Source organism: Onychomys torridus, chromosome 2 (assembly GCF_903995425.1).
Source record: "Onychomys torridus chromosome 2, mOncTor1.1, whole genome shotgun sequence".
NCBI classification, from domain to species: Eukaryota; Metazoa; Chordata; class Mammalia; order Rodentia; family Cricetidae; genus Onychomys; species Onychomys torridus.
Window position 1 is genome coordinate 29,795,910 of NC_050444.1, and position 72,089 is coordinate 29,867,998.

Below are 72,089 nucleotides of genomic sequence, written 5' to 3' on the forward strand. Positions count from 1 at the left end.
CAGGAGGCAGAGGCAGGTGGATCTCTGTGAGTTCGAGGCCATCCTGGTCTCCAAATCAAGTTCCAGGAAAGGCGCAAAGCTACACAAAGAAACCCTGTCTCGAAAAAAAAAAAAGAAGAAGATATGTAATTAAATTGCTATCTCTATCTATCTATCTATCTGTCTATCTATCTATCTATCTATCTATCATCTATCTATCTATCATATAGTGTATGATTTTTCCATTTTGCTTTTTTACTGAAAATAAACACAACGAACACTGGCTAATGATTTTGTTCCAAATTGAAATATATAATAAAATATGTTACTATTTAATGTGTTATCTGATTTGATTAAAAAGCATTGGCACTTAAAAAAAAAAAAAACTTGCATACTATTGTTCTTGTCTTCTATGACAGCCTGGATTCTAACACATTTACTCATCTCCAGACACATTTTTCTTTCACTTCATTAAAACCATAATCTCCCATGACAGGGCACTAGTAAACAAGTGTACCCAAACAGTTCTTCCTCACTTTAGATCCATGTACTACAGTCACGCTGAACCTCCCAAGGAAATCTTTGAAGCCTTCTGCCCAAAGCTCCACGAAATGCCCCCTTTCCTCCTGTCTTGTTACTTTTACTGTAAGGTGTTGTCTTTGTATTTACGAAGTAAGAATCGGCCAATGGTCGATTACAGCAGACACATCTAGTCCTTTGCACTTGGCATCGGCAACTCCAAATTGCTGGACCTTCTGTGCAAATGGGCTGCAGTGTCCTCCGTGGCCTCTCCTGGGCTTTCTATGGGGATTCTAGCCCTACCATAGGGTTCCAAGCCTTAGCTGCTCTCCATGACCCTTTCATGCTTTCAAAACCAGTCCCACCTGAGTGACTCTCACATTACCAACTTCAGCTGCCAGCCTGAGGTATGGCCTTGGCCACCTTGGGGAACACAGTCCACTGTGTGTAAATACTTTGGAAACACTTCCAGAAGATTTGACCTTAATGATACTGGTCTCTTCATAATCATCACTAATTTCTCAGTTCCACTAACCAGCATCTGTTATCCCAAAGGTATCACTTTATTTGATTCTGACCTCTTATAAATCCCTGGCCCCAGCTTAGCAGAACCACATAATTCAAAATAGCATTTTACCTGTCCATGGAACCACATAATTCAAAATAGCATTTTACCTCTCCATGGTGGGTACCTCCGTTCAGTTTCATTTTTCCTGTGTAGGTTATTATTATTATTATTATTATTATTATTATTATTATTATTATTATTAAGCAGATAGGATAGTAGATTTCCATGAAGCTTTCCCATGCATTCTTGCCTCTGCTAACCCTCTCATCCTCTCTAGTCTTCTACCTAGTCTACTGGCCTCTCTTGGCTCTTTACATGTTTCCTCATATCCCAACTCTTTGCTCCACTCTTGTGTCCTCTGTTTGACTATCTATCCTTCCACTTCTCTATAACGGCCATCATTTTCCATCTAGTGCCTTACAAATTTTGTTATTCTTATGAATAACATTTCATTATATACAAGCACCAAAAATTTTGTTATTTATCTTTTATCATCATTATTATAGTATTTCCTCATATGCTAATGAATGTGTCAGGTTTTTATTCTTGAAGGGATACATAGAAGAATTTTTCCATTAGTTATAAGAAAAGTCACATTTTATGATTGATAAACATTATACTGAATAGATAGTAAAAATTTATTACATCTTATAATAGAATTTTAGTTGGCTATGAAAGTCAAAGAAATTATAAAATTTACAACAAAATGAGTGGATCTAGAAATTATTGCATAGCCCAGACACAGAAAGACAACGCATTTTCACTTTTTTTTCTCTTCTCATATGTAGATCCAACCTGTGTGTTGTGTTTGTGTTCAGACGTGCTTGTGTGTGCATGGGAATAAAACTAGACAAAAAACCCAAAAGGGGAAAGTTTCTAGGATGGAGGTAATGAGGATCATGGCACACATGACACTTGAAAGTGGAAAAACTGGCAGACATTGGGAGTACGAGACACCAGGTGAGGGTGAAATAGAAAAGGATAAGAGAGATGACGACATAAGGTAGGGCAGCAGGAACATTGTGTTTGAATAATACAACAAAGCTGAATACTTTGTACACTAATTAAAATTTTTAAATTAAAAATAGTATTGTTACAGCCACTGTGTACTCTGTGCATCACTTGTGAAGACATGCAACAGATGAAGAATGTAGTTTTAATGCATAAGTTCAGGGTAGTTTTATGTCAACTTGAAACAAGCTGAAGTTATCTGAGAGGAGGAAACATCAATTGAGAAAACACTCCATAAAACTGAATTTTAGGGAAGCCTAAAGAGTATTTTATTAATTAATGATTGATGAGGTAGGAACCAAATCATTGTGGATGTTGCCAGCCTTGAGCTGGTGGTCCAGGTTTCTATAAGAAAGCAGGGATTGAGATCTGTCCCTTGTGCATAGGCAGGCTTTTGGGAGCCCGGTGCCTGTGGTGTGACACCTTGCTCAGTCTTGGTAGCAGTGGGGAGGGCTTTGCCTTAGGATCCTTAACTCTGATGTAAGATGAACTTCCTCTCATCTTTGTGATAAAAAAGGAAGTGAGACATGTTATACTTCCTTTTGTGTTCTATTTATATCTTGTTCTTCACACAGTTTTCATATTTTAGTGTATCAAAACCAGCCATTTCTTTTTCTCCACTGTTCAAAGTTATTGATATTGGTAACCTAGATTCACTCTGCTTAGACTTATAAATACGGCTTGCTCTTGCTTTGGCCATAGCCTAATGAGACATTCCATCCATTTTGAAATTTTAATACTAAGTTTCTTCCTCTGCTAAAACTCTAATTGTTTCTAATTCATATTAAAATGATTTAGAAATTCTTAATGTGGTGTGAGGAAGTGTATAGTTTTACATAGCCTACCTCGGGTATTCCTGATTCCCATGTTGCTCAATACACTAAATTGTGACATTCCTCCGTATGCCTAGTCTTTAACACTTAACCATCCTCTCTTAGCAAATTAGCCCCAGAGCACTTCACCAGTTTGTCTCCTCACTCAGTTTTGGTGCCCTTACTTGGTGGATTTTTCTCTGACTACCCAATCTAGTTCTCTATCCCATGTTTTGATTTCATGTCAGAGTGTTGAACTTTTCTTTCATAAGAATACTTATATTTCTAATAAACTATTATCATTTATTAATATTTTTATCCAACAGTAGACTCTATTGTATAAAAACTGGAAGACTTGGGATCTTATATATTTAATTTTTTTCTTCTATTGTTTAGCAATTCATTGAATATATATATATATATATATATATATATATATATATATATACATTTTTCATTTACTGAAATTATTTGTGTATTGGCTACATACAAAATAAACTTCTTATTTTACAGGAATGTAGATGTATAACATATTCATCAGATTGGATAAACTTAAGACAACACACTATATGTATACAAATAACTTTTCTCAGGAAAAAAAAAACAGTATGATTTAGAAAAGATGAAATGGAATGGTGTGTGAAATCAATCAAGGAATTAGTTTCAGGCTGAGTCTTTCATATACCTATATATCAATTATATATCATAAATATCAATTAAGTCTCATCACTAAGCCTTCCCAAGGAAGTGAATTCAGTGATCATATGTAGGTAAACATTCAAATAGGTTCCAAAGAGTCAGTTAGAACCCCTAAAGACATCATCAAAGAAGTACCATTGCACAGTACAGTCAAAATGTCAAAAGCACAAAGTAAAAAATAATATGAAAACCTACAAAAGAAAAATGCTATTTCATCTACAAATGTTGGATCATAAGAATAATATTGTATTTCCTGTCAACAAACTTTAAAGCATGAAAAATGTATCTCAAGCTCTGAAAATAATCACCAAACAAGATTGCTATATCCAGAAAAGCTATATTTAAAATTGATGGAAAAAATACAGGCATTTTATGATGTGCACAAATTAAGGCAGTCTGTGACCTGTTTTATAGAATAAGCCATGTACTAGACCACAAATTAAACATTACCAAAATATCCCAAAACAATAAAAAAAATACTTTCTTAAAGTTTACCAGAAAGAAGTGTAATAAGCTAAAAGTTTAGAAGTGGATAGCACAAGAACATGTATACTACACAAATATATAGAGAGACTTAACAGTACACTGGAATATCCAGTGAGTAATTGAAGAAACCAGATATGGAACTGAAAAACTCCTAGAAGCCAATGAATGTGATAACACCACCTTCTAGACATTTGAAGTGTAGTTAAAAAGTTTTAATAGGAACATTTATGGTTATGAATGTTTATAATAAAACACCAGAAATATCTCTAACAAATAAAGTAATGATACATTGCAAGGTTCTATAAAACAATAACACTACAACCCAAAGGAGGAAATATATAACAAAGGCAAGGACAGAAATTAATATAATGGAGACTCACAGAAAATTTATATACATTTGATCAAAAATGATTGGTTTATTGAAAACTAAATTTTTAGCCTATATAATGAAAAAGATGCAGTAAATTAGTAAATTAGATATGAGAAAAGGAAAATTTATCCATATGTCAATGATATCTACAGAATAATTAGAAAATATTTAAAAAACATATATTAAACAACACTAGATAGTCTAGAAGAAATGGGTACATTTCTAGGTAATGTGACAAAATGATGATATATGAACATCACATAACTGAATAAATAAATTGCAAAAAATTGGAATTGATGCATGATAACCAATGAGATTGGAACAGTAATAAAAATTTTTGCAGGATCGGGGAGGTAAGGACTATTCAGATACATTCTAGAAACATTAATCAATTAACAATTAATTAATATCACCACTGTAATATTCCTTAAGCTTTTCCATAATATAGGGAGGTAATGATCACTACCAGTGTGTACAAAGCTTCCATTTCTTTGATAACAAAAATGAGTAAGAACACAACAAAGAAAATTTTATAGACCAGTTTTCCTGATGACAGAGACAAACAAATTTTTAGTCAATTATGGTAAACACATCCCACTCATACAATAATAATACCACAGTCATGAGGTAACCAACCACTCTCAGACTGGATGTGAGGCCTGTTCCACAGGAGGGAATACAAATCTGGTTTGGCAAAATATAGTTTAAAAAAAAATGTCAGAGAAGGCCACAGACCAAAGAAAGGACCTCAATTCTAGGGTTTAGCTAAATTGACATGGCCCCAAATATCGGTCTAAATATATATGTTTATATCCATAGACAACAATGCTGCATTCATGCGTAATCAGAGAACCTTCCATTGTGTGTGTTTTCCCTACCAATTGTGGGCACTCTGCAGGTTCTATGCCAAATCAATCTTCCATCCTAGTCAGGCACATATACCCTGTGCTATGGCTCAGTCTGGTAAATCTGCCTGAACCTCCCCTGTCTGTATCTTCCCCAATTCCCAAGTGAACACCTACTTCTTCAAACAGAACCACTCCAACCTGTTGAGCCCCATTTTTGCCTTTTCTAAACTCTGGGTATAAATGTTGACATGTGGTATTACCAGGCCAGCCTGTAGAATATACAAACAATGACATTGTCCATGTGTCCAGGTCTCCCAATAAAAGTATAAATGGTCAAGACAGTAAGTCTTCCTTCCAAATCAAGCAGTCCTATAGAAATGTACTCCAATGAGATTTACCTGGATGAATCCCAGCATACAGCACTTAAAAGGTCACCAGACCTGGACAGTTGTGGCACATGCCTTTAATCCCAGCGCTCGGGAAGCAGAGCCAGGTGGATCTCTGTGATTTCAAGGCCAGCCTGGTCTACAGAGCAAGATCCAGGACAGGCACCAAAACTACACAGAGAAACTCTGTCTTGAAATGCCCCCCCCCAAAGTCATCAGAAACTCCATTAAAAAATTGTATGAGTTTAAAGAAGACACTTCAAAAACAGCTCAGTGAATGCAAAGAGAACGTACTCAAAATGAATAAACAAATAAGTGGATGCCCAAGAAAACCAATTATAAGTCTGAATGAAATAACGAAGTCAATACAGAATTTGTGAACCAAATTCAAGAGAGAAAGAGGGGGGAGGGAGGGAGGGAGGGAGAGAGAGAGAGAGAGAGAGAGAGAGAGAGAGAGAGAGAAATATTGAATAGAACTGAAGTTCAATGGAGGTGGAATTGAAAAACTCAATAACCCAATTAGATAACACAAAGGATTGGATCAAGTGGTAGGTGGAATATTAGGACTAAAAGATAAAGTAGATGAAGCAGAACAAACAAACATAGTATAAAAATTTTTAAGAGCACAGGAAAGTACTTACAGATTATGCTGATTTAGTAAACTAGTAGTTACAAAATATCAAAAATATTTGAGGAATAAAGAATTGGAAAGGAATATGCAGAAAATACAGGACACCATGAAAAGTCAAATTCTGTGAACTACAAGTATAGATGACAGAGGAATCCCATATTAATAGGATGGACCTTATCTTGAACACTATGCAAAATAATTTCCCCAAACTAAGTAAAGAAGTACCCATACAGACACAAAATCATAGAGAACATCAAATAGACCAGAACAACAACAACAAAGAATACCCTAAGAAATATTATAATTAAAACACTAAATTATAGAAGAATGTTGAAACCTATGAAAGAAAAAAAAAAAAACACAAGCCACATAAAGAAAAGCTATCAGAATAACAGCTGATTTCTCAATGACAATTTGAAAGACAGAATAGCCTACAGCAAATGTTCCAAGTTTGAAAATACCATGACTGCCAACCTAGAGTACTATACCCAACAAAATTATCTGCCACAGTTGAAAGAGAAAGAAAAACATATAGTGATCCAAAGACGCTGAAAGAATTTTTTTAAATTTTGTTTTATGTTTTTTTCATTCTTTTATTATTATTATTATTATTATTATTATTATTATTATTATTATATTTATGTTTTAATTTTACACATCAGCCATGGGTTCCCCTGTCCTCCCCCCTCCTGCCCCCACCCCCATATTCCTCCATCCCTTCACCTCAATTCCCATCTCCTCCAGGGCCAAGACTCCCCTGGGGATTCATTTAAACATGGTGGATTCAGTAAAGGCAGGTCCAGTCCCCTCCTTCCAGGCTGAGCAAAGTGTCCCTGTGTAAGCCCAAGGTTCCAAACAGCCACCTCATGCACTAAGGACAGATCCTGGTCCCACAGACTGGGCGTCTCCCAAGCAGTTCAAGCTATTCAATTGTCTCACTTATCCAGAGGGCCTGATCCAGCTGGGGGCTCCACAGCCTTTGGTTCATAATTCATGTGCTCCCATTCATTTGGCTATTTGTCCCTGTGCTTTCACTGGTCATTAATATCCCTTAATATCAATAGACTTAATTCACCTATAAAAAGACACAGAATAACAGAGGCCGAAAGAATTTATATCCAGCAGAAAATCATCAACAGGAAGCAATAATTTGACTTGAAGAGAAGAATCGTAGCAAAGAATTTGTAGAAAGAAAAATGAAGTTACAATTACTATATGTTATTTTTATGCTCTTTGGGGGTCAATAAAAAATGTAAAGATATGTATTACTTTACATGGATGTGCTCACTGGAAGGATCTCCATGCTTCAGTGAATGGTCCCATATCCTTGTGCATGTATGCAGCACTAACTGTACTTAGGTGATTATATGTAATTTTAAAACTACATGGAGTTGGGAGGAGAATTTGCTGAGGAAGATCCTATTGGAATTGGAGAAGGAAAAATGATGCATGATAATTGTATACATATATAGAATACTCAAAAAAATGAATAAAACATTTTTAAAGCATTGAACAGCCACATTCCACTCATCTCTATTGGAAATGCTTTTGTCTGTAAACAAATTGTAAATGTGTATGTATACTAAAGAGCTAACTTTAAACATCTTTGTGGTGTATCATTAGAAAAATTATAATTTTCTAGTCTTGAAGTAAAAATTAATACAGAGATTGAACAATTTAGTCACACAATTTTGTTTACATGAGTGTCAACTTCCTCAAGGTGAGCATGTACTCTGTAGAAAGGCCTATTACCAGAGGCCTTAAGAACATTGAGCATATTTTAGTGGAAGTTGTATTTTTAAAAATTTGTGGTAAAGAAGAACCCCTGGTTATAAACCTGTCTTCTCCATTCTTTTCCGACATGGATATGTGTCTAGGATTTAACAGCTCACTCAATGAGGACTAGAGACTAGGTCATTTGCTCAAACAGCAGCAAGCCAGGACTGGAACTCAACTCTTCTGGTTAAAGTTGAACAAATTAACAATAAATTTAAAAATGCATTTCACATTAAAGGGGGGCTAATTTATGTCTTCTCTACAATCCAGAGCACTGGAATGGACTTCAAAACAGCAAAGATTTGGGCAAACATATACAGACCTTTTTGTTCCACTATTGAAATGACCTTTCTCAATAGTTTAATATATTTTGGCTTACCATTGCAAATATACTTACCAATAGTGTACTATTCATGTAATAATTTTATTCCCCCAAAATTAAATGAACCTCATGACTTGGACCTCATAAAATTCATGTTTGTCTATTTTTCTCTCAAGAGCTGCCCCAGTGTAAGCATTGTAGATAAACCTTAACTCACTCTCCAACTTATGCACTCAGTGCAAGATGGCCATTTATATTGACAGGCTTTGGTCAAAAGAAAACACAAATTAAGTTAGAAAAATGAATATAAATTTCTTTTTTTCCCCAAGTAATAAATATGTTTGTTTTAAAAAGCTTACTTACAGTCAGTTTTGCTATATATAATTAATTGTGCTAGTAGCTTTTCTTGTTTAGTTATACAAATGTTTTGAGTAAAAACTGATATGATTAATTGTAATATTTCAAACAATGTTGTACAGATATATGGAGGTGAAATGTTTATCTTTCAATTCAATTTTCTAATAAAGCATAACATCTAAGACATTTTAAGTCTTTAGATAGGAAACTGGAAGATACCTTGCTCAGGAGACCAGCAAGCCACAAAGGAAGTCTTGATAATACTGTGACTCTGTTTACTGTTTCAAAAAAAGACAATTTTCTTTCTTTTATTTCTGAAACTTTGATATCAGAGAAAGACTGTTTCTGAATCCTAGAGTTCATCATTCGCATTCTTCTACCAAACTAATAAAAAGAAATCAGCCAAAGGAAAAAGACCCATTTAAGGGAAGCCCCTGAAAGAGTAGAGATATTTCTTTTAAATATCTTCCTGGGTATCAGGCATTGTGATGCTTAATATTGATTTTAAAATTAACAAAATCCTAAATGACCTAGGCATCAATCACCTGGGCATGTCTGTAAGGGAACTCTTAGACTGTCTTAATTGGGGTGAGGAGACCCATGCTAAATCTGGGTAACACAACTCTATGGGATGAAATCCTCTACTGAATAAAACGGAGAAAACAAACTGAACTCCTTTTTCTCCATTACCTGATTGCAGATGCCATGTGACCCCTACCTTAGGATCCTGAGGTCATGCCATTCATGGCAATGGACTGTACCCTGAAACTATTCACCAGAATAAATACCTTTTTTAAAATTAGGTTCATCATATCAGGTATATTATCAAAGCAATAAAATAAGATATACAAGTAAAAACTGCCATTCAGGACACATGGTGGGTTACAGTGAGACCTCTGGTAGGAAATATACATGAAGGTTGTGAGTTGTGGTCTGTTTATTTCTTTTCTGTTTGGTAAGCCACATGGTGGTCTTTATTGTCTTCTTGCACTTTATTAGCACAGCTTGGACAAAGGTTATTTTCGTCAGAAAAAAATTACATATAGTGAACAAATGGTTTCAAAGGAATCTGCTATGGGAGTTATTTCTTATACTATGGAAAATATGATTAGACATAACATTGGAACCATATCCTACAGTAATAGACACTCAGTTATAGTTTCACATGCTATAATCAAGTGGTAGTTTTTGCTTAGTTTCCAGTTTCTGGGTGCACTTAGTGACATAAGGTGTCATAATATTCTTTCAGTGCCTTTCCCATATGCTAGTGTCCCCTGCTATTAAAAGAAACATAGTCGGTTAAACTTAAAGTATGAAACCATAATTGTCAGTGTATTAAAGACTTATGCTTTATATCTATTTATAAGCAAAGGCAGAAACTCCCTGAGGGAATTATGGGATGAGCCAAATGTTGAAATCTGTAGTTTCTCTGTAGACCTAGAAATTCAACATGTATAAAATACAGTCTCCATATCCATTATAAAGATGAAGGATCATCAAAGCCAAAGCTATGTTAGATAAATATATTATGTATCTTTTATAAGTTTTCAATTCAAGGTTACCAAGAATTAGAAGTATTTTTAAATTGAGATGATCATGTTTCTACAATTTAATGTAAATTTTTTTCTTAATTTTTAAAGAGTTCTTGTCTTTGGTGTTTTATTTGCAAGGATATCTAAGAACCACATGTCCAGTGGCTAAGGAAGAAGTCAGAAAATGGCATTGGATATACCCAAGTAAACACACAGAGGCTTGTATTAATTAAAACTGTCCAGCCATTAGCTCAGGCTTACTGCTGACTAGTTCTTACACTTAAACTCAGCCCATTTCTGTTAAGTCTATATGTCGCCACATTTGCTATGGCTTTACCTGTGTGCCATTACATGCTGCTCCCTGGATGGTGGGTTGGCGTCCGCTGAATCAGCCTTCCTCTTCCCAGAATTCTCCTTGTCTGCTGATCCTGCCTATACTTCCTGCCTGGCTACTGGCCAATCAGCATTTTTTTTAAATCAACCAATCAGAGCAACACATATTCACAGCATACAAAATATCCCACAACAGGATTCCATTCTGCCCAATATTTCCTTTATTTCTGAAAACACTGTGATATCTCTAATTCATGATGTTTGATCTTTACACCTTTCATGTAATTGAACATACTTCTTTAAATATAAGGACTCCTGTCACCAAAAGAAATCTTACAATTAAGTCAGGATATCCCTTTATGATTCAATAAAAAACAATCAGTAATTTTGAGGTACACAAGGATAATGGAAGTAAAAGGGGTGACCTGGGGACACAGTAATTTTTATTTATCTCATCAAGAGAAGGTAGCACAAGCTGTAAGACTAATCACAGTCCAGCTACTTTCATCTGGAGGCTGTCGTTTCATCAAAGTTACACACGTATGCCAATTCCCTACCAGAGAGGGCAGACATGCCTCTGTATCCCCAATTTTTTTTTTTGTATAAAAAAAGTAAAACCTGTCCTGTTATAAATGTTTTCCTTGTTCTTAATTTATGGATGCTATTTATTTGATTTTGATTGACTATGCTACACATAATTATTTTCTACAACATGACACATTGAACTATTTTTACATCCTAAAATCACTAAATCAAGCTCACTCTGCACATTTGCTCACACATCCTTCTAATGGAAGTGCTCAATACTCACCCTCTAGAAAATGCTAAAATTAAAGTGCATCCTTAACAACCACAGCTAACATGCCTTAAAGTTGGTTTCTTCACCTGAAAATCTTTTATGCAATAACAAAAATCATTTTTAAATGACTTGAGAGAAATAGACATTTTGGTCCTTCACAATTGTGAAGCAACTGAATGGTGTATGTATGAGGTGGGAGGTGGGGTTCCAGACAAGATGCTGTGTGCAGAGAAGTATGTAATGAAATAGGAAAAATGTAGGTCATGTGATTTCTTATGCAAAACAGAGTAAAATTCATAAGAACCGCATCAGTAAACACTTTGCTTTGGAAACAATTCTTAGTTTCAAAAGAAAGAACATTTTGTTTAAGTCAATTTAATGACAGGATTTTTTAATGACAGGATTTGAGAAACTTCAGCACTGCTTTCTGTTTACACTTTTGTTTATGCTTGAACCATGAAAGCAGTATGTACATTTGTATTCAGCTAAGTTAATGGTACCTGATACTTCCTAGTCTACAACCCTTGCCCTCTGTACTATTAAGTGCATAACTGCTTGAAGCGAGATATTTCAGGTCATAAAATAAGAGTTGGCTGGATAGAACCAGCTCAACTGAAATTGATGGGTCTTGAGCTATTATATTTTAGAATATATTTAATTTAATTAATTTAATTTTAAATTGAGTTCATTTCTCAGCAAAATTCTTGAGAGCATAGTTAATTAGCTAAGGTCCAAATATTCCAGTGGATTCTAATTTGATGAGGGATTTCTTTTGGGCTCTTGATTGTAATATTTGACGTTTTCAAAATCAGACATTCAAAGTCCAAACTGAAAGCTGGTAGCCAACTGCACAAATGCATTACAGAAAGGGCATACAATAACAAGAATGAAACTATGGATTAGCATTTAAAAATACATTTATTAAGTTTAATCACAGAACTGTCACTTTACTTTTTTCAGGTGTTATTAAAAATTTCATTAAAATACAAGGCATTCATTTGAATAGAAATTTGAAAAACATGAGTAAAGAAAGTCATCCCCCATCTTCAGGACATCCCATGTGTCTGGATGATCACCTTAGAAAGGTTTCTTCAAGTTTCCCATTTAATGATTAAAAAAAGATGTATTAAATATTTTTGTTTTATTAGAAAATTAAATAAAAGTACTTGGAAGACTTAAACCCATCTTAAATGTACTTAATCTTTCCTTTAACAATGTAAATAGATTAAAAAAGAAAAACAACACTTTACACCCAAGCATGAATCTGTGGAAAGTTGTTACAATAAAAATAGAAAAGTTATCAGCACAATTAATAATATATAGTAATATTCCTAATGGACTTTTGAAAAAACAAACATACTTATCACTGGGAAGAGGAAAATATGTGTATTTTTTTCTTAAGATAATTTGTGCTTCATTTTTACCAAAGCCAGTCACTATAAGTGTTTTTTCAAGTGCTGAGTGCATTTGTTGGAAAAGAAGTTGAAATATATTTATGATGCTTACACTGGGGCAAATCTTGAGAGACAAGTTGATAAACATCAAAGTCTCAGATTACAATGCACATGGCTTATTTATGTTTTTAAAAGTAATAAATAAAAAGTACAATATTAGTAAATAATTTTGCAATGGTAAACCTCAAAATATTAAATTATTGAGAAAGGTCATTTCAACTATAGAACTCTAAGTCCCTATATGTTTACTCAAATATTTGCTGTTTTGATGGTCATTACAGAAAATGCTGTGAATTGGCACTGGAACATAAACTATCATTTTTATGGCATTTGAAATATATTTTAAGGATTATATAGTTCATGTGTCAAATCTGAGTGGGTAGAGAGGAACCCAAATTCTGGTTTGTGACTTTCTGAGCAAATGAAATTAGAAAGGAACCCCTGCTCCTCTGAGCTACAATCTGTATTGAATGAACAGTGAAATCGTAGGCAGCAGTCCTAGAGAGAAGAGGAAGGAATTTGTCACCAGCTATGCTTATTTGTGGAGCAAACACATCTATATTGTTTGTACTCTAGGTCTGAGTAGTAAAAAACCTTATGGTCAAGGTAAGCAGAAAGAGATGAAAGTTTTGGTTGAAAATGAACTGGAGGCAAAGAACAGTAGAGATAGAAACAGTAAAACAGAAGCCTGTGTCCCCTGGGCTCCATGTAGCCACTCTGCTCTGCAGGCTGGGGTGGTGTTAGCAGGAGTCAAGTCTAAGCTTCCCTGGCCATTACTGGACTGGGCTTGGAATAACAATGCTGGGGAAATGATGCAGGTTGGGCCCCAAAGCAACTTCTAACTCCACAGTGTCTTCTCTCCATGGTTATTATTGAAAGCATAATTTCCAAAAACCCAGTAATTTAATTTTCTAATGTACTTCACAGAATACATACAAAATTAGATGTGTAATTTGTAACGTGAATTTAAGTGAACAAAACAAAGCACTTGATTTTGTTTTCTTTGGGGAGCGAGCACAGAATGGTTTTTAAGCCTTGAGTTTCCTGTTTGGGGATACAATGCTGTTTCCCCTACCCACTCTGGCAAATCTATTGCTGTCATCCTTGATCAGCTCATGCTTTGCCAGGAATGTTGGGGAGAATTTATGGGTGTGGCTTTTGACATTACAAAAGACACAGTCTCACAGCAAACTCCAGGATCCTCTTTTCTTTTTAATCTACTTGAGGTTTTCTGGTCAAAATGAAGTACTGGTTGAATCCTATATCTCATATTTGGTTAATCTTATTTTTTCCTTAAAACATAGAAAAGTTGATAAATATATATTTTTTTAAAAAGCCTTATGTTTAAATATAATGGAGATTCCACTGAGGTAACAAACAGATGAGACCAAATATATAGAGCAGAAGAAAACCATAGAGAACTGAGTCTAACATTTGATATCAAAAGTTTTGAAAAAAACAAAAATTAAATCTTAGCCATGAAGAGAGAAATCATTGCATAAAAATTAACCCCAAAAAACCATAGTTAATAGACTTAAAAGTAAAGATCATTTAAAGTTTTAAATATTTTCCATAAAATTCAAAATATCAGGAAAGCTACATGTGATTCCTCTACAGATTTGGGGTATAAGGAAATAGCATAAAATTTTATAATAATTAACTCAAAACCTGAAGTGAGAAAACATTAAAACATATACTCCATCAAACTTTTTTCTAAAATAGCATAATATCCTTAAATTTTTTTTAATTTTAAAAATAACAGACCAAAATGACAAAATATAAAACCTGTGTGTCCTTTTAATGCATCCACTTGAAGATAATTCCTGTTCTACAAAGTCTTTCAGAACTCTGGGAAGGAAGCAAGAGTTCCCTCGTTCATTGCCTGAGACTAGATTTACTGCAAAGACAACTAAGGAAGTGACAAAAGCCACAGTTTTCCTCTGTGAAAACTAATGGGAAATTCTCAGCGGAAATTCAAGGAACTGAATACATAAAATGTTTTTGTTTCGGTAATTGGTGGATCTGCAATAAAGATAAACAAAATAGTTTGACATTTGACAATAATATAGTTTTCCCTAACTTGCTTTTTTTTTTTTTAATCAAGATCATTTCATATGAGATATGCCTCTATTAGAGTCTAAAACTCATTCCATTTGGCAGTTTTAGCAAACTAGGAATTGAAGTAAACCTTATCACCCTAATTACGTCACCTACAAATGTATAAATAACTTCATTTTTAATAGTGAAAGAATGAACAGGATTAAGAGCAATTCACAGAGGCCAGCTGTGATCATTGTGCTGGGCAGGCAGGAAAAGCTCAATTGTAGGTGAATTTCTAAATGGTCTTATTAAATAAAAACATGGAGCCAAATATAGGGGTGGAAGCCTTAGAGGGAAATAGGGAAAACTACCAGCTAACCTTACCTCACCAACTCTGTAGCTTCCAAAGAGTGACTTCCTTTCTACCCAGGCTTACATGCCTTGCTGTTTGGCCCTCTCATTGGCTCTCTTAGCCCAGCTACCTCACTTCCTCTTCCTACACAGCTCTGCCACTTTCTGTCTGTCTGTACAGACCTCCAGGCCTCTATGATTGGTACTGGGATTAAAGGCATGTGTCACCACACTTGATTCTGTTCCTAGTGTGGCCTTGAACACACAGAGATCCTACCTGATTAAGGGCATGTGCTACCACTGACTGACTTCTTTGTTTACTTAAATTGGCTTGCTATATTCTCTGATCTCCAGGCAAACTTTATTTTTTAAAGCACAAATGAAGTATCACCACACTCAGTCAGTAAAGTAGAAGGGCAACAGCACATGCTTTGAGAAGTTGATGATCCATCTACATGGAGAATCTCATGCACTCTACAAAAGGAAATCAGCAACAAGGCCTGGAGAGATGGCTCAACATTTAAGAGTGCCTGATGCTTTTTCAGAGTCTGGCATTTGATACACAGAACATACTTCTGGTTGCTCACACCTCCTGAAACTCCAGGTAGGAGATCTAATACCTTCTGGCTTGTAAGGATGCCAACACACCCATACTCATGTTCAAACACAGACACACACACACACACACACACACACACACACACACACACACAAACACATTAAATCTATAAAAAACATCAGCAACAAATTCTCAAAACTTCTACAAAAAGTATATGTAACAATATACAAAAACAAATTCACCTCTACATTTGATAAAAATCAGAAATTAGAATTTAGGAAAAACATTTGTAATAAATAAATATAAATGTCAATGGTAACATTGGTAAATGAAAGTAACAAAAAGGGTTTGTAGATTTAAATTGATACTTTTGATATTGATAAAGGATTTGAAAAAGGAAAAACTTAAGAAACTCAAAAGAATTTGCACAAGTTGACATGATGACAATATGAATGTCCTTATAAAATGATAATGATGCGCATATTGTGAAACTGACCTAAAACCCAATGGGTAATAGACATAAATGTAAATAGCAGACCAATACACTAATGTTCACACTCCCAATCACATACAGATGGCATTAAAAGGTCTCATACATGCACTCATACTCCTACACACCCACAATCGATTGATCTGAGAATACCATAAAAGCAACAGAATGAGAATCTTTGGCAAAACTTAATTTGGAAATAATTGATCATTGAAAAGAAACCATAGGAAAAAATTTTTTCATGACAATGGTTTTGTTGTCTTAAAGATGATGCCCAAACTGAATACATACAAGGAGAAAAGGAAGTTAATACCATGACCATCATCAAATATGTTTTTCTTCTCTTTAGGAAACATTGTTTATAGGATGAAAGACAAGATCCACATTAAGAGGTTTTTTTTGCATCATTCTTATTGCATAAAATTTATATCTACATTATATAAAGCCTTGATGGTAATAAATATGCAAACTTAATTAAGAAAGGAAAATATTTCAACAGACAGTTCACCATGGGAGAGGAACAAATAAATTGTAAGCACATGGAAAACTTTCATTATCTAGGATCATTTGAGAATTTAAAGTAAAATCATAATTTTATACTACTAAAACAAATTACCTTCATGTGGTCCCTCATACCAATTTTTGTTGAAGATGTGAAAGAAATGGAGCTCATGATGTGAATATAAGAAAACTTCACACACTTTGTGAAATTTTATCTGTTTACATGTCCCATGTAGATAGCGTCCCATCTGTAGTCATGCCAAGTATATATGCTTGGTTTACTCACTGAGGACACATGCAATTAAGGCAGAATTTCATAAAACTGGTTGAAAGAATGGCTTGGTGGTCAAGTGAGGGTCTTATGACATTCTCTACCCTCCTATGAGGGAAGAGTTAATAAAGCCCACCTGTGATGGTCTTTCCAGTGTCAGCACAGCTGGACTCATAAGGATGGTGGCAGATCAGTTAGTCTTACAACAGTGTGCATTTTTTCCTTCAATAAAAGACAAAAATGACAAGGAATTCAGTAGCCATGATGACTCAAAGTAGCTCTACTGTGTTTTTTAAAATATCACTTTTTCTCATAAGTGGCTGAATCTAGTTATCAAAGGGACACAAGGAGAGCAATCCTTTAAAAATAACCCTTGTGCTTGTGTAGAGATATGCCAAAGGATTCTAAATGACAACAATTGAGCATATTCAAGCATATTCTGCAGGTCAGATGTTTTGTCACTGTGACAAAGCCTGTGGAAACAACTTAAAAGGCTAGGTAGTGTTTACAGTGGCTTCTGTTTGTCAGAGGTGTCATGTCAACAGTATCAGGTTGCTTTACTGCTGTGGGGATGTGATGACTTGGAATGCTATGTATGTTAAACAGCATGAGGCAAACAAATGCTTTTCACCTCATGGAGTCAAGACAATTGAGACAGGACCACCTTAGATAAGATATTCTTTAAAGACATACCCACTTTAGCCAAATCCTCAACCAGGCTTCACTTCCTAATGATTTACATGTCTCAATAACACCAACAATATATGATCATATCAATGAATTATTCCATTGATACAGTCAAATCCATACTGATATAGGCACTTTAAAAAGTTCCACCAGCTGGCAAACAATGTTTAACACAGGAGCCTTTTGGAAGTTGTAGTAGTCAGGGTTCTCTAGAGGATCAGAACCAATATAACAAATCACCAAGGGGATTGATTACATTGGCTTATCCAGGATAAGCAGTGCAATATAAAAAGCAGTATATACATTACGAGGTTCATGAAAAATTAATAATATAACCAAAGGATTCAGTAATTACAGTATTAAATATACATCAACAGGAAAGCAAAGGGGGGCTTGGAAGAGATACATGCACCTATGCCCATTGCAGCACTGTTTTAAAGAACCCAGAAGGTGATTCAGACTTTGAAGAGAAGGTGGTGTGTGTACACTGTGTTAAATGAAATAATTTAGTATGGAAAGACTAATTTACTGTTTCATTTCAATAGAGAATATTAAAAAGAAATGGAAAAACAAAACACTGAAACTGAGACTAGAATGGTGGACATCACAGGAAAATTAAGAGAAATTGGTCAAAGGATAAAAAATTAAAGTCAAACAGGAAGAAAATGTTTGAGACATCTATCATGCATCGTCGTGGACATAATTAACAATCAAATACTGAATTTGATTATTTAAGAGGTTTTAAGTGTCTTAATCACAAAAAATTATGTGAGAGAATTATAGCTAATTAGCTTGATAGGGTCATTCTCCCAAATAGACATATTTTAAAACACCACTACCTCATAGATAATATATTCATTTTATTGCACATATAAAGAGACCAAATATATTATAGTATTCTTTCCATAGTCACAGAATCATCTGATAAGTTATAATTTTTGCATGTCAACTGCTAAGTGAGTAAGCAAGTCTTTAAATAAGAACCAGAATTATGCTGGGCAGTGGTGTCACACTCCTTTAATACCAGCACTTGAGAGGCAGAGTCAGGTGGATCTCTATGAGTTCAAGGTCAACATGGTCAACAAAGTGAGATCCAGGACAGACACCAAAACTACACAGAGAAATCTTGTCTCAAAAATCCCCCAAAAAATAACCAGAATTGTATGTAGATATCATAAACAGCTTTATTTCAAAACTATAACTTAGATGAAATGAAAATGTTCATATGAAAAAAAACTTTTTCAAAAATAAATATTAAATTGTTCCATATGTATTTGTAAAACATTCTGTAAAACCATCTTCCAAGGTGAATACTATTCCCAAGAATAATTTACCAGTAAATTCAATAATTTTTTTAATCTCATAATAAATCTTCTAGAAAAGATAAAAATTTGAAATTCTTGTTGAGTATTTCTTATAAACATTTCAGGATTTTAATAGCAAAGATTAGCAAGGGTAATTCAAGGAAATAACTCCTTGATTCACTGTTATGCAATGCTCACATATATATTAATAATTGAATCCAGGGAGGTATACAAAGATAGACTTAATATTGATATTATGCATATTCTAAGAGAATATTTCAAAGAAAGGCCAACTTCAAGTTTCTTCTCCAAGATTCAAAGTGAGAATATTGGGGTCACCTCCAAGAAATCATTTCCAAGGCAAGAGATTGGGAGAATAACAGGAATCACAAACTACATAACAGGAATGCTCAAACAACAAGGAAAAAAGGACAAGAAACTCAAGAAAAGGCAGGAAGTAGTTCATAGTCTTAACTCTACCTTCCCAAGAGAATAAGAATCCAATGTAACAACAGAGGGCATGACTGAATAATTCATCCATCCACAAGAGGAAAGCCATTCTGGCTGCATCAGAAACCCAGTTTTTGAAAGCTTTACATACAGCATGGAGATTTTGTCAGAATCCTCTGTCATGTCCAGCTAACTTTGGTGAAACCAGCCATTGTTTCACTCATTATTTCTCAGGGTGCCATAACAGGAGCAATAAAATGGGGAGGGGGCTATTGTTTTAGAATGGGATACTTTTAGAACCATAAGGCACAGAGCAACACCAATTCAGGACACTTAGGATTGGAAAGATTTGGTATCGGGGGAGGAGAGGTCCACAAGAACTTGGGTTGTGCAGGGTATGGAAATCAGTGATTAATGGCCCTCCTATCAATGGCAAGGAACAAATCCTGTAGATTAGGGCTGGTTTTGTTCAGAAAGCTAAGGCTAACTGTGACCTGTGGGTAACAGGTCAAAAAGCAGAATCCCAGGCTGACAGAACTTCTGTTACTATAGCTAGTTTCTCATCTGCTAATGTCTTGTTAGTTGTAGGATATTGCCCTGAGAGTGCAGTCTGAGATTTGATTGTTCAGTTTCTGAACCCTCTGTCTAGTTTATTTGATTCTTTTACTCTCCAGTGCATAGAGACTTTGACTAAGACAAATGCCATACCCATGATGCATAGACTGTGCTACCTGGGAACATAAACAAACCTAGTAAGCCCACCAGTCATTAAACTCATGAGATTAAGATCAATTTCTAATACATGAAAACTCAGAAACTTCTAGAATAATGCACTCTTTCTGTGGCAACAAGTCCCTGACAAGCCCAGCCTCCACCCTATCATACCTTATCATCGTATTTGATGAGAATAAAGATGAACTATACTGGAGTAAAATGATATCTGGCCACTACTTCATCCCTACCTGGATAATTCCAGTATTGGATACAGGAATGAGCTTCTTCTACTCATATTTTTTTTTTTTTTTACCTAGGGTGATTTAACTTATTGCTCTTTCTTTCCTTATTTTCCTTACCTTATATATTTATTTAATTTTACCATCTACTTTTTAACAGAAATTATGTCTTGATATTTTTTATCTTTCTCCAATACATTTCTGCCATATATCTTTCTCCTTTTTCTTTGTTCCCTTTCTCTACCTCACCTTAACATCTCACTATTATAAATTATCTATGTCAAAAATGTATGTTCAATTCCTTGTTTTATTATATAAATTTATACCATTTTATATCCATAATTATTGGTAGCATAGCTGTAATATTTTACTATATCCATATAGATAGATGATGTATATAGTTTGGGTGAAAAAAATGACTTCATTTTTTTCTATTTGAGTGATATAGAATATTATGTTTTTTAAGAGAAGGCTGATCATTCATAAGACAACTCCCATAGTAGACATACAATTGGTGAACAAATTTTAGCATATAACTGAGAATATGAAAAAACAAGGCAACTTGACCATTTCCATAATTCTTTAGCTAAGTGAACCAAAGATATGAAAATGTTAGACAATGATTTCAAAAGACTATTCAAGAGAAATCAGATAGCTTCAAATGACACTTGGAATAAACTGAGTTATAGAATGTGGGATAAGAAGGATTAAAAAAAAATGACAGAGGTAAGCAAATCTGAAAATGTACCAAAAAGACAATTGGGAAACTAAATTCAAAATATATAAATCAATAAAAAAGATTAAATGTCTCAGCAGGAGACTGGGTTAGGCAAAAGATTGTCATGGCTAGAAGATGAGGTTTCATAATTATATTCAAAAAACAAGAAAATATGGATTATGACTGGGTCACATAAATCATTTAATCATGAATAATAGATCAAATTTAATAATAATAGATATAAATAGAAGAGGAAAATAATCTAAACACAAAAAAATTTCAGAAAGTGATTGTGGAAAAATTTTTTTTCAAGGAAACCACATGGCAGAGTTACAGGAGACATTTAAGCCCAATGAGACAGACTGAAAAATCCAGTTGAGCCAGGGAATTTCCTGCTCAGTGGACCATTCTTCAGTTAGGGAGGCTCACTTTAATCCATGCTAATGAGAAAAGAAGAAACATTACCTGCTGGACGAGATTCTGTGTTTTTCCTTTCCAGAATTCCCACTCCCTAGTGCAATCCCTACAAAGTGGCATAAGGTTCTGCCTCTGTTTCTGACAACCTGCTCAGAAAGCTAAAGCTTTACTTTCTCTTTCTATTCTGTCTCTGTATGCTCTATGGCATTTTGTGCCCTGTTAAGTCTTCTCTAATGCTCTGTTTTGTGCCAAGTGCCTGACTTCCATGCTCATATAACTAAGAAGGCATGACTTTTTAATGTCTCTTTTCTTCTTCTAGACTGTTGTAGCAATTTACAGCTTATGTGCCCACAGATTTCTCTTTAAAACAGAATTAAACTTGTTCTCAAGCTTCTCTTTGAGTATATTCTTAAAATATTTTATTCATGAGACTAAGAATACCAAAAAGGGACCCCAATGTCTTAGGCATCAGAAGGGTATGGAATTAGGAATTTTCAAGTCCTTTAATAAAATAGATGTCAAGCTAGATTACTATATAGAGAATTACTATATATAGATTACTATACATATATAATTAAAAAATAAAGTTTGACCAAGTTAAGCTTAAAGCAAAATAATCTATGCTATTTCGATCTCCTAGCTATTAGAAATGGAGAAGCAATGAACACAGCTAGGCATGTATCTCCGTAGTAGGAAATTGAATCCTCTGGTGGTTTGAGTAAAAAATGGCCCCCATAGACTCACAGAGAGTGGCACTATTAGGAGGTGTGGCCTTACTGGAGTATGCATGGCCTTCTTGGAAGAAGTGTGTTACTGGAGGCATGCTTTGAGGTCTCAGAAGTTCATGATAAGCCCAGTGTATCTCAGTCTCTTCCTACTGCCTTCAAATCCAAATGTATATCTCTCAGCTCCTTCTGTAGCACCATGTCTTCCTGCATGCTGCCATGCTTCCTTCCATGATAATAATGGACTAAACCTCTGAACTGTAAGCCAGCTCCAATCAAATATTTGCTGTTTTAAGCGTTGCTGTGGTCATTGTGTCTCTTCATAAGGCCTTTGGCTATATTCTCAGGAGTGACATTGCTAGGTCATATGGGAAACTGATTTCTAGTATCTGAAGAATCATCACATTACTATCCATATTTGCTGTAGCATCCTTCTCTTTTACCAATAATTCATTAGAGAGACAGAAGTTGAAGATGACCAAAGCAAAACAGTCTTCTAGATATAAAAAGACTATTACATTCATGAACTTATAGCAGTTATGGTTATTTTACAAGATCTGCAAAGAATCAAACCAGAAAACATTATAGTTTTGTATGAGGGAGGACCCACCAGCTCTCCATATCAAAATGAGGAGCTATTGACAGTTGATGGCTTGGGGGATGGAGAGTCAGCTTTCTCTAAGGATGTGGCCCTGATGGTTTGACAATGCTCCATTTGGGTAGATGGCTTCAAAAACCAAGAGTATATGGACAGCACAAATAGCATACACATGAATATTTAAAGACAAAAATAAGACACAGATATGGGAGAGGATTAGAAAATAGGAGATTGATCTGAGAAAAGTTACAAGAAGGTATGGAAGATAGACATAAGACTCTAATAGACTGTATATGAATAACCCATGAATACTAACCCAACATTACAGAAAAGGAACCCTACAAATAGAAGAGAAAGATAAACAGGATGGAAAAAGCCTTCAAAAGAATAAATCTGATAAGAATGACATTTAAGAAAATAGAGTTGTATTAATGCAGTTTGCAATAAAACCTCTGACATAAAGGATGACGAAAGAAAACAGTATCAAGTTTTTAAAATAACTAGAAGGAAACCAAGAAAATTATATGGATTAAGACGCACATTTAAATAAAAATTCTACGCATAAATGATCATAATTCTCTACTTAAAGAATTAACACTGCCTAAGTGTCAAGAACTGACCCATCTATAAGAAACACAGTGGATAAGGAAAATCATACAAATACTGAGTGAAATGATATAAAAACAATATACCAACGAAAAGGAAATAAAAGAGAAATTATCTTCACACAAATCCAATAAATTAGACTTGAGGCCAAAGTGAGAAGAGGAAGAAACATACTTTTTTTTTTTCAAGTTAATACTACTGAAAATACTTGTTCAAATGTTGATGTACCCTATCTATAAAACAAAAAACAAAAACACTGTACATGAAGGACAGGTAGGACAGAGTAATAATATTGGTCGAGCCAAATACTCACCAATAGAGTGTTCAGTCAAAAATAAAACAAACATAAAAGTTAAACTATACTATAGATTAAATGGTCAAGATATTTGTAGAATATTACATCCAACAACTATAGATTATACATTCTTTTGTTTTATTTTTATTTTAAAAAAAGATCATATTTAATCTTATCAAATTCCAAAAGTAACTTATCATATCTTTACGTAATGAGACTAGTAATCAAATGTAGTTGGAATTTTTTTGCAACTGTCAGCCCACAGATAATGACATGGACACTTATTAATTATAAAACCTTGGCCTTAGCTTACTTAGGCTTTTTCTCAACTAGGTCTTATAACATATTTTTAATCTATGTTCTAACACATGATTTGGTTACCTCTCTCCTCTGTACCATTTGTCAGACTTTTGCAGTGTCTCCCTGGTGTCTCCACCTCCCTTCTTCTCTTAGTCATCTCTCTCTCTAGAAGTCCTACCTATTCTTTCCTGCTTAGTTATTGGCCATTCAGTTCTTTATTAAACCAATCAGAAGGTACCTTAGGCAGAGACACATCTTTACAGTATACAAAAAGATTATTCTACAACAACAAACAGGAAGGGGAACTACAGAATATGCATGAACAAACTGATATATAAAAATATGTCTTTGAAGAAAATAGTAACAAATATCTAGACTTAAGGGAAAACAAAACAAAAAGGCATGACACTAAAACAACATATGTGCAACACAGGAGAACAAACGTAAGAAATGAAATCAAATGATGAGTGAGAGAACCATAAAATGTTATTTTATCTTAGAGAAAAATAAAATCAACACTCTTATCTAAACTAACAAATCTAGAGAGAGAGTATAATTCAATAAAATTAGAAACAAGAAAATGGGACATTCTAACATATACAAATAAAATCTAGAAGATAAATAAGGATTTCTTTGAAAGCTGTATTACAAATTATCAACCTGGAGAGATTAACTGATGAATTTTATTAAACGTTTGAAGAACTAAGCAAAACTCTGGTGATTTGAAAAGGAATGGACCCCATAAGTTCACATATTTGAATGCTTGGTCATTAGGGAGAGGAGCTACTGGTCAAAGATTAGGAGGTGTAACATTGTTAGAGGAAGTGTGCCACTGGGGGTAAGCTTTGGGGTTTCAAAGGCTCAAGACAGGCCCAATAGCTCTTTCTTTCTGCTGCCTGACAATCTAGATGTAGAACTCTCAGCTTCCCTCTAGCACCATGTCTACCTGAAAGTCTCCATGATTCTTGCCATGATAATGGACTAAACTGCTGAAGCTGTAAACACGACATAATGAAAGCTTTCCTTTATAAGAGTTTCCATGACCATAGTGTTTCTTCATAGCAACAAAGCACTGAGTAAGACAGAAGTTGGTACCAGGGACTGATAGGGCAGACCATAATTTTGTTTGGAATAGTATAGAACACTTTGAGACTTTGGACTAGAAAAATGATTGGACATTTAAAGCAAGGAGCAATGGGCCATCCTAGTAGGACCATGGAAGAAAGTTATGCTGGTAGTGATCTAAACTGTGTGTGTTGGGGGGGGGGGCAGCTCTAGAATTTTCAGAGGGGATGAATATCAGTATGTGGTCCAGAGGCCATTCTTCTGATATTTTGTTTATTCAAGAGTGTGGCTGTTTTCTGCCCTTGTCCAAAAAATGCCTCAGGCTAAAGTGAAGAGTTATGGATTTACAGAATTAGAAGAGGAGATTTCATTATAGCCTAGTATTGACTGCCGTGTGTTTATTAGTAGTGACTTTTGTGCAGCTCAATATCAAAAAGAAGAATGATGAAAAGGAAAAATACACAATGTACAATTTGATAATCAAGGAAGAACCAGGAAGTGTAATGAAGCTAAGCCCACTGTTCAAAAAAATAAAATGGAATAAAATGAATGGTAACCTCAGGGCAAGACCTCACTCAGCTAAACTCCCAATTTGTGAGAAGGGATTAAAGAAAATTTTAGAGCCAGGCATGGTGGTATACATATTTAATCCCAGGCCTAAGGATGCAGCAGCAAGCAGATCTCAGAGTTTGAAGCCATCAGGGTCTACAGAGTGAGTTTCCAGACAGCCAAGCTTAGGGAATAACAGAAATCATTTTAAACAAACTGGAAAAAAATATGTTTGAACAAGATGTGTGTGTGTGTGTGTGTGTGTGTGTGTGTGTGTGTGTGTGTAGCATTTTCTAATCCCAGCAATCAGCAGAACTTTGGCAGTTCAGCCACATGGTTCTAGCTTTAGAGTCAAGGATACAAAAAATGAATTCATAGAATTTCCCTCAGCAACTAAGGAAAACCCCTGATGCCAGGCATGTGCCAAGGGTGACTCTCCATGGAAGTCCAGAGATGTCTTTGCATGAATCCATGAAGGTGAACCCAAGATTGCCTTGGGGCCCTTAAGATGTTGGCACTGATAGAGGCCTCAGATACAGGTCAAAGGATGGCTGAAGACTAGCTGTGGATCCAGTCCCAGAGAGAGAAGTATGTTGCTGTCAACAAACCTGCAAAGAGTTGGGAAGCTGAAGAATTCTTATCATCAGACATGGAGATGTAGAGTTTGGAGTGTGCCCTGCTGTGGTTTTATGTCTTGCTTTGATCCAGTATTTTCTCACTGTACTCCCTTTCCATCTCTGTGGAATGGTAATACATATTCTCTGCCATTGTATGTTGAAAGTATGTGATTTGTTTTTGGTTTTGATTTTGTAAGGGGTTATAGATAAGAGATTTCTATGAATATCTGAAGAGACTTTGAATTTTGAACTTTTAAACATTGTTGAGACTGTGATAGACTATGTGGACTTTTGAAGCTAAACTGAATTCATTTTTGCACTATGATATGGCTATAAGCCTATGGATGCTAGAGAATGAACTATGGTGGTTTGAATAGGATGGCCCCCAGAGGCTCACTGACTAGAATTCTTAGTAATCAGGTAGTGGCACTACTTGACGAGGGTCAGGAGTTGTTGTCTTGTTTGAGGAAGTATATCACTGTAGCTGGAACTTGGGGCTTCAAATGCTTTCCTTCTGCTGCTTGCAGATCCAGATCTTGAACACTCAGCTCCTTTACAATACCATGTCTGCCCTCATGCTCTTATGCATCCTGCCATGCTAACAATGGAAAAACCCTCTGAAACTGTAAGTGAGCCGTAATTAAATGTTTTCCTTTATAAGAGTTGCCATGAATCATGGTATCTCTTCATAGTAATAGAACAATGACTAAGATAAATATTTCAAAGTACACCATAAAATAGAAAGGGATAAAATATGTCCAAACTCACTTTATGAAGTCAGCATAATCATTCTATCAAAAGTGGAAAAGGACACGAAATCAAAAGACGTATACAACACACACAGACACACACATACACACACACACACACACACACACACACACACACATGGGGCTGAGAGAGAGAGAGAAGGGGGTGCAGACAAAAACAGATACAGAAAAGGAAGTTTTTCATTTTAACATAGTAAAATACATATAACAAAAACAGTTATCAAGTAAGAATTATAATTACAATATCTAGTCTATTTGTATTTGACAAAATTAAAGAAAATATGCTATCATTTATCTTATCTCTGTGAGTCTATAGTTTTACATTTAATTTATCTTTTATTATAATTAAGCAAAATGATAATTATAACCAGTCTTTAACTCCATCAAAGACCCCAGAAAGATATAATATTATCTGAGTAAACAGGACGTTCATTGTAAACAACTTCCAAAATTTTAGAAACAGCAAATACAACTGGCTGTCTAGACCCTTACCCTTAATGTTGTGGTATCCATCTTTAGCTTATAGGTCTAGAGTCCCTGGCAGACTTTTCAGTTAAACAGAAAATTTGAAGAACTGTCCCATCTATATAGGCAAAGTTCGTCAGTTATTTTTCTCTGTATCCTGCAGAATGTCTTGCAGTTTGAAGGCCTCTGAAGGACTATCCTGCCTTGTTTTGGCAAAGTTTAGCACTCATTTTCTTTTTAATCCAATATGTGTAGAACATCACTTGCTCTTTTGTGTTTCCTGTAGAACGTCTGGCAGTTTCTTCAGTGAAGCAGTAACTTTAAAGGACCAACCTGTCTTGTTTAGATAAACTCTAGTGGTTTCTTTCCAATGGGTCCTGTATGTCCAATTTATACAACATATTGCCAAGCATTCCAGGCAACAGCAGTTTCTTGCCCAAATGGCTAGGCTTTCAATATAGAAAGTAAACTATATAAGGAGTTTCTTCAATGCCCATTGTCCCTGAATTAGATTGGTGTTGCCAGGAGCAGATATGTCTTATTCTCATGAGAAACCCTCTTTTAACAAAATATTTTAAATGTCATATTCTATAGTTTTTGAAGTATTTGAAGACCATCTATTTCTAAATATATCTGCCTATCTAGAATACATCTCTATATGATCCTGAAAACATATCTAACATATCTACAAATTTCATTGTTGTAAATAACTACTAATCTATGTTTTGATTATCCTAAGAAGTTTATAATAATATGTGGTGGGTATTGTGTTCCCTGAAATATTGTGTGTTCCCCGAAATAAACATATCTGGGGTCAGAGAACAGACAGCCACTAGAACAAAGCCAAAAATGGTGGCTAGAAAATAGGAAGAGTAAGCCCTAACAGAATTTGGGCGGTGGTAGCACACGCCTTTAATCCCAGCACTTGGGAGGCAGAGCCAGGTGGATCTCTGTGTGTTCAAGGCCACTTTAGAAACAGCTAAGCATGGTGACCCAGGCCTTTGATCCCAGAAACCCAACCTTTAGCCCCAGGGAGTGGGGGCAGAAAGAGAAAGGTATATAAGGCGTGAGGGCCAGGAACTAAGGAGTTAAGCATTTAGTTAGTTAAGCATTTGGCTGGAGAAGTATTCGGGCTTTGGAGCAGCACAGTCCAGCTGAGAGCCATTGGGAGGAGGACTCAGAAGCTTCCAGTCTGAGGAAACAAAACCAGCTGAGGGACTGGCAAAGTGAAGAAATTGTGGCTTGTTCTGTGTCTCTGGTCTTCCAGCATTCACCCCAATAACTGGCCTCGGGTTTGATTTCATTAACAAGTACTTTTAAGATTCCTACTACAATAATAGCTTTTAAAAATTAGGACTCTGCTTTATATTTTAAATAAGTTGTATAAAATTTAAGGTACAATACCTTAAAAAAAAATATATATATATATATATATATATATATGTAAAACTTGTAACAGAAATAACATTAATTTTGTATCAATACACAAAAATCTTTTAAATAAGAATAGAAGCATATATATAATGTAATGAAATTAATTTAAATTTGTATCATTATACCAAAAATCATGCCAGTGTAAAATATCTGAGATTAATAGTTGTATTTTTATCTTATATTCTTATATTCCTCTGAATTATAATAAATGTCCATAACCCATCAAATAACCAAAGACCATCAATTGTTGTTGATCTCCCTTATCAAATCTGATCCATATTAACCTGGAATGAATCCACAACCTCTTGTTTCCTGTGGAAACCAAAACAAAACTGTTTCTCCAAAGCAATGCATCCTTTAAGTTCCATTTTATAAATATATATTTTTTATTTTTGTCTTAAAGTTCAGGCATTCTTAACATATCTAAGCTGGTGTGTTTTAACAGTTTCTCCTTCAGTCTCATGTCTCTCAGCAGCTGTTGTTTGTTTGTGAACATTCAAAAAATTTAAAATTAACATAACAATATTATATAAGACCCAAACTCCCACTCTATGCCATTTATTTTTTAAATATTAATTTATTTCCTGCTTTTAAAATTTTATTTTTAAACAATTAATTCCTTTTTAGAATTTTCCATATTTTTTAAATTTCTTTTTTAAGGCTACACATATTTTAATATACATTGGTACCTGTTTAGAGGTTTTGTTGGGGGGGGGGGCTCTGGATCTCTTTTTATTGTGTATACCTTAGCCTTTTTTGCATGCATGAGCAAAAGCTAAATCTGCCATGCTGCATGCTGAGCAGCTTGGGGATGCCTCTGTGTACTACAGTGGGAATCTGCCATGCTGCATGTCAAGCCCATATGTCTGGAACCTGCCCTTTTGTACTTCAAGCCCATATGCCATGACATCTTTATACCATGGCTCATATGAAAAACATAACTAGGAAGCTGTTTTCAACATAACTTGGGTTATGTGTTCTAGAGCTCTGTATTAAGATTTTTCAGGTTTTATGTGGAAATTCTTGTCCCACATTGGCTGCCATATATAGCCATACATTTTTCTCTGTTCTACCCTGGTCCCACAGTCCCACAGCCTCTTTTAAAATACGCAGAGGCTTAATATTAACAATAAATGTTTTTTCTTTGCCTCAGGATTTCTGCTAGCTAAGTCTTTCATCTTAAATTAACCTGTTTTTATTAATATACATATTGCCACATAGCTGTGGCATTACTGATCTGCTGGCATGCTGTTCCTTGGTGAAGGACTAACATCTGCCCAGACTCCATCCTCTTCTCCCTGTATCTCTCTTGGATTCCCATTTGGCTATTATCCTGTCTTACCATAGGCCAAAACAGCTTCTTTATTAACCAAATGAAACAATAGTATATTGCTATAGTATATAATTACGGCATACAGAAAGACCATCCCATAACACATACAGAGAAAGATAAACAGAGAAGGGTAAGGGGAGGAAGGGAGGTGGGAGGGAGAGAGAGAGCAGAGAAGAAGGAGAAATAAGAAAAGGAAACAGAAGAAAATGTAGAGAGTAGAGGATCAGGAGGCAAACAAGAATAACAACCACAAGAAGAAAACTATATAGCGGTACAGATAAAGATAGACATAAAATTTCTCAATAAAATGGTTTTAAACAACAACACAATGCTAGGATAATACAACATGGTCTTTTTGTTTTTATTTTGGAGATGGAAGGTTGGTTTGACATATAGAAAGTAATTAACATTATACAACACATAAGTAGAATCATGTTGAAAAAAATCACACAATTTTCTCAATATATATACAATAAGACTGATAGAATTCATCTTTACAAAAAACAAAAAAAGAAAGAAATCATCCTACCTCAAAAGCTGAAGGCTAAAAATGATGGATTCATTAACAACCCCATGCAGAATAGTGTTCTAAATGCATCCCCTAAAAAACTCAAAAATAAAATCTTACTGTGAGCTCCTGCTAGTCTTGTTATACACATCATAAGATAATATAAATATATATTATTGTAAATCTTTCCAAAAGTAACATAAATTAAATAAAATATCCTTAAATTAAAATAAAATGAATCACAATGTCCTTATTTAATGATGAAATCAATTCTATTATAAGACCTGCACAGAAGTCTCTTAGATATAAAGAACAATTTACAGTATTATAACATAAAATTAACATTCTAAAATTAATCCTTCTTAATATATATTAATAATGAATCCACTGAAAAGGAAATCAGAAAATATCCCATTCTAAACAGTTTCAGAAAATATTCAAATAAACTATTTAGCAACCAATTTCACCAACTGTGTGAAAGATACCTACAATGAAAATTTTCAAATGCTGAATAAGTTTTTTTTAAAGTATTAGAATATACAAAGATTTCCTTTATTCATGGACTCAGAATTAATATTGAAAATGAGAAAATTACCAAAATCAACTATCATATTTCCCAAATTCTACATTCAAATATGTATTCAAATAATAATAATGTTCCTCATAGAATGAGAAAAAGTTCTATTGAAATTCATATTAAAGCAAAGAAGACCTTAAGTATCTGACATAATCCTGATAAAAAAGATCAATGTTTAAACACAGGTAATATTTGATTTAAAAATATACTATCATCCATAGTACCATATCCTAGATAGTACTGGTACAAATAACAACAACAAAAACAAACAGAGTGGGTGGGTGGTGGGTGAGTGAGCTAGAGAGAGAGATAGTGTGAGTGGGTGAGCAAGAGAGAGTGTGGATGGGTGAGCAAGAGTGAGAGAGAGAGATGGAGGGAGAAAAGGAGAGAAAGAGAGAGTGAGGGAGAATCCAGGAGAGAGAGAATGAGAGAAACCAACAGAGAGAGAGAGGGATAAACCAAGGGAGAGAGAAAATAACCAAGAGAAAGAGGGGTGAGAGAGAAACAGAGAGAGAGAGAGAAAGAGTGTGGGTGAGAGAGAGAGGTAATGTGGGTGAGAAAGAGTGTGTTGTTGGTGAGACAGTGTGTGGGTGGCGGGGAGAGAGAGGGCATGTGAGGGAGAGAGTGAGTAAGAGAGAGAGTGTGGGTGAGAGAGAGAGAGTGGGTGGGCAAGTGAGAGAGAGACAGTGTGTGTGGGGGTGAACAAGAGAGAGAGTGGGTGAGTGAGAAAGAGAGAGAGCAAGAGGATGAGCAAGAGAGAGACAGTGAGACAGACAGTGACAGAAAGAGGGTGAGAAAGTAAAGGTGGGTGAGCAAGAGAGTGTGTGTGGTTGGGTGAGCTAGAGAGAGATGGAGAGAGAAAGTGTGGGTGAATGAGCAAGAGATTGAGAGTGTGGGTGGGCAAGGAGAGAGAGAGGGTGGGATAGCAAGAGAAAGACAGTGTCCAGGTGGGTGAACAACAGAGAGAGACAGTGTTGGTGGGCGAGTGAGTGAGTGTGTGGGTGGGTAAGCAAGAAAGAGAGTGAGTGGGTGGGAGAGAGAGAGAGAGAGAGAGAGGGAGCAAGAGAGAGGGAGAGTAAGAGTGGGTGGGCAAAAACAAGAGAGAGAGAGTGTATGTGTGGGTGAGTGAGAGAGAAAGAGAGAGTGAGAGAGAATGGGTGGGTGTGTAAGAGAGAGAGATTGTGGTTGGGAGAGAAAGAAAGAGAGAGAGAGAGAGAGAGAGGCCGAGCAAGCAAGAGAGAGAGAGAGAGTGTGTGTGTGTGTGTGTGTGTGTGTGTGAGAGAGAGAGAGAGAGAGAGAGAGAGAGAGAGAGAGAGAGAGAGAGATGTGTGGTTGTGTGAACAAGAGAGAGAGAGTATATGGGATGGTGGTTGAGCTAGTGAGGGAGAGGGTGGGTGAGCAAGAGAGACAGAGAGAGTGGGTGAGCAAGCAAGAGAGAAAGAGTGTATGTGGGTGGGAGAGAGAGAGAGAGAGAGAGAGAGAGAGAGAGAGAGAGAGAAGAGAAGAGAAGAGAAGAGAAGAGAAGAGAAAGAGTTAAGCTTGAGAAAGGGGAATGAATATCAGTCCCAGGCCCCAAACCTTTAGCCCAAGGCAACACTTATCTTGTGACATTTTGTGCCTCCAACAGAACATCCTGTGGCTATTCTAGGAAGAATAAACAGTCCCCGTGGAAAGCCCCACAGCTGTACTTCCCCCATGTGCTGATCTTCAAACTAGCCAATCATGTGGTGCCCCAAACGCTATGTTAATTTTGTGGGTTTTGCCTTTAAAAGATGCTTGCATTTGCTGTTTGGGGACTTCTCTCACTGCACAGTGCAGGGAGCCCATTTGCACAAATGATCAATAAAATCCTCTTGCTGATTGCATTGACTGATCTGGAGTCCAGGTTTTTGGGACACCCACCTGAGAGGATAGTACCCTGAGTCTGGGGTCTATCAGTAGGTGGATGTGCAAACAAGAGAGAGAGAGAGAGAGAGCTGGGTGGGTGGGCGGGTAAGAGAGATAGAGAGTGTGGGTAGATGAGATAGAGAGTGTGGGTAGGAGAGCAAGCAAGAGAGAGAGGGAGAGAGCTGGGTGGGTGGATGAGCTAGAGAGAGAGAGTGTGGGGGGTGAGAGAGAGAGAGGGTGAGCAAGGGGGAAAGAGAGTCAGAGAGGGTAGGTGGGCATGTAAGAGAGAGAGTAGGTGGGCGATGTAGAGAGAGAGTGTTGTGTGGGTGGGCAAGCACGTGTGGGAGAGAGATAGAGAGAGAGGGAGAAACCAGAGAGAGAGGGAGAGACAGAGAGAGAGAGAGAATACAGAGAGAGAGAGACAGAGAGTGGATGGCTGAGCAAGAGAGAGAGTGTGATTGGGCAAGCAAGAAAGAGAGAGCTAGAAACAAAGAGACAGAGAAGGAGATAGAGGGAGTAACCAAGAGAGACACAGAGAGAGAGAAAAAACAAGAGAGAGAGAGAAACCAAGAGAGAGAGAGGGAGGGAGAAACTAAGAGAGAGAAACTGAGAGAGGGAGAGAGAGGGGGCAAGCAAGACAGAGAAAAAACAGAGAGAGAGAGAGAGAGAGAAAGCAAGAGAGAGAGGTGGGAGAAACTGAGAGGAGAGACAAACTGAGAGAGACAGAGTGAGAGAAAGAAATTGAGAGAAAAACAGAGAGACAGAGAGTGAGAACCTGAGAGAGAGAGAGAAAGAGAGAGAGAGAGACAGAGAGGGAGAAACTGAGAGAGAGACCATGAGAAAGCTACAGAGAGAGAGGAACCAAGAGAGAAAGAGAAAGAGAAACTAAGAGAGAGAGATAGAGAGAAACTAGGAAATGAGATAGAGAGAAACCAAGAGAGAGAGAATGAAACCAAGAGAGAAGAGAGGTAAATCAAGACAGACAAACCAAGAGAGAGAGAGAGAGAGAGAGAGAGAGAGAGAGAGAGAGAGAGAGATCAAAACCACAAGAGAGAGAGAAACAGAATCCCTGGGCACAAGCCATTCCGGGAAGACCTGCCCAACTTGTCCCCAGGTTCTGGCCATCGGGCAGGACCACTGCCAACTCCACTGGGAAGGTTCCCCTTTTCCAAGACCCCAGGCAGACCCTGCAATCTCCACGCCCTGCCTCAACACCCAGCCACTTCCTGAGACTTAGAGACAAGCCCCCAGCTCCCATCCTGCCCCAGAGCTCCAGACTGGACAAGAGATGAATGCCTGGGGTCATACCCAGAGAAGCCTGCCCCTAGTGTGGGGCATTTACCCACCAACCCCACAGCTCCACAGAGATTTCTTTAGTGTGAGCAGCAGGAAATATTAGATATAAAATAAAGGATAGCCTCCAGAGTGCCTGGAATATTTTCCAATGGGCCCTGACTGTCTCTGGCCCAGGGTGTTTATGGAGACACCAAGGGGCAGAGCAAAAGACCTCCTCCCCCAGCACAGCAAAGTGCAGACCATTTCAGACACCTGCACTCAGACTCTTGGCCCTAATCATCCTCTATGCAGACCTGCTGGATAAAGCCACCAGGAACCCAAAAACAGGCTCTTGACCAAGAGCAATGATAAGACCAAGAGTGAATCCACAAGGAGATGGGCAGACTTCAAGGCAGAAGTACATACAACAAAAATAAAGAGCAATACAGTATCACCAGAACCTAGCCCTCCTCCAAAAGCTAGACAGGAACATCACAAAATGGAAGAAACAGAAGAAAACAGCATTATGAATAACGTCATGAAAAGACTAGAGGCTTATAAAGAAGAAATCAAAAATAAAGTAGAGGAACAGACAAACAAAAAAATGGGAAGAACACTATAAAATACTAGAGGAAAGGACAAATACAGCAGAAGAAAACAATAAATCCATGAAAGAAAACCATGAACAAGCAATGAAACAGATGAGGAAAACAGTCCAAGACCTGAAAAATGAAATAGAAAAAATGAAGAAGTCACAAACAGAGGGAATGCTGAACATAGAAAAATCTGAGTAAATGAAAAGGAATTTCAGATGCAAGTATAACCAACAGAATGCAAGAGATGGAAGTGAGGATTTCTGGCATTGAAGATATGGTAGAAGAAATAGATTCATCAGTCAAAGAAAACACTAAAACCAACAAAGTCATGACCCAAAATGTCCAAGAAATTTGGGACAACATGAAAAGACCAAACCTACAAATAATAGGGATAGAGGACGGAGAGGAATACCAACTCAAAGGCATGGGAAATATATTCAACAAGATCATAGAAGAAAACTATCCCAACTTAAAGAAGGAAATGCCTATGAAGATACAAGAAGCCTATAGAACACCAAACAGACTAGACCTCCAAAAAAAGTCCTCTCATCACATAATAATTAAATACCTAAATGTACAGAATAAAGAAAGAATATTAAGAGCAGCAAAGGAAAAAGGCCAAGTGACTAAAGGCAAACCCACCATAATAACACCCAATTTCTCAATGGAGACTTTGAAAGCCAAAAGGACCTGGACAGATGTAATGCAGACACTAAGAGACCATGGCTGCCAGCCTAGACTAATATACCCAGCAAAACTTTCAGTCATCATAGACAGAGTGAACAAGACATTCCAAGACAAAGCCAGATTTAAACAATACTTATCCACAAACCCAGCCCTACAGGAGAGCACTAGAAGGAAAATTCCAACCAAAGGAAGTCAGATACACCCTCAAAAACACAGGCAATAGATAACACCACAGCAGTAAACACCAGAGAAGAGAAGTATACACACAGACTACCACCAAAAAATTAATAATAACAGGAATGAACAATCACGGATCATTAATATCCCTTAATATCAATGGACTTAATTCACCTATTAAAAGACACATGCTAACAGAATGGATATGAAAGAAGGACCCATTTTTCTGCTGCATACAAGAAACACACCTCAAAATCAAAGATAAACATTACCTAAGAATAAAAGGCAGGGAAAAGCCTTTACAAACAAATGGTATTAAGAAGCAAGCTGGTGTAGCCATCCTTTTATCTAACAAAATAGACTTTAAACTAAAATGAATCAAAAGAGATCAAGGAGTGCATTACATACTTATCACAGGAAAGATGAAGTTTCAATTCTTAACATTTATGCCCCAAACACAAAGGCACCCACATATGTAAAAGAAACATTACTAAAGCTTACATCACATAGAAATACCACACAAATTAATAGTGGGAGACATTGACACCCCACTTTCACCACTGGACAGATCTGCCAAATTGAAACTTAACAGAAAAATAAAGGACTTAACTGATGTTATGACTCAAAAGGACTTAATCAATATCTACAGAACATTACATCATAACAAAAAAGAATATACCTTATTCTAAGCACCCCATGGAACCTTCTCTATAATCAACCACATACTTGGACACAAAGCAAATCTCAACAGATATAAAACAATTGGAATAACCTCCTGTGTTCTATCAGACCACCATGGTTTAAAGTTAGATTTCAACAACAGAAAAAACTACAGAAATCCTACAATCTCATGGAAACTGAATAATGCTCAACTGAATCACCAATGGGTTAAGAAAGAAAATAATGACTTCCTAGAGATCAATGAAAATGAATACACCACATACCCAAATTTATGGGACACTATGAAAGCAGTGCTAAGAGGGAAATTCATAGAACTAAATGCCCACATAAAGAAGCTGGAGTAATCTCACACTAGTGACTTGACAGCTCTTGAACAGGAAGAAGCAAAGTCTCCCAGAAGGAACAGATGCCAGGAAATTAACAAATTGAAAGCTGAAATCAATAAAATAGAAATAAAGAGAACAATACACAAAAAAAATGAAACAAAGAGTTGGTTCTTTGAGAAGATCAACAAGATAGACAAGCCCTTATCCAAACTAACCAAAAGACAGAGAGAGAGCATCCAAATTAACAAAATCAGAAATGAAAAGGAGGACATTAACAACAAACAATGAGGAAATCCAGAGAATCATCAGGTCATACTTCAAAAACCTCTACTCCACAAAACTGGAAAATCTAAAAGAAATGGATAATTTTCTGGACAAGTACCCCATACCTAAGTTAAATCAAGACCAGATAAACTACTTAAATAGTCCAATTACCCCTAAGAAAATAAAATCAGTCATTAAAAGTGTCCCAAACAAAAAAAGCCCAGGACCAGATAGTTTCAGTATAGAATTCTACCAGATATTCAAAGAAGACTTAATACCAATACTCTTTAAATTGTTCCACACAATAGAAGCATAAGGATTATTACCAAACTCCTTCTACAAGCCTACAATTACCCTGATTCCTAAACCAAACAAAGATGCAACAAAGAAAGAGAACTAAAGACTGATCTTCCTCATGAACATTGATGCAAAAATACTCAATAAAATACTGTCAAACAGACTCCAAGACCACATCAAAACAATTATCCACCATGATCAAGTAGGCTTCATCCCAGGGATGCAAGGGTGGTTCAAGATATGAAAGTCTGTCAATGTAATACACCATATAAACAAACTCAAAGAAAAAAAAAAAAAAACACATGATCATCTCACTAGACGTAGAAAAGGCATTTGACAAAATCCAACACCCCTTCATTATAAAGGTCTTGGAGTGATCAGGAATACAGAGAACATACATAAACATAATAAAGGAAATTTACAGCAAGCCAACGGCCAACTTCAAATTAAATGGAGAGAAAATCAAAGCAATACCACTAAAATCAGGAACAACATAAGGCTGTCCTCTCTCCCCATACTTATTCAATATAGTACTTGAAGTTCTAGCCAGAGCAATAAGACAATATAAGGAGATTAAGGGGATACAAATTGGAAAGGAAGAATTCAAACTTTCCCTATTTGCAGATGACATGATAGCATACATGAATGACTCCAAAAAATTCAACCAAGGAACTTATAGAGCTTATAAACACCTTCAACAGCTTAGCAGGATACAAGATGAACTAAAAAATATCAGTAGTCCTCCTATATACAATAGACAAAGAGGCTGAGAAGGAAATCAGAGATACATCACCCTTTACAATAGCCACAAATGATATAAAATACTAAGCAAGTGAAGGACCTATATGACAAGAACTTTAAGTCACTGAAAAAAGAAATTGAAGATCTCAGAAAATGGAAAGAACTCCCATGTTCATGGACAGGCAGGATTAACATACTAAAAATGGCAATCTTACCAAAAGCAATCTACAGATTCAATGCAATCCCCATCAAATTACCAACACAATTCTTCACAGACCTGGAAAAAATAATACTCAACTTCATATGGAAAAACAAAAAACCCAGGATAGTCAAAAGAATCCTGTACAATAAAACAACTTCTGTAGGCATTATGATCCCCGACCTCAAGCTCTACTATAGAGCTACATTAATAAAAACAGCTTGGTACTGCCATAAAAACCAACATGTGGACCAATGAAATCGAATTGAAGACCCTGATATTAATCTGCACACCTATGAACATATAATTTTTAAAAATAAGCCAAAACTGTACAATGGAAAAAAGAAAGCATCTTCAACAAATGGTGCTGGCATAACTGGATGTCAATGTGTAGAAGGCTGCAAATAGATACATGTCTGTCACCATGCACAAAACTTAAGTCCAAATGGATCAAAGACCTCACATAAATCCAGTTACTCTGAACCTGATAGAAGAGAAAGTAGGGAGTAGTCTTGAATGCATTGGCATAGGAGATCACTTCTTAAATATAGCGTCAGTAGCACAGACACTGAGAGAAACAATCAATCAGTGTTACCTGTTGAAACTGAGAAGCTTTTGTAGAGCAAAGGACATGGTCAACAAGACAAAGTGACAGCCTACAGAATGGGAAAAGGTCTTCACCAACCCCACATCTCACAGAGGGCTGATATCCAGAATATATAAAGAACTCAATAAATTATACATCAAAATACCCAACAGTGCAATTAAGAAATGGGCTATAGAACTAAACATAGAATTCTCAACAAGGAAGCTCAAATGGCTGAAAGACATTTAAGGAATTGCTCATCATCCCTAATAATCAGGGAAATGCAAATCAACATGATTTTGAGATTATGGCCCCCCTCAGAATGGCTAAGATCAAAACCACAGAAGACAGCTTATGCTGGAGAGGATGTGGAGCAAGGGGAACTCTCCTCTACTGCTGGTGGGAATGCAAGCTTGTACAGCCACTTTGGACATCAATATGGTGCTCTCTTAGAAAATTGGGAATCTTTCTCTCCCAAGACCCTGCTGTACCACTCTTGGCCATATACTCAAGGAATATTAAATCATACAACAAGGGTACTTTCTCAGCTATATTCATATCAGCATTGTATGTAATAGCCAGAACCTGCAAACAACCTAGATGCCCTTCAACTGAAGAATGGATAAAGAAAATATGGTACATATACACAATGCAGTACTACTCAGCAGAGAAAAACAATGACATCATTAGGTTTGCAGGCAAATGGATGGATCTAGAAAAAAATCAACCTGAGTGAGGTAACCCAGACTCAGAAGGACAAACATGGTATGTACTCACTCATAGGAGGATACAAGATGTAAAAAAAGATGACTAGACTGCTACTCACAACTCTAGGGAGGCTTCCTAGAAAACAGGACTCTAAGAAAGATACAGGGATTGCCAAGTTACAGAGAAATGGATGAGATATACATGAACAACCTGGTTGTGAGTAGGGGTAATGAAGGACAAGGTTCAGGGGAAAGAGAGCTTAGGGGAGCAGGAAGTCCCAGCTGGATCAAGAACAGAAAGGGAGAACAATGAGTAAGAGACCATGATAAATGAAGACCACATGAGAATAGGAAGAAGCAAAGTGATAGAGAGGTCCCCAGCAATCCACAAAGATACCTCCCCTGTAGACTACTGGCAATGGTCGAGAGAATGCCCGAACTGACCTACTCTGTTGATCAGATGGCCAAACAAACTAACTGTTGCGCTAGAACTCTCATCCAATGACTGATGGAAGTGGACGCAGAGATCCTCCGCCAGACCCCAGATGGAGCTCCAGGAGTCCAATTGTTGAGAAAGAGGAGGGATTGCATGAGCAAGAATTGTTGAGACCAAGATTGGAAAAAGCACAGGGACAAATAGCCAAACTAGTGGAAATACATGAACTATGAACCAAATGCTGTGGAGCCCCCACCTGGATCAGGCCCTCTGGATAAGTGAGGCAGTTGATTAGCTTGAACTGTTTGGGAGGAACCCAGGCAGTGGGTCTGGGACCTATCCTTAGTGCATGAACTGGCTGTTTGGAACCTAGGCTTACACAGGGACACTTCACTCAGCCTGGGAGGAGGGGACTGGACCTGCCTGTACTGATTCTACCAGGTTGAGCTGAATCCCAAAGGGAGTCTTTGCCCTGGAGGAGATGGGAATGAGGGGAGGAGATGGAAATGAGGGGTGGGCTGGGGAGAAGGCAGTGGGTGTGGGTGGGAGCCCTGGGAGGGGGGAGGACAGTGGAATGCATAATGTAAAATTCAATTAAATTATAAAATAAAAAATGTATTCAAAGAGGATAATATAAAAAATACAAAAAAAGAAAAGATAAAAATGGGACAAAGCGGGGTGGGGATTTAGCTCAGTGGTAGAGCACCTGCCTAGCAAGCACAAGGCCCAGGGTTCGATCTCCAGCTCAAAAAAAAGGGGGGGGACAATAAATATTATTAAAAAGGCAATTCATCAAGAAGGTAAAAAATTAAAAATAAAAGTATAATATAAATTTTGAAGCAGAAAATTAAGACTGTAAGCATTTCAAAACAGTAAGTCTTATTAAAAATATCCATATGATCCACAAGAGCTAGCACATCTTGAATATATATATATATACCAGAAGATAATTATATGCAATGTATTTAGTTTTTCTACATATTTAGTGAAAGCATACACATAATTGTGGAAGTTTCTATTTTTTTGAAGCATCTCAGATATTAATTAGATATGATCAAAATGTACATATAAATATAATGGCTGAGGATGTAGTTCAGTGAAAATATCCATAGGGCTGTGAATTTGATCAGAACTGAGAAACAAAACTTTATAACGAGCAGTATACTTAGATTTCACATCCCTAATTCTCTGCTATCAGTATATATCCATCCTACAAAAAAAAAAATCACATTTCTTCTCAAGAATCGAAATCACATTGTATCATTCAAAGCAGCCTTAAATACATGTAAGTACAAAAATATTTAGATACCTAATATCATATTTTAAAAGGTACTATTAAATAAATATAAATCATGATCATGTTTACATGAAGACATATTTGTGGACACCAAGTCCACAGTTCAGCATATTTGTACTCTAATATGTTTTGTGATACTGCCTATGTAAAAAATAGACCCTAGTTACACAGAATTATGTATGTAAGCATCGGGAGGATAAACCAATAATTAATGAAATATTGAACCTGCTTTGGCAAACTAGTTGTGGAAGTTTAAAGGACTGGGAAGGAGAGCTTCCTCAAAGAGAGCTGGGGAAAAGGTATTGATTAAGAGGCTGTACAGTGGGAAATTTGATGAGAAGATTAATAGGAATTAATTCAATGAGATTTGAAAGAAAGGAAAGACTCAAAAAATATCCCAGCTACAGATCAATTGGATCTGTTCCTCCATCTGAAGGGGAGAAAAGAGGAGGTCATGTATATTTATGAAGTATATGTGCTTTTAGTGCCCAGAACTATGCCAGGTGTTTTACATATGCTATGCCATTTTATCCTCCTAATAGCTCTGTGTGATACACATATATATTTCTATTTTACAAATGAAAAAAAAAATGAAACTCACAGGTTATTTAATTTGCCCAAGGTCAAATGGCAGGGAAATGGAGATGCCCTGTTTGAAGCCAGGTGTGTTTGATTCAAAGGTTATGCCCCTTTCATTTCAGAATGAATCCTAATACATCACACAACATCTGAACATTTTGCTTGGTGGATGGTGATGCCATTAACTAAAAGGAGGAATTCAGAAAAAAAAAAAAAAAAAAAGCACAGTCTGCAGTGGAGAAGTAAGCATGTTTCCAGAGAAGCTTGTGATTTGCTAGTACAGCATTCTATAAGAACCTAGAAGAAATCATCTGGAGTTGTGCTGCCAATCAAGCAGATCCTGGTCACAGATACTTTGTTTAAATTGTAGTATTCAAATCAAATAATATTAACAATATACATCCTGATTCATACTAGCCACATTTCAAACCTTGTGTGGAGAACGGCCACTGTGTTAGACAACAGCGGTAGTCAACATTCCCACTAACAGGTCTATCAATATGAACCACATAATTAGATGAAGTGACCATCAGAGGCTGTAATGTATCACCATTGAACAATAACAACTAAGGTCATATCTACAATTTACTCCTCGTAAATTCCTTTTATTCTCCAAACTCTTCATACAGATTGCTTTGATTTTCATTACAGCTCTGTGAATTCAATGTATTAATTACTGTCATTTACTATTTGAGTGAGATGATGGCTGCCCCATCTGATGACCTGACTTTAGTTTTGTGGACCCACATATTTGAAGGGGAGATTTCATTCCTTCAAGTTATTCTCTGATCTCTCTCTACCAATCATTACATACATGCAATAAATGAATAAAATAAACAGTTGAGACTTTTTAGTGATTGTTTTATTTTTGATAATATAGTATACTTACATAATTTCTCATTTTCTTTTCCTACTTCCAAACCTCCCCACATACCCTTCCTTTCTCTTTTTTAATATTTACAACCCTCGTTTCATTAATTGTATAATACACATATACGTTTGCAAATACATAAATGCAACCTGATCATTCTCAATAATATTACTTGTATGTATGTTTTCAGGGCTGATCATTTGGTGTTGGATAACTCATTGGTGTGCTCTTCCCTGGGGATGACTATTTTTTCCACTTTAATCATTCTTTGGTGTGGGAGACCAGCCCTCACCTTTATAGGGTTTCTATGAGGAAGAGAGAGGAATAAAGAACGTGTGGACAGAATGATGGCCTAGAGGATGAGAGTAAAGACAGAAACACAGGATAGCTTTGGCAGGACCTGGGTCAATACCCAACATCCAAGAACTTTATTCAAAAGGGCTTTTTATAACAATCCCAAGAGGAGGGGCAAAAGATATTCCCCTTACTAGAAACAACCAAATGTAGACCCTTCCAAATCCTGGTACCCAGGCCCGTGGTCCAATCATCTTCTTATGCAGCCTGGCTGATAAAACAAACTCAGATCTCACTAGGAAACCTCTGTGAGCTCCCACACCTTAACTTCTTTGTGTAGTTCTGTGGTCTTGTGATCTTTTATCTATCCACATTAGCATGTACATTGTTGTTGTCCTTGTTCAACTCATATGTAGGCAGTCATGTTGGTGAGCCTTTATGTGTACATCATCAGACATTACTAAGAGACATGATCTCATAGCAAACTCTCCAATCTTCTGGCTCTACATTTGCTGAGCCTTGGGTGCTAGAGTAGTTTTTGTAAATTTATCCAGTGGGACTGGGTGCTTTCATGTAGCCCAAAAGTTTCTCTGGTCCTGCCAAGCCCCTGCAGTCTCATGGTCCACTTATAATCACTCAGAAGCTTATATTAATTATAACTGCTCAGGCTTACTACTGACTAGTTCTTGCACTTAAATTAACCCATAATTCTTATTTATATTTGGCCACAAGGCTTGGTACCTTTTCTCAGTTCTGCTTGTCATCTTGCTTCCTCTGTGTCTGACTGGTGACTTCTGACTAGTCTTCCTCTTCTCAGAATTCTCCTCGCCTGCTTACCCTGACTATACTTCCTGCCTGGCAACTGGCCAATCTGTTTTACTTATCAACCAATAAGAGCAACACATATTCACAGCATACAGAAAGATATCCCAAAGCATTTTCATGGTACCAGAATTTTCATGAAGTTTACAAAGGAGTAAAACAAACAGCATCCCTACCCATATATGATGCATATGATCCACAAGGGCTAACACATTATGATAACCCTAAATGTGCAGTAGTGGCATGAGTACCTTGGCAGTAACCAACAGTTATCTAATTGGGCTTAAGACATACTCAACAATGCAGAAATCTTTTCTGTTACTGGAAACTTAATCCAGGGCTAGTGAAGTCATGGATCTTGGAGAAGAACCTACTACTGCTACTTCACTAAATCAGCATAATCACTAAGACCATTCTAAACATCTGCCCAAAGGAAGAATAGTCCTCATCCCTCAGAAATTGAGTTTTTTTTTAAGGTTCATCATAGTGCAGCAAAGAGAGTCTCAAGATTCAAGCACAAGATCCCTTGTCCCAGTCATAACTGTCTTTGTGGTAAGGAAAATGAAAGCATGTGGGATTGTAAAAGAAAATGGATATTGCAGAATTTTTGTGGAAAAAATAATTTAGGAAAAAGATCATATATAATAGGTGTGAGCCAACAGATAAAAAAATGTAGATGAAGCCAATAGAATTTAAGAAAAGGTGGTCTTCTAATCAATTCTGTACCAAGAGTAAATATCTAGTAGGTCCCGGATATGAATGAACTTCAGAGGTTGATATTCAAGAAATTTCAGTTTGTCTTTGAGAAACAGAAATCTAAGAAAGTTGCTAAGTGAGAACATACCTACAACTTTTTCACCAGAGGTAGGAAAGGATTATTGATGGAAAGAAATGGGTGGGTAAAAGGGCATTTAAAAATGTATGTAAGTATTTAAAATTTACCTTGTGTAGTGTGTGTGTGTGTGTGTGGTAAGTATTTAAAATTTACCTTGTGTAGTGTGTGTGTGTGTGTGTGTGTGTGTGTGTGTGTGTGTGTGTATGCCAAAATGCCAGAAGACACTATTTTTCCTTTGGAAAAGAATACTTTTGTGCATGAAAATCATTCAAGACTGTAATTAGAAGGATACACTAGTAGAAAATATAAGTCTATTCAAGTGGGAATTGCTAATAAAATATGCAGGGTCATAAAGAGAAGTGAAAAATATAGAATCACCACATTATGAACAGAATAAACTCTTATTCTATGGAAAAGAAGGGAAAATGGTAGAAGAAAATAAGTATGTGCTTCATTATGCTTTTCATGAGTATCATTTCCATAGACCATCTATACATGGGAGATGCTGTGACTTCCACATTTGTAGTCTTGCCTAAGGAATCTTCCTTGTCCTCTTCCAAATCTTCAGAGATCTCATTGTCAAAGTAAAGTACAAAAGTAATACTGCATTATGTGTTCAGTTTACAAGCTGCAGTTCATTTCTATCTCACTTGCTCTTATTTAGATTATTTGTGTTTGGTTAAACACAGATATAAGCAGGCACACACATCATCACTTACAAATTATGTTTAGTGTTTGAGTTAAATAATATTGGCCAATTAGTTTTCAGTTGATCTACACTAATGGGAGAACTTGAATGTGTACAATTAACATGGGAAAGTATTTTCTTAATGTATGTAAATTGCTATTAATTTATGTCACTTTAATGAGAGCAAAGAATAACCAGATATCTCATAAAATAATATTTATCAATTGGTGTGTTTGTCAGAATGATTTTAGAATATATTAGTATGGAAATAAGTATGCTGTTAAGGAAAAATCTAGTCTTCTCAGTATGATCAAATCTGTTGAAGGCCCTCACAGAACAAAGAGGCAAGGGAAGTGTGAGTTCTGCCATGCTCTCTTTGATTTGGAACTCCTGTCTTATACCACTGACATATAGTTGAATCCAGGGCCTTTGGATTCCGTAACTCACATTAACACTCCTTCAAAATTCTTAAATACCTAGATTCATTCTGAAGGTTACATTTGAATCCTCTAGCTCTCAAGACTTGACCTTGATCTAAATCACAACATTGTTTTTTTGGTTTTTTTTTATTCTTCTCCCATACATTTCCTCCTCATTCTACTCTTCCCATTCTTGCCTACCTTCCCTCTTCCTCAGATTCAGTCTTCCTCTGCTCTCCATTAAAAAAAGAAAAAGAAAAAAGAAAAAGAACATGTCTCTTATGGATACCAACTTTAACATGGTTTAACAAGTTACTGCAAGACTAGGCACAACCTCTCATATGAAGATAGGATAAGGCAAGCCAATAGGAAGAAAGGGGTCCCAAAAGGAGACAAAAGAGTCAGAGACAGCTCCACTCCCATTGTTAGTAGTCCCACAAAAACATCCAGCTATACAATCACGATGTGTATGCAGAGAACCTAGCTTAGATCCATATAAGGTTTATTATTATTATTTCAGTCTTTGTGAATCCCTGTGAGCCTTGTTTGGTTGATTCTTTTGGCCTTGTTCTCATGGTGTCCTTGACCCATGTGACTGCTGCAATCTTTCCCCTGTCCCTTTTATGAAGAATTCTCCAGTGTCTGGTTGTCAGTCTCTGCATCTGCTCCCATCAGTTGCTGGATGACACCTGTTTGACAATTGGACTAGGTGCCTATCTATGAATATAGCACAATATAATTGATAATAATTCCATTGAATTTTTCCCAGTTGTATTTGGTTCTATCCTGAGTCTTTTGGGTGTCCAGCCTCTGGTTCCTTGATATCCAGACAGTGTCAGGTATAAGCTCCCTCTCCTGATGTGGACATCAAGGTAGACCAGTCATTGGTTGGCCACTGCAAGTTCTTCACCACCACTGCCCCAGCATATCTTGGAGGCAGGACAAATTATAAATTGAGAGTTTTGTGTCTCAGTTGGTATCCTAGTCTCACTCTTGGAAGCTTTGCCTAGTTATAAAAGATGGCTTGTTTGGGCTCCTTATTCCCCACTACTAGTAATCTTTGCTATGGTCAGGGAGTTTACACTGCATGAGATTTCTACATCACCCCCGAATGCTCCCCAATTCCTGTTATATCCCCAAGTCCTTTCTCCCTCCACCCCCAACCTGTTATCTCCTACACACATCCCACCCACTGCCAGTCTACTCACAAAATATATAATGAAAAAAGATTTTCACCAACTCCACATCTGACAGAGGGCTAATATCCAAAATATAAAAGAACTCAAGAATCTGGATATCAAAAAAAAAAAAAAACCAAATAATTCAAATTTTAAAACAGAGAATTATCAACAAAGCAACCTCAAATTGTTGAGAAACACTCAAATAAATGTTCAACATCCTTAACCATAGGTAAATGCAAATCAAAATGACTCTGATATTCCATCTTACACCTGGTCATAATGACTAAGATATATAACACAAGTGACACCTCATGCTGAAGAGGAAGTGTAGCAAGGTGAATACTACTCCGTTGCTGATGAGAGTGCAGAATTGTATGGCCACTATGGATATCAATATGACATTTACTCAGAAAACCAGGAAATGTTCTATCTCAAGATCCAGCAATACCACTCTTGGGTATATACTTCAAAGAACACTCCATCCTACCATAAGGATACTTGTTCAACTATGTGCATAGAAGCTTTACTCCTAAAAGCCCTGGAAATGACCTAGATGTCCCTCAACTGAAGAATGGATAAAGAAAAATCTAGTACATTTACATAACGGACTATTACTCAGCTATTAAAAATAAATACATTATAAAATTTGGAGGCAAATAGAAGGAACTAGAAAAAAAATCCTCCTGAATGAGGTAACCCAGACCCAGAAAGACAAACACAGCATGCACTAACTTATAAGGTGACATCAACTATTAAGTAAAGGGTAATCATACTACAGCTTACAGATCCAGAGAGATTATGTAAGAAGGTGGGCTCAGGGGCAATGGATGCATATGCTTTTCTTTCTTTCATCTTGCATGCAGATGATGGGACTTCCAGTTCTCCATAATCTCATGAGCCAATTCCCATAAAAATATCCTTTGAACATGACTGGAGGGGAAAAAGTCAATTTAATGATGCCTAATGATATTCTTCTATGCTTATAAATTGGTGCCTAGCCCAATTGTCATCAGAGATGCTTCATCAAGCAACTGATGGAAACAGATGCAGAGACCCACAGTCAAACATTAGGCTGAGCTTGAGGACCCCGCTAAAGAGAGAGAGCAGAAGGATTGTAGGAGTCAAAGGGGTCAAGGATAACACACACACACACAAAACAAACAAACAAACAAACAAACAAACAAACCACAGAATCAACTAATCTGGGCCCACAGGAGCTCACAGAGACTGAACCAACAACAAGTAAGCTTGGATGAGACTGACCTAGGTCCTCTGTATATATGTGACAGTTTCATAGCTTGATTCTCTTGTGGGACTCCTAACAATGTGAGCAGGAGCTGTCTCTGATTCCTTTGCTGGCTCTTGGGAGCCTAGTCTTCATTCTGGATTGCCTTGCCATACAAGAGGGGGTACTTACTACAATTTGATAGGCCATGTTTTGTTTATATATATATATATATATGATTCTTGTCCTTTTCTAACAGAAATAGTGAAGTGGATGGAGGGTAGGAGGCAAAAGGGGGAGGATATGGAGTATAGGAGGGAGATGGAAACGGTGTTTAGATGTAAAAATAAAAAAAAAAAGAAAAATGCCATTTGGAAATATCAAAATATATTTTATTTGTTCTGAAACTCTGGAGAATGATTGCATACATGCAAATATACACATTCAGGGTATTTTGGAAATATGTTTATCATTAAAATTATTTGTATCCTCTTACTCCATAGGTGAGGCATAATATTTAAAAGCTCGTGTACCATTGAAAAATCACAAATCCTGGAGTTAATATGGCATTTGTAAGCATAGTCCTTGACAGCATATGACCACTAGTGAATGTTAGTTATATCACGGGAAAGCATTGACAGAACTGTTCTTATTGATAAATATTTTAATTTTTAATGTATTTTAAATACCTACTAAAAATAATATGATATATTTTACTAGAAATTTCATTCCATTAAAATTTACTTTTATTTTAAAAGATGAGTCTTTAAAACACAATACCCTTGTTTCCATATTCATGATATCCTCACATTGTACTTGAATTTCTAAAGAAAATATGGTGTGATTGAGTATCCCTTGGGTATATGCCCAAGAGTGGTATCAATAAGTCTTGAGGTAGATTGATTCCCAATTTCCTGAGAAGTCGACATATTAATTTCCAAAGTGGCTGTACAAGTTTGCACTGCCACCAGCAGAGGAGGAGTGTTCCACTTACTCCACATGTAGTTTTGTCTGTATGAGAGACACTTGGTAGTGGGATCAGGATCTATCCCTGGTGCCTGAGCTAACTTTTTGGAGCCCATTCCCTGTGGTGGGATGCTTTGCTCAGCCTTGATTCAGAGATGGGCTTGGCCCTGCCTCAAAAGAATGTACCAGGCTTTGTTGACTCCCCATGAGAGGTGTTACCCCTTTGGAGGAGTGGATGGGGGTTAAGGAAGGAGACAGGGGGGAGTAGGAGGAGGGAAAATTGTGGCTGCTATGTAAAATGAAAAAAAATTTAAATACATTTTAAAAAAATGAAAAAAAGAAAATATGGTGAATTTTAATTAGCTGCATACCAAGTATTTATGTTTAACTTAAAAATTGCATAAACTGTATAAAATATAGAAAATAGAAGAAAAAATCATTTATTTAATACTTATATGGTTAAGAGTTATTGATTTACCTTTCTTTGCTTACAAAATTTTTGGGTCCCTTAATCATGGAGAATAATATGAAAATTCCAGAGCATGTATGTTCCATGACTGCAAATATTACAGATTCCAGGAACTTTAGTTTTTACTGCAGAAATTACTTTGCTTTCCCTGCACACTGAAAAAAATCACTTTAACTAAACAGTATATAAGACATCATCATAAGCCTGTCAGCATATCTCACTTAAATGAACATTTGAAATTATGTCACTTTTATGTCACCTCTTCAAGGACAATAAACTCTAAAGTACAACTTTAATAGGCTGTCTGATATTTTTATGTCTATGCAATTTTGACAAATGCTGTATTAATCAGTAGTCAATATTCATTAACAAATTCTAAAATAGAAAAGTTGTGGATGTTGGCTTAGGCAAAATTCCTTCCATAGCAAACTGAATTGTGGGGATGACAGTTTCTTGTAAGTCAGAGAAGGAAAGTCCAGGTTGAAGGTTGCTGCTCATGAGGACAGAGAGGCCAGTAAAGGCAGTTTCAGAACAGAGATAGCAACTCAAAACAACAACAAAATCTAAGGAATTAAGTTGTTTCAAGTAGATTTATCAAAGTATTTGGCTAAATTTGAAACTTTCTTTGGGGAAAGAAAGGTTAAAATGTAGAACTCCAGAAGGGGAACAAATAATTTGAGTTACAAAAGCACTAAAGTTTAAGATGTTCTAGCAAAGGAACCTGGTGGTAGCAATGAGCCACCTGTCAATGATGAGGCAACGGAAGGATCCTCACTAAAGCAGGGATAGCCATCAGAATTGATCAAAGGATTAGTTGCATGTTGTCTGCTATCTTAATAAAAGGATGAGCTTTCCTGTAGCAGGAATCTTAACAGGTCTTATTAATAAGAACAAACCTGAAGCCAGTTTTTGGGGTGAATGCTGGAAGATCAGAGAGACAGAACAAGCCACAGCTACCTCACCTTGCCAGTTCCTCAGCTGGTCTTATTTCCTCAGACTAGAAGCTTCTGAGTCCTCATCCACATGAATCTCAGCTGAACTGTGCTGCTCCAAAGCCTGAATGCTTAACCAGCCAAAATGCTTAACCAGCCAAATGCTTCTAGTTTCTGGTCTTCACGTCTTATATATCTTTCTCTTTCTGCTGTCATGTGTCTCCATGCTGGCTGTATCCTTGAAAACACAGAGATCTGCCTAGCTATGCCTCCCAAGTGCTGGGATTAAAGGCGTGCACCACCACCGCCCAGCTTCTGCTATGGCTTGCTCTGACCCATTTTCTAGCCACCATTTTTGGCTGTGTATCTAGTGGCTGTCTGTTCTCTGACCCCAGATAAATTTATTAGGGTGCACAATATTTTGGGGAACACAATACCACCACACTTTCCCACTGGAAGTTACAGCATTTGTATCCCCTTTGATTTGAAAGCCACCCATACATAGTATTAGACTTAATTGCAAATAAGTGATAAATCATTTTAAATTTAAAAATATGATTTTGAAATATGATTATATTACGTTACCTCCTCTGTTTCCTTCCTCCAGCCTCTCCCAGGTACTTCTTCTCCAAACCTCTCTACATCCCTACTCTCAAGATGGTAGTCTCATTTGCTTTGAATAAAATTGTTACACAGAAACACAGAGACACACACACATACGTGTGTGTGTGTGTGTGTGTGTGTGTGTGTGTGTGTGTGTGTGTGTGAGAGCAGGAGGGAAATCATGCCAGGTACTGAAAACCTAGTCAACATTGTGCACCTAGTGAATTTATGAACATTAGAAAGAACCGACTACTGGTACATTGCTAGTCCATCATAAGTCCTTACTTACTACATTCCAAATCTTATTCTTACTCCCATAGGTAAGTGTAGCTACCACTTCTAATCAAAGAAGCCTCCCATTATAGCAAATCGAGACCAACACAGAAAAACCACAACTGGACATAATGGAGAGAACAGCTACAATGGATAAATCTACATCATAATGACAAGTCTTATCACTCAGTGCAAACAATAAGAACTATGATGAACTAAGCAAAACACAAGATATTGGCATTAACCAGATCAATGTTTAAACAATGATTTGTAATAAAGGTAATGAGACAAAAGCAATTAAAAGACTGTTTTTTTGTTTGTTTGTTTTGTTTTTTTTTTTTTTACAAATTAAGAACATGGAGGAGGAGTTAAGAAGTTCTACCACTGGCATGGCAGTGGTGGCGCAGGCCTTTAATCCCAGCACTCAGGAGGCAGAGGCAGGCGGATCTCTGTGAGTTCGAGGCCAGCCTGGGCTACCAAGTGAGTTCCAGAAAAGGCGAAAAGCTACACAGGAAAACCCTGTCTCTGAAAACAAACAAACAAACAAAAAAACAAAAACCAAAAAAAAAAAAAAAAAGTTCTACCACTGGAAATAAAATAAATGGAACTGGTTTTAATATACATTAAGATTTTTTTAAAAATGCAAGACTTGAATTTAGAAATGAGTCAACCTAAATCATTTGAATTAAAGTGGATAGAAAATGGAAAAATATCAGGAAGAAAGAACAAGTTATATAAATGACCTCATTGATTTTTCCAATGTGAATATACACATTGTCACCACGAAGAGATTATATAGAATGAGGCAGAATTGATTTGAAAAGGTAGCAATGATTCTTCTAAAGTGATGGAAGATATAAACTGCAGATAAATGGTATTAATATAAGGACTATCAAATCACCACAGCCAGATTGTTGAAATGCAAACACATAAAAGAGACAGTGTCAAAGAAAACCGAGAAAAATAAAATTAAGTGATGGTATCTTCCTCAAAACAGATGGAGCAGAACGAGAGGCTGAGGGAATATATGAATATTCTGCCCCTAGAAAAAATGGAAAGTGTAAACTGTTTTATCTTGTGTAGGACAAATGAAAGAATACAACAAGATGCAACAAGGAGAAATTTAAAATTAAGAAAAATTTAAATGGATTTTGTTATTATATATTATTCCAAATATAAAGTTAACTATCATTGTATGTATCAAATAGTCCACAATGCACAAAAAGTGGTATTCTGAGTAAAATTCAGCTATGTGATTCTCTAAAAGGGCTGGTAGGATATTAACAGTAGCAGGAAGAAAATACAGCAAACATTTATAAGATTGGGATTTAGATAAATTTTAGGTAAAGTAAGCTAACAGGAAAGAAACAGACATAAAAGGGACAATTTGTAATGATCTTTTATTACAAATGAAATATTCTATGATATTAATTTCTAAATCACTCCACACTTATTTGTCATATATAATACAGAGCCACAAACACATTTGCATTGAAGTGCATCTTACTCAGAAATATATAGGATGGTGTTTTGTTAAGTAACTATGTCAAAAAAACATTATTATCAGGCAGTCCAAATTTCATTACACTGATGATGGATTGTTTTAAGGCACACATTTAATATTTATTAAAAACATGACAGGCAATTTTATATTAGATGCCTTAATATAAAATTTACCATATGCTAAAAGACTTACACAAATTGTAAAATACAGTGGTATCATTAAATCCGATAAATTGGGCTCTCCAATCAGCAGAATTAAACAATGAGCATTAAGCTTTCAACCAATGAAATATACTTCTAAAATCATTTGTGTTAGATTAAGAAAATCGTATCTGATGATAAAAATCTGTTGACCTGGTTGGTAATAACAATAATGTTCAAAGTTGATAGACAGTAGCAACAGAATTGAGGGAGCAATTGCTAAGTCTGTGTCTACACAATTCCTGTTCACCATCACAGGGCACTCACTAGTTCAGGCCAATCCAAACCATACCTGGATTTGTTTTTGTCTTTTTCTTACTTCAACATAGAAATGGCTTTTATTTGGTTTCCAGGTTTAAGAATTTGCACCAGTGAAGTAGAAATCTTCTGCATTTAGTCTTTATACATTTATTTTTCATAAGTCAGTTCAATGTTGTATGTATTTCTGCTTTTCTCTTTCAGGAAGATAAATGTGAAGTGCAAAAGTTTGAATGGAATTACCCAGATTTTCAAGGAGGATGGATTTATCTCCAGTGAGATCAACTTCTGAATGGGACTGCTTCTGAATAGCCCCTGTTCTAGACTTTCTTTATGGACAAATGCTTGGAATTGAATTAATGATCAAGAACACTGATTCTGAATCTCAGTTAAAACTATTTTATAAATGACCTACTCCTAGCTCTTTAGCTAAAGAAAAATTTTTGCTCAATTACTATAGATAAATTATGAATTTCATCAATAAGAATATTGTAATCTATTTCTTTTAATTATATGAGGCTCTATAATGTTTTTTGACTTTTTCAACTTGGTAGGAAAATCCTTAATTATTATTAGCATTTGACCTTTTGAAAATGGAACGTGTCATCCATGGATCTAAGAAGATGAAATGTTTTTCTCTACGAAATGTACAGTGTGAGTCTATTGCCAAGTATTTCTTCCAAAGGAGCTCTTACAATATGACCTCAAACAATCATTAAGAATACAGACCTCTTCTCTTCTCAATATTTGAAAAATAATGCAAATCATCTGATATTTGAAATGTATGTGACAAGGCTACAAATTTAAGATTGTTTCTTTTTAGTTAGAACCCTATAAATCAGTGTATTTATTTTGGTTTATAGTATGTCAATCAAGAGCAGCAGTGAATAGAGGAATTTGTAGGTTAGAAAAAAAGTTTATGACAAGTGAAATTGGTTTCTAAAGTATATTGAACAAAATATACTGAAAATGAACAAGATAAAAACAAGTACCATAGTGGGAAAGTGTTGAACTGAGAAATAATCTCATTGAGCTATGTTTGGGGAAGTATAGACTAAAAAAATCAATGCTGTGACCACATTGTACTGTAAATTTCCCAAAAGGAAGGTTTTTCATAAGTCAAATTGTAAGTTATAAAGTTTAAAACCAAATAGCCTACCCTGTTTTTTCTGACTATAAAGTTACCTTCATATACACAATCACTTCAAGATATGCTCCAAATCTAGCAGTGAATGATAGCTGGTTTAGAAATTCATAGATGATATAAAGCATACATATATGTGTGCAATAGTAATTAAAGGAAAAAAAGGCCATGAATTTGAAGGAGAGATGGGAAGGTTTGGAACAGGGATAGAGAAGAGAGAATTATAGTGATATTATAATCTCAAAAAAGTTCATTATGAACTGATCTATCATTTATATAACTTATTTAATCCATGACTTCATTCTAACCCAATCATTGACTTTGCTTACTTTGCATGTCATGTTTTGATATTATAAGCAAAATTTACTTTTATGTCTTCATTTTATTTTATGACTATAATATCAAATTCTAAATAAAACTAACCATGACTTTTGCTTAAAAAAGGGAAATATGAATAACCATTTTCATGTGGCTAGGACATATTTTAAATTGCATTAATTTATGAATTTACAAAGTAGCAATCAATTCAAAAATAGTGGCTTGATCCTGAAAAGCTTCCAATTTTAATGTAGGACTTGGGCAAGAAGATCATTCTCTCCATTCAGAATGGTCAGTACACAGATGGAGGTTTGAAAAGCATAGATAAATCCCACAACTATATCTCACATTGTACATTGTACAGAATTTAGATAGATGGCACAAGAGGAAGTTACAACAAGCAAGTTTTAACATCCATATCACAAATTCCAGCATGAGGTTTGGCATAATGAAAGGAATCAGGACTTTCATTGGGAAATTTGAAAGCTGTTTGCATTTCTTACCACACTATTTTTCCTGACTATGTCCTGACCATAAAATCATAGACAATGTTCCATGGAATTACATATACACAAAACATAGGCAGTTAAAATCTTCAACAAAATTTTCACAAGTATAGATGACATTGGATACATTGACAATAATATAAAATACATGACTAAGAGTTTTCATTTAATTTACTAAACATTGACGCCTTTGGGTGTTTATGACAGGTTATTTTGCTTTGTATGTACTGGATCAATGCATCAAAAATCAATAAAATAAATATTAAAAACAGCATGCGTTAAAAATATTGACCACTCACCTAAACAGCACATCAAGAGACATTTTCCTCCTCAGCTCATTCTCCAGGTAGTTGAGCTAAAAATATTATATATGAACATGCACCCATTGAAATCTGGAAGCTTTTCCCTGGAGTTGGAATAAACCACCAACTCCTTACCCATGCATTATCTACAGGATTTTTCCAATATGGCCCTTGTCTGCTTCCCAAGCCATACCAGTACCTAACTCCTCGTTCTTAGAACAGTAACTTTAGCCCACCTTAACTTTCTCTGGCTAGATAAGATATCTTTTTCCATTACTTGCATTTGTCTGAGATTTTTATTATTCCGAGAAAAAACAAAGTATGGTCGCCATTCTAATCTGTTACTGCTTTTCCCTCTTCAAACAATTTTCAACCGTCTCTAATGACAATAACAACTTGTTTTATATTTGTTTTTTGGCATTTAAATATCAATCTCAAGAATAGAGACACTGTCGCTCTTGCTTTATCTGCCATGTTGGGTAACTATAAACTCTATGATATAACCAACTTCCTATTGTGTCTGTGCAACTGCCGATTGGATTTTTGAGGCACTTATTTTCTGAAATTAAAAAGTCTGAACATAATCAAATACATTTTAATGTATATTTACTTGCAAAATATCTCATTTATATTTAGTTTATTTTAAAAGCTTTAAGATTTTTGGCATATTGGTACAAACCTGAAATCTCCATATTTAAGAAATACATTAAGTTAATCATATGTTTAAAGACAATCTAGCCTATATAGTAAGACACTGTTTCAAGAAGAAAATGTATAGCTTTAGATTCATGGATTTTCAGGTACAATATATTCATTAAGAATATGGTCGCAAGCTGTGCACATGCTGTGGTCCCAGAAACTCAAAAGGCTGAAGCAACATTAGCTTCAGGCTGTCAGTTTGAGGCCAGCCTGGCCAGCATACAAAGGACTACAAAATAAATGAATACATAAACAAAGATACTGTTTTGGTTAACAGCTCGCTGGGTTACTGTGAAGTAGAGAGTCATTTTTCAATGAATTGTTCTTATTCTTCACCATCTAATAAGGGAATCATTTCTACCATGATGAGCCATAAGAAGTGGGGCTTATTTCAAATGTCTGCTCCTTGCTTAAGTCACCTGAGCTCTTTGTGGCATTAGCAAGGAAGAAATGATGAGTCGGAATACTGAGTAATGAATAAAACACTACTAATGTGGGCACTGTGCAAAACTCTCTGCTAAATTATGAACACTATTATACAGCAACTTTTGTCCATTCAGCATCCTTTTGTTTCCTGATTATGGGTTTGGTGACTTATTAGTGATAGAAAAGCTGATTTTATACTCAAACTCTAAGATAGACTGCTTGAGAATAGAAACTCAGTAGAATCGACATGCTGTTTCAAGATTTAAAACAGAGGCTTTATGTATTCATAATTTATCTATATTTAGGTATGGAATCTCATCACAGATTTTAAACATTTTTTATGTTGTATATTCACGTGTGTGGCTGGAACAAACACTTGAATTCTAAGGAGTTTCCTTCTCAGAGAAGCATCTATGCTCTAACTGCTGGATGTAGTGGCCAGAAGCTTTCTGCTCTCCAGTGACTCTCCTCACGAGGGACTGCTCAAGATTCTGCCCCCTTTAAACTCAGGTCCCAATTAAAAATTAATAAGAATTTTGATGTCTTTTCCTCCATTCAATACTGTTCCAGAGCTCCCCAACACCCATCCACCTTCTGAACCTATGCCTTCCTAGATCTCCCAAGTGCAATGCCTGTGTGCATAGGGAGCACTTCATTTGAAAACCAGGTTCCTAATTCCAATGTAAAGTGGTTAGAGTCTGTGAAAATATAACCATGAGTAATTTCCCTAAAACAGGTATCAAAATACATTGTTATTCTTCTATTTTAAAAATACATTTAAATATTTATATCAGCAAATCAACTAAGCAGGCTTCACTTGTTCTCACAGAGACTGAAAGGCAAGCAAAGGTTGTACTTGAGTAGGTACCAGGTCCTCTGCTTGGTGTTTTTGTAGAACCCTTAACAGTGCGAGCAAGCTTGCTCGTGAGATTCTTTTCATCCTATTAGGTTGCCTTGTCTAGTTTGGCTGTCATCTCTTGGAGGCCTGCTCTTTTCTAAAGAGGATAGAGACAGTGAGTATATCTGGGGGAGAGGGGAGGTGGGGAGAGTCAGGAAGGGTGGAGGAAGGGGAAACTGGTTGGGATGTATTGTATGAGGGGTTGTGGAGGTAGCCCAGTGAGTAAGAACTCTTTCTGAACAAGCATAAGGACGTGTGTTTGGGTCCCCAGAACTCATGTAGAAAGTCAAGCTCTTCTGCACATATATGTAACCACAGTGTTTCAGGTAAAGAACAGAATCACTGAGCTTGTTGGCACCCTCAAGCTTTGATGCAATGGGTTGCCAAAGGTCTAAAGCCGAGTATGAAATAATAGGGTATAGAAAAGGGCACTGAGCATTCTTCTCTGGCCTCAGTATACATGTGCCTGTACATGTTTGTGCACACAAACTGATAAATCAATACATATACTATTAGAATATTCTCTACATGCTTAATCCATGCAAATTTCAACAGCATTTTTGATGTTGTGAGTATATGTTGATTCCGTATGCAACTGTTTTGTTAGAGTAGTATTGATGCCTATGATTAAAATATTCATTTGTTCCTTGTTTATCCATGAGATGACCTACATAACCATGATTCAAAGTGAACATTATGACTCCCTTATATTTCTCATTCTTCACTATAACACATTGTGGTACACACTGGCAACTCAGTGCAGAAGTGCCATGCTGATGCTTATCTTATTTCTTCCTATTGTGAGGACAGAGGAATTAAAAAGGCAGTTTTTAAGTAGTTTTCAATGGTATATTTTAAAAGGAAAACCTGTAAATTGTCTGTAAAATCAAACACTAACTTTGAAACTACTCCCCACTTAGGACCATTAAATAAGAACACTTGACAGTCTTGGGCTTTCAGACAAAACCATTGGTGGTTTTGTTTTGTTTTTAATTAAAGGAAACTCAACAGTGAAGATTAAGTTACATATATATATATATATATATATATATATATATATATGTACTCTTAATACACAAAGGCTTTCCCTTGTAAAAATTTATCAAAAGTAGAAATAGATTTCTTTCTATTTTTTCTATATATCCAGTTTGATGTTGGGTCTGTAAGACAAGGAATGTTTTATTTGTTTGTTCATTTGTTTGTTTGCATGGTTTCCTGTTATATCTCTTTGTGGTCTTAAAATGTACCAAGCTCACAGTAAGGGTCAATAAGTATTTGTTGATACAGTTTTAGTAAACAAGACTGTTGCCTATGTATACACTTATGTTCTCTATTTGACTTGATATACAGATTTTTCTGATGATGTAAACAATATTACATAATGATGAGCAATGTTTAAAATTAAATTAAATTTAAATTTTAAACACAAATTTAGCATGGAATTTTTGAGAACACATATGTATCATATGAATTTGTATGAACTTAAACTCCACATACTCAGTCAGATTTTTTTCAGTGTATTTAAAGTGGAAAAGCCTTACATTCAGCTGATCATTATTGAGCTGAGCTGCTTTGTTATTAACAGGATTTGCAGTATATTCAGCTAATTAGTGAATGAATAGAGAGCTTCTTGATGACTTACCAGTATTACCAAGGAAGAAATACTATTGGAAATTTTCATCACCAAGATATTTTGTAACATTTAAGATCAGTTTATGAGTGTTTCCCTTAAATTATTCCCTGTTAAATTTATTATTAAAGATTCCCATTTGGTCACACTTTCTAGGCTTCATTGCATACAATCTTCTATCACAAGGTACAAAGCAAAGGAAGCAGTTGTTATTCATTCTACTACTATGAGTCTCACTGTAACTTTATTAATATTTTCTTTAATTCATCCTCCAAATGTGAGGAAAAAACATGAAACTGTATCTCACTGGGAAAATAGAGAATATTCAGGTAATTTTTGTTAAAGCATTTCCTAGTGATATCAGATACAAAATGATCTGATATATTTGAATGACATGAGCATAAGTAAGATGTGTTTCATTAGAAAGCACAGGTGTTTTTACAATTTTTAGGACAATTAGACAGATTGTATATGTCTTATAGAAAGAAAAACTTTGTCTGGCATATAATGGTGTGAAGAACATTCTCCAGTCATTTCAGACATTGGTTATTGAAGAACACTGTACTATGTACAGAATGAATGGAGAAGAAGAGGACTCCCAAAACCATGATTAATTGTTTTAGTCATCTGAAAGAAAAGCTATGACAAATACTGAGTTTTTATATCCTTTCAAAATTCCACTGATACTCACAACATAATTGAATGAATGTCGCTTTTGCTGTTACAAATTCCAGATTCAAACTTCAAACCTCCTGTTTAAGTTTATCAGCTATGTGACTTCACTGAAGGTAAGCTTTTGGTAGCTTATATGAAGTTGCAAACCAAAGCATTAGGATTGTATTGAACGGCATATGAACTTCTCCAATCATGTTCCTTAAGGCATGGTAAGCACTTATTTTGAGAAATATTTGATGCTCTTCATTTATGCAGCCACAGATTATCCTGGAGATAATCTGCGAAACTGATATTCAGAAGAGAGCAGTTGCAGAGGTGAGTCTGAAGGATTGTTTCCTGCATAGATCTGAGGGAGAATCCATTTCCTGGACTAACCTTTACACTGAGGTTTTCCTGTGCTAACAAGAAAAATGGTTGGTATGTTCCTAATCAAATATTTTATTTTTTATAGGAAACAACATAAAACTCCTCTGTCAAATGCATCAAGCTTGAAAATATAGTTGTTTTCAGCAGCATCAGTCTCTCAAAGCCACTCCATCCTAGTCTGTGGGAGAATCTGCACATTATGGAATTGGAACCACTGGTGCTTATATAGAGAATGGGTAGTATCAAAGCCTAAACTTAAAATCACTGCAGAAACCAGGAGAAAAAATGGAATCTGAGTTATATTTAGTTCTTACAAAATAACTTTTTAGAGTGTTTAAAAGGTCCTCATTTAATTCCTTTCCACAATGATATTTTTAGTATTAAAACCACCAAAACAATTCAGTTTGATTCTTGTTCTGTCAAAGGGCCCTTTCATATATTTGTTCTGACAGTATGGTTCAAAAGTCTGTGAAAGGAGCAAAGTTGATTTGAAAGAGATTGCTTCAAGAATTTAGACATTTATCATTAGATGGCAAATATCACACTTCATACAAAGACAATAATTCTAACCCATCTCAGGACATTGTGAGGACAAGCCTAAACCATAGAACTTAATGCTTATGAAATATGAAGCAACTATACTGATGTGAATATAATGAGACTAGTATGTATATGTGTAGCCTTCAATTTCCAAGTATTCTCTTCCTGTAGTCTTCAATGATTGTCCTAAAATACAGACTCGGGCACAGAAAATAACAGAGCAGTGTAGAATAGGGCAATTAGATTGTAAGTAGAGCCACAATCAGAATAGGAAGCAGATGCATCCTCTGCTGGGAAAAAATGAGGTCTCTTGTCAGCAGTAAATTAATCTCTCTATTCTTGCATGTTGTGTTAAAGCTATATCTGTATTTGCAAAATACATAACTAGCAAAAGCAAAAATCCTAAAGAAATACTGCTAGAAAATCCTAACAAAATAATATTTTGCCTTGTCCCAGAGTTATTAATAATAAAGGAGGTATGATGCTGCTGAGTGTTGAGAGCAAAGCTTCAGTTTTCTTGAAGTCTGCCAGCCAATAATCCCTATCCCATGTGTTACCAAAGCAAAGAAACAAAACAAAGCCTTGAAAACACAAAACGTGCTTTGGGAGTTGCCAAGGTCTCCTCAGTACTGATATGTCAAAGAACAAATATGAAAAGCATCTTCCAAATAAACTAATCTGTTTAGTCTTCTATCTATCATTTCCAATCATAGGGGTTAACAGTGCTTTTTCTAAGGTTAGAAAATGTGCAGCCATGTGGACCTGACCAAACCTTCCTGTCTTAGGAAAAAAGTAACTTGCCCAGGCAGATGGTAGGTGCCAAGTGCTCTAACCTCAGCCTGTATCTCTGTGGAGAACACTCCACACTTGAGTGCTTACTCTCTGGATTTTAAAGAAAAACAGAAACTTATTCCACAGCTTCATTTTAGCATTTCTATAAGACAAACTGAATGTCATGTGTAAGTAACCAATCATATATTTTTCAATTATGAAGTAAAATCCTTGAAAGAGCACTTCCTATAGTACTGGCAAGAGGATATTTTGTTGCTCTTCTGGCTCCTTGCTCTGCCGGATGCTGTCATTTCTCAAACACAGTCATGTCCAACCAGGAGCCTTGGCTCTGAGATACCCAAGATCCTCTTTTGTTTCAAATGCCCTTTCTCCTGGGCCTAGGTATGCCCATTCCCAAGAGCTGCTGGGTAATCTACTTGCTCAAGACTATAAAGGGTAAGAAGAATTAATTATGCAATATCATATGACTGAAGAGGTTTCCATTCCAGAAAAAAATAAAAAGGTATTTCTTTGGATAAATATATCTCTACTATGCTTTCTGATAATACTCAGCAGTTTTGATTTCTCAAGGCCATTTATTAATTATGAAGAGGAAATTAATACACTACATTTTACCTAAGCAGAATTTATATCTTGCATGTGCAAAAATTTACTTTGACCTGAAGCATTGAATAACATATTTGAAATGTTCACCTGAGGGTAAGGACTCTTTTGTAAGCTACATTTTTACTGCTTGGGTGCTAAGCCCAAACAGCTCTCATTCTCATGCTAAGTTAAATCCAGTGGAGTTTGTATACTCTAAAGACGTGTTTATAAAACTGAATTTTATTGATAAGTCCAATTTAAAGAAGATCCAGATGAGTCAGTCAGTCAGTGTTCTAATGCCAGATGCATCAAGAGACCTCAATGTGGGATCCTCTTGCCAAAAAAATCTATAATATATATTAAGTTCCTAGCTAGATAATACAAATTAAAATTCCAATGGCTGCATTAAACTAAAATGTAATAAAACATTAAATTGGCATTTCCCCATCTTTATCCTCTGCTTTTCTTCCCTTTGTTCTTACTTGCTATATATGACTGCAAGTTTCTTTAATCCTGGGCACAATTGTAAGGTATTTTGCTTGTCTAGAGACATAGAGTTGAGAATAAAACAAGTTCTAGAGTGTGAGGCCCATCAGGCTAAACATTAAACAAATTATCCCAGGGATGGAGATATGCTCAGCATTAAAAAGTGCTTCCACAGCACTGCCTATGACTCCTCCTTCAACTCCAGTGTAACCAATACTTAGGGCCTTTGATGGCACTCAAGCATGCATTGAACACATACACATAGATAGATAGATAGATAGATAGATAGATAGATAGATAGATAGATAGATAGACAGATAGATAGATAAAAGTCCTTTAAAGGTGTATCCAGTGGAAGTGAAGAAATTACATCTGCAACCTTGACTAAGTTTTTGGGGAGAAAAACATGTAGAAGAAGCAATGTGCATGTATCTAAGTGTATAACTTGAGTAAAAGGGCCTTTTGCAGGAAACACTATAAAAACAAATGCTAGCCTTGTAAGACAGTGCACTTGTGTCTAAGATAAACTTTAAATGTTTTAAAGTCTTTTAAATACCTTAAAATATTTTAGAAATGGTTCCTACTCCACTTTGTTGTACTCCTCTTCTAAAATCTTTTTTTTTCTTTTTCTACTTTTACATTTCTTTTAATCTAATCTATTTTAGCTTTGGAGAATTTAACACATGGGTACTTTCATATGACTTCCACCCTTCCTTTTTCCTCTGAATTTATCATCCGCACCCCTCTCAAATTCCTGATTTATTGTGTATGTGTTTGTTTGTTTTGGGTTACAATGTGTGTGTGTGTGTGTGTGTGTGTGTGTGTGTGTGTGTAAAACTTACTGAAGGTTGGTGATCTGATACACCTATTCTTCCTCTGCCACCAGTGCTAAGAATTGTACCCATCCACCTCAAGCACACTAGGCAAGTGGTCTAACACTGAGCCATACCCCCCCCCCCCCCCCCCCCACCCCCGCCTAGTCTGGACTTCTGAATTTGATTCTTTTCACAAGAATTTCCCAGGAACTTTTAGCTTTTATTCAAAACCAATCACATCTGCTGTGGGATATTCTGTATGCTGTGAATATGTGTTGCTCTGCTTGTTTGATATATAAAACAATGATTGGCCAGTAGCCAGGTAGGAAGTATAGACTGGACAACCAGACGAGGAAAATTCTGGGAAGAGGGAAGCTGAGTCAGGAAATGCCAGCCTGCCATCCAGGAAGCAGCATGTAATGGCACACAGGTAAAGCCACAGAACACATGGCAACATATAGACTAACAGAAATGGGCTGAGTTTAAATGTAAGAGCTAGTCAGTGGTAGACCTGAGCTAATGGCCGAGCAGTTATAATTAATATAAGCCTCTGTGTGTGTGTGTGTTTTTTTTTGGGGGGGGGGGGTTCTGAGCAGCTATGGAACCATGGAACCATGGGAGCTGGGCAGGGCCAGAAAAACTTTCAGCTACACACATCCATCCACACAGAAACCTCAAAATGTTTTATCAACAAGATGAGATGGATTCAATTCACTTTTTTGTTGTTGTTTTGTTGTTGTTGTTTTTCAAGACAAAGTTTCTCTGTGTAGCTTTGGAGCCTTTCCTGGAACTCACTCTGTAGCCCAGACTGACCTTAGACTCACAGAGATCCACCTGCCTCTGCCTCCCAAGTGCTGGGATTAAGGGCATGTGCCACCACCGCCCAGCTCAACTCACTTCTTTTCACGAGACCTTCCACCTTAGTGCTTCAGATTCTCCCTGGAATCCCTGTCAAAAGTGAAAGAATAGCATGATCCAACCATCACCAAATCCACTCTGTTTCAGTTCATCTGTCAATTTACTAGTACCAGATGCATAGGCACAGTGATTCCTGCCTCCCCTCACTCCTATAACTACTTCCCTTTCACTGTTTCCTCACACTGTTTCATTGTATGGCAGCATACACTCAATTTGGTGCTGGTGCTGAGAGTCTTTACATCTTGATTCAGAGGCAACAGGAAGATGACTGAATGTCACACTGAGTGAAGATTGAGAAAAAGACCTCAAAGCCCGGCCCCAACAGTGACACACTTCCAACAAAAGGTGTGTTCCAGAATAAAGGTATGTCCTCCAGCCTCAATGTCTGGATTAAAGGCATGTGTCAACCAGCCTCATTCAACAGACCACAGTTCCTCTAACTAGGCCACACCTCCTAATAAAGCAACTCCCAGTGAGTTTATTGGGGCCAAATACATTCAAACTACCACAACAGGCAACTAAGGAATTCTGAGAGTGGAAAAAATAGACTTCTCCAGGGAAGAACATTCCAATTGGTTATCTATTACCAAATCATCAGTACGAAAGCATACATACAAAGTTGTACTTATGAATGTGTGTGTGTGTGTGTGTGTGTGTGTGTGTGTGTGTGTGTGTGTGTGTTTGTGTGTATTGTGTGTATTTAAGCCAGGAATTTGAAAGAGATCAAGGAGAGTTATATTGGGTCCATGGTGGTGTTCAGAAGAAGGAAGGGAAGGATGAAACTATGTAATTATTCTATAATTCCCCAAGTAAGAAAAATAATCAAAAATAAATATGAACAAAAGCAGATATAAACTTCTTTAGGGCAAATATTTAGATTTTTCTAGAATGCATCATGGAGGCTTCATTCTGTGAAGAACAAAAAGCACCTGTCAAGTCAGTTTTAAATATTTAATAAAGATTTCTGCTGGGCAGTGGTGGCACACACCTTTAATCCCAGCACTTGGGAGGCAGAGCCAGGTGGATCTCTGTGAGTTCAAGGCCAGCCTGGTCTCTAAAGGGAGTTCAAGGACAGGCACCAAAACTACACAGAGAAACCTTGTCTCGAAAAACAAAAAACAAAAAACAAACAAACAAACAAAAAAAGATTCCTCAGATTCTACAATACTACAAGTCCCATATATAAAGCTGTGGTTGTCTGAGGCATGCCTGTGTTTGCCTAATCATAATTTTGGGGAGTATCTCAAGCGAATGAGATTCTCATATCTTTATAGATCAAATATATTTATTTGTGCCACATTCTGACCCCTTCATTAGAAAGGATTGATCTTTTTAACATTTTTTCCTATGATGCCCTTTGGTAGATCTGCTAGAATTTTCTAATATTCTTCAAGTTTTTCTTACAGTACTTTTATTATTTTTCACCATATACATAGCTCTGTCAATATGATCTGTTAATATAGTCCACAACACTTGGAATAAATTTTGACTCCAATCTACTTTTTATGTAAACATTCTGCATCTTCTTGACCAATAACTAATTTTGTTTTTCATTGTATATTTGTAGCTTTAAGTAGATATTCATTTTTTTTAATGAGGATGTAAGTTTCAAGGCCTTTGTGGGTAAGAATATAGCTTATTTGTAGAGGGTCTGTCTAGCATTCATAAGACTCTAAGTTTCACATTCAGTTTTTGCAAATTAATTAATATTAAATTTGCGGTTGAACACCAGAAAGTTATTTTCTTTACAGGCTTTAGCGTTCTTATAGAAAATGACAGCAGTGGCTATGGAGATGGCTAAGTAGATAAATCTCCAGCGTGGAATGATAACCTGTTAGCAGTTCAAGAACTTGGAAGTAGAGATTGGTATTCCCTTAGCAGGAACATGACTAGACCAGCCAAATTGGTCATCTCTGAGTTCAAATGGCAGGCTGAGAGTGAAGGAAAAAAGCACTCAAAGTGAATCTCTGCTATGCACATTCAAAGACACATACACATGCACATTTATATATGGAAACATATGAATACCATACATGCAAAATTTAAAATAAATATGAGTAGTGATGGTATTTTTTCAATTGCATTGGTTACATATCCATTAAAACCATATTTATATTCAAGAATAAAAAATAATAAAATAAAGAATAGTAGCATAGTATTTTGTTGACTTAAAAATTATACTAAATAAAATATGACATTGAATGCTCACTAAACAACTGAATAATCTTTATTTAATACAGTTTTCTATTTTCACTCACAGGAGCCTCTTGTATTAGTTACATTTCATTCCTTTGATACTGTGACCAAAAGTGACTTATGGAAGAAATAGTTTATTATGGCTTACTATACCAAGGGAAAAGAGTTCACAGTGGTCAGGAAGCATCACAGCAAGCATGGCTGCAGCAGCATGAAGCAAAAAGTCACATCTCCAGCCTGAACCATAAGGCAGAGAGGCAGCAAACTGCAAGTGGGCCTAGGCCACCACCTCTCAATCCTGTCCCTAGTGACTTACTTCCTCCAGGAAGCTTCCACCTTCAAAGAATCTACAACCTTCTCAAGCAGGGAGTGCACCTGGGACCAAGTGTGCAATATGTGATCCTACAGGGCATTGCTTCTTCAGTCAATCACCCGCTCTTTTTGAGCGATTTCATCTTTGTGCAGGCTTTAGTTACATAAAAAATTAATGTCAAAATTTGATGTTTGTGACTCAAGATTCATCAGTATATTATTTTTAGTAATTTTTATTTGCATGTGTGTGTACATTTATACAATTATTAATGATAAAAGAAGTTATAAATTTGAAAAAAGAGCAAGGAAATGTGTTTGGGAAAGTATATTGGGAAAAAGGGAGGGAGAAATGATGTAATTATAATTTACCTTGAAAAAGAAAAACTAAGTAAAATAGAAAAACAAATCTTCAAATATGATTAAAAGTTGGTGGGAGTGATGGATCAATCTTACAAACACAAGGAAATTGTTGGGATTTCCAGACTGTGTTTAATAAACCCAGCATAGAGATTAATGCCTCTAATATAGCCTTTGAGTGTGGGGATAAGAAATACTCCTTCACTGCTGGTAGGAGTACAAACTTATACAGCCACTTTGGAAATTAGTATGGTGGTTTCTCAGAATATTGTGAATCAATATACCTCAAGACACAACAATACCACTGGATCATTCAACAAGGGCACTTTTGTTCAGCTGTGTTCATAGCAGCTTTATTCCTAATAGCCAGAACTTGGAAACAACCTAGATGCCCCTCCACTGAAGAATAGATAAGGAAATGTGGTATATTTACACAATAGAGTATTACTCAGCAGTAAACAAAACAAAACAAAATAATAACATCAAAATTTTCAAGCAAAAGGATGGAAGTAGAAAAACTCATCCTGAGGGGGGTAAATCAGACCCAGAAAGACAAACACAGTATGTACTATTCATTAAGTGGATAGTAGATGTAAAGGGAAGGATAACAGGCTATCATCCACAGCCCTAAAGGAGCTAAGTAACAAGGAGGACACTAAGAGGGACACATGGATCACCTTTGGAAAGGGAACCAGACGAGATCTCATGAGTAAACTGGGGTAGGAGGAAGGGGAGGGCATGGGTAATGGGAACATGAGGAGTTAAGGTGGTCGAGTTGGGGGAGGAATGGAGAGGAAGAGCAACAAAAGAGATATCTTGATAAAGGGAACCATTATGGGATTAGGGAGAAACGTAGTGCCAAGGAAACTCCCAGGAATCCACAAGGATGACCCCCAGCTAAGATTCCTAGCAATAGTGGAGAGGGTGACTGAACTGGCTTTCTCCTGTAAGCAAATGGGCTACTACCTTAATAATCATCATAGAACCATTATCCAGTAACTAGTAAGAGCAGATGCAGAGATCCACAGCCAAGCACTGGGTTGAGCTATGGAAGTCCAGCTGAAGAGAGGGAGGAGAGACTATATAAGCAAAAATACTCAAGATTATGATGGGGAAACCCACAGAGACAGCTAATCTGACCTCATGGGAGCTCAGGTGACAGCTAAGTACCTGCATGGGACTGACCTAGGCCCTGGGTATGTGGATGACAGTTATTTAGCTTGGTCTGTTTGTGGGGCCCCTAGGATCTGTCCCTGGCACATGAGCTAGCATTTTAGAACCCATTCTCTATGATGGGATGCCTTGCTCAGATTCAGGAAGACAAACATGGTATATACTCACTCATAGTAGGATACTAGATATAAAACAAAGATGACTAGACTGCTACTCGCAACTCCAGAGAGGCTACCTAGAAAATGGGACCCTAAGAAAGACACAGGGATTGCCCAATGACAGAGAAAAAGATGAGATCTACATGAACAACCTGGATGACAGTGGGAGTAATGAAGGGCAAGGTTTGAGGGAAAGAGAGCTTAGGGGAGCAGGAGATCCCAGCTGCATCAAGAACAGAAAGGGAGAACAAGGAATAACAGACCATGATAAATGAAGACCACATGAGAACAGGAAGAAGCAAAGTGCTAGAGAGATCCCCAGAAATCCACAATGATACATCCTCTGTAGATTACTGGCAATGGTCGAGAGAAAGCCTGATCTGACCTAGTCTGGTGATCAGATGGCCAAATACCCTAACTGTCATGCTAGAACTCTCATCCAATAACTGATGGAAGTAGATGCAGAGATCCTCAGCCAGGCTCCAGGTGGAGCTCCAGGTATCCAATTGTCGAGAAAGAGGAGGGACTGTAAGAGTGTGAATTGTTGACACCAAGACTGGAAAAGCACAGGGACAAATAGCCAAATGAATGGAAACACATGAATTATGAACCAAAAGCTGTGGAGCCCCCACCTGGATCAGGCCCTCTGGATAAGTGAGACAATTGAATAGCTTGAACTGTTTGGGAGGCACCCAGGTAGTGGGACCAGGACCTGTCCTTAGTGCATGAGCTGGCTGTTTGGAACCTTGGGCTTACACAGGGACACTTTGCTCAGCCTGGAAGGAGGGGACTGGACCTGCCTGTACTGAATCCACCAGGTTGAATTGAATCCCCTGGGGAGTCTTGGCCCTGAGGGAGATGGGAATGGAGGGGAGGGGCTTGGGGGAAGGTGGGGGGGGGGGCAGGAGGGAGAGGACAGGGGAACCCATGGCTGATGTGTAAAATTAAAATGCAAATATAATAAATAAAAATATAATCTTTTCAATAAATTGTAGACCAATATAAAATTTGATCAATAAATTGTCCCCAAAACTGTTCTTATCTGTTTCTCTTAGTTAAGAAAGCAATTCAAACACTTAGTTTTAGATTTTCATGATTTTATAAAATTCTTAGTTATGTTATTTCTGGTAGTATCATCCTGAAAATAAATTGTAAAAGTTACATTTAGCACAAAAGTCATCACATGGATTAGAAATGAATCCTTGATAATAATCTTGTAAAATCTGAGTTACACAGCACAATGTACAAATCAGTTTGAAAGGATGTGCTTTATTCTAGAGACATAAAGTCACGTATTCCTTAAAACAAAAACAATATATTCTGGCCGAAGATACTAAGCATTTGAAATAGAAATAGAAAGCAAGATGATAATCAAATTTTATTTCACTAAACAAACTGTGTTATAGATCCTTACAGTCATAGTTGGGCATTGGGGAAAAGAAGAAGTACACATTTAGAGTCCTGCAACATTAGAATATGCAATTCCTAATGATGTATAGAAATTTGCATTTATACTGCTTTCCTATGAACCTTTTACAAACTCTCCAATAAAACCTAAGAATGTCCAATATTATCAAATAGATTTATGTGCTGAAATTTTGGATTATTGTAGTATCATAAAAAAGACCAATTATCATTTTTTTTTGTCCCCAAATGCTGACTCTGTACCAGAGAGTCCACTATAGGCCAGGGTCTCTTAAATAGCATTATGTGGATAGATCAATGGGAGAAAAATAAAATCATCAAGTTGGATGTCACAAAAGGCATGTGTTTCCATTCATAAAGTATGTCTCAAACCCACACAAGCCATCCTTTGTCATCTGGATCTGCCCCATTTTGAAATTATTCTCTGCTGTTAATGAGAAGTGACTACAATTTGATTAATCTCAAACATGTGTCACACATAAACAATGTAGAGGACTGAATTCAATTATTTTCCTCTTAGAGTGTACATGATGTTCATAGGAAGAGCCACATATATTTTTAAAAAAAACGTGAAATCCCATCTCATTACAACAAGGACATCCTTAATACAACATATTCCAGTTCAGTTGAACTATTAAATTCACAGAAGAGCCTAATGCAGTTGGCTCTCAAGACTGAAATGTTTAAATGAAGTGAGAGTCTCATTTCTGGGATCCATTTCTCCACCCTGAGAATTCGCCTGATCCTGGTCCCTGTTTTGTTGAACTCTTTTGCCCCAAAGCTACCCAATTCCAGAAAGTTTACAGTAGACAAATACACGTTGACTTAGCTCAGAAAGGGAAAGTTTCAATTAACAAGGGGAAATGTCTCTTTTGCTTAATTCAAATTATCATCATTACTATTTTAGGATATGTACTAAAACATCCACTTTTCAAAGTGCTAATTAAATTTCCACAAATGCAGTAAGCCTCTAACCATATTATAAGAAGAAAAATTATATGATAAAGTAGTCATGATTTAAGAAACAATGATCCCATTTAGGTATTTCTGTCCAACTTCCTAACAAAAAAGTGTTTTTCTTTCTTATTACACAGCCTGCAGTAATAAGTGAAATATAATCCTAATTAATTTTTCCCCCAGCTGTATATAAATCAATAGCTGCAGCATCCCAAAGGAAATGCACACTGCATGGTCCTGCAAGTTCCTAATGAATGCAAATAGAATGACCTTTTTCTGACAACTATGAATACTGTTTCACAATTTTACCATTAAAATCGCTTCTATCAGCAATTCATTCAGTAAACAGCAAGCAAACAATAGTTGCAAATAACTATTCATTACAGTAAAACAAAATGAAAAATGTCTGCTGAAGTTACTCAACTTTTAAGCCTTGAGAATGATTTTTTAATTTTATTTTGATATGGAAATTTAATTACAAATGTAACCAATCTCCATTCTACTTTAATTTTCTCTGTTCTAGAAGAAAACCGATTAATGTAGTTCTATGACAGATCATTTAATCAAGGTTATGATTTAGAAGTGTTATCATGAATGAAGTAGATCAATGAGCAGTTTTATGAAGTTCTAATCACAACATTGAACTTACCAGAGAACTGTGATTATATCCC